Here is a 72,089-nt window from a genome sequence, read left to right as displayed (position 1 = left end):
TCCCCAGACATTTTAAAGGCACAAGTTCAAGTTCAACCATTAATCCAAATATTTTACACAACTGTCTGTAGTTGTGCCAGTAAGTCTAAAACTTGCAAATCATACAGAAGACCTAACCTGAACAGTTCTTTAAAATGGACTCACCCTGCTTCTAAAATGTTACATTTTGAATGCAATGTGGTAAAAAATATTATCTGTTCCTGAGATCTACCAAGCCCTTAAAGTACCTTTAAAAAAAAAAAAAAGGAAAAATAACATCTCTTGGCATTTTAGAAGAGCAGTTTGCCAAGAATTAAACAAAAGAGTACATGTATGTGTATATTGAAGATAAACTAGGATAGCTGTTCTATTTTTTACTACTATGCCCTCAGGTTTATTAAAAATAATCACTAAAATGGCCATGTATGGCTCCTAATACTAAGCTTGTTTTCAATCCCTTCATTAATTGAGAACATTTTTTTCAAAAGCATTTATTTGGTTGAAAGTCTATAGTTAAGTAGCAGACTCACCTCTCAGGGTTATCACTTCTTATTATCACATTTTGGATTTCTTTTTTTTCCCCGTTCAAATTGGGAAGATAAAGTTGAGACGCTTGCTTTTTTAATGAATAGCACACCTTCCTCAACTTTACTATATGAGGTCTTCAGAGATAAAATGCTCATTTAATTTCCTTTGCAATGTAGAGTTCCTAGTACTCATCAGAAGTGTGAAGCATTATTAGCAAAATGAAGACTTTCTACAGTGCTAATCAACCAGCACAACAAATTGTACTTGTGATATTTTGGGAAGCAAACAGAAAGCTCCTAATGGTTTGCTAAATTAACAAAGAGGTGGCATTTTGATATGATGTTTCATGTTCAAGGAGTTGGGCTTAAAACTAAGCGACTCTGGAAAGTGAGGATTTCCTCTAGAAGAGCTAAATTTTATTCCTTCAACATATTTTTGGGGGAGGGAGACAAAGAAGGAAAAGATAGGCACTATTCCACTCTAGGTTAGCTGAAGATGTTAGGGACTTCCTTGAAAAATAATTACATTATTTTGGCAGTTGAGGTTTTAAGTATAGTATACGACTTGCAAGAATGTTCTAAAGGCACTATATGGTGATCCAGGACTAGACTTCTGTTTTTTTCCTTTTCATATTCATTTGTCAAAAAAAATAGAATTTATATATTTCATATAAATAAATGAAACAGTGACAATTTATAGAGAAAATTCCCCCACCCTCCCCACTTCTCTGAGTATAGATGTGGAAACAAACAGGATGGAAACAGGGAATTTAAATGCTTACTCCAGGACTTATAACAAGAAAGTGTGAGGAAGGGCATTAAAGGAGATATCTCAGATTAAGCATCCTTCAAAGGTTAGCAACTTTGTAATGCTTCTGAAGCCTTCCTCAACTCTTTTTACCAGCCCCCATCCCTTTGGACTCTTTGGTCCGATCCTTACCAAACCACTGGTAAGGTGGAATTAAAATAAATGCCCGCAGGAAACAACGAGTGCCATCACTGCAGTGAAACCAGGTCGTCTAAGTATAAATCAAGAACTCAGAGAATACATGTAATTTCTGCAAATTGTTGAAGCTTTTGAAGGAAATAGGTCTTTGTTATTGCTGTAAAACCTTTTTCCAAAAAGGGAAAGTCTCTTGACTGTCACAATTTAATTTGGGTTTATATTCTTGGAAGGGTGATTTTCCCCCCAGAAATATACAAGGGTACACTGAGGACCAAAGAGAGTGTTAACTTAGCCAAGGCTGAGAAACACACGGTACTGGATCATGTATTGAGATGAAGACCTAAGTTTCCCTGTTCAGCTTCTCAAGGTTACACATGAGACTTCAGGGGATTTCAGTTTTTGCTCTGGGCTGGTTAATGGAATCCAAGACCTAATGGAATCCAAGACCTAGGAGTTAAATCTCTGCACTATCTCTACTAGGGTTTGAGTTCAGTCCCTGGCCAGGGATCTAACCCACATATGACATAGCAGACCTCTCCTGTCTCACCTGCTGCTCCCCTCAGCAGTGTATTTCTGTAAGATCTGCCTGTCCTGCTCCCCACTCTATCTATGGTGAATCCTTTCACCCCCTACACCTGTGGCCTACACCCTAGTTCTTCTATGCAGAAATTTAAAAAAAAAATCCCAATTGAAGGGGAAAATTGTTTCAGGGGGATGCATTTTATTGATACTAATTTTGTGATAGAATCAACCTTTTTGACATTTGAGAGATTTAAATAATTTTTAACTTTCTTTTCGTATAACACTTTGACAAAGTAGGACATATAGACATTAAGTTAGATAATTTTATAAGTGTTGAAACTCCTTGAAATATTTTTGTTGTTGCTGTTATCGCTACCAAGCTGAAAAATGACCTCAAATGTCAACTTAGGTCTGCTGGCGGTGATTTTAACTGGGATCTGAACTTCCCTGACTAGGGCTAGTTATTTTGGACACTCCATTTTATACCAACAAGTCTTTGTTGTATAGTCAGTCAGTTGGGCTCATTCAAGTCCAGAACAGTCTTTTATTCCAGAATCAGACTTTACAAAACTAATCTGGACTTTTGCCTCAATTCTTGACTTCCTTTCATTCTTCTTGACAGAGTCTTAAAATATTGCATCCAGCTAATTTCATAAATGACCTCATTGTAGAAAGAAAACTATCTATGCTGATCACAGAATTTTAGAGTAATCATGACTCTGGAAACTTTTATGTAAAATCATAAAATGTGAATTAAACTTCACCAATATCCAATGTCTTTTACCTTAAATAAGAAGCGCAGGGTCATTATTTTTTGCCTCCAACTCATTTCATACATAGACCTACCGAGATGAAATTTTAAAATTTGTTGGCATCTCTGTTATTTGATTTGACAGCAACCATGCTTGCTGTCTCCCCTCCCAGTCAGTATGCTGTGATAGATGTGGAACTGATTCTTTTTATTTAATTTCAGCAAATTGACTTTCCAACTTTCAGAAAGTGACATTCTCCTGGGTTACTCAGAAGTTAACAGTGTTTTTGAATAATCGTGTCAGCTACGTTATGCTCAGATATTTAAGAATGGCTGGGCAACCTATAATCTTTTGTAAGGATATTTGTGTTATTCTATTTAAGTAGTAGAGATGAGGGCTACTTATGCTTATGCTTTTTATAAACATAATAATTATTGCTTCAATAAAGCATATCACATAGTATCGTCATAAGTTTATTTTAATAATGTTTGTTTCCATAAATATCATTTATTTTAACAATGTTTATCTCCATAAATATAATGATAGTTTACTTAAAAAATCCCCAAAACTTTTATTGTGGATCGAGTATCGTTTCATGTTTCCATTATCCAGTAGGCTGGTGTATTATGAGCATACGGAGCAATGATACAACCTTCAGTATTGTTTGAGTAGAACTTGTCACATAAACAGGCATTGTTTTTAAGTTTCCTGAAAATTTTATTTCCATGTCCCCACTAACTTTTTTAAAATTCCTGGACAAGGTTCAAATGACACATGTCAATGTGATGAACATATTGGAACAACAGGAGACAGGGAAGTGGCCAGTATTGGACCAGGTCATTAAACTGGGAATTGGCAGAGTGGTTGATCCAGCTTTTTGAGAGACTTGACATGCTGAAACACCAGGATACATACAGGACAACAAACGGTTTTGGAGATATGGCTACTGAAAGACAATTAAATCCTTTTTTTCTTGGAAACACAACTAAGCAGGACACTTCATCTTCTTAAGGCAAACCTAAACATATTCAAGAATATTTAGTAAGAATTTGTCAATGAACAAGTATTTGTTGAATGCTTGCTGGCAGTTCAGGGCTGGAAGAGATATTGTTGAAAATGTGAGAATAGTAAAAGGTGCTGCAAGGATCCTTGAAGATCTTATCATCTGGAAAGAAATGATAGCAGATTCAGTCTCATTTTCCCAGTACATTGGTGAGTGGTGAGTGCTTTGTCAGGCACTGTGCAATGCACAGAGGATGAGGAAGAGAGAAATGCATGATTCTTCTCCCTTAGAGTCTTAGGTAAGGATATAGACTCATAAACATAATTCCAATAAAAGGAATGTGTGTTGTGCTGTGTGCTTTGTTGACAAACTAGCCAGTGCAACCTCTTAGGATTGGTAAAGACTTACTGAGGAGAGGATATCTAATCTGAATCTTGACTGAAGGATTATTAATTTAATGCTCATTATAATCCTGAACCTTTAGTTGGTGCTGGGAATTCAAAGGCAAATGAGACAGTGTCTATCTTAGAGAGATCATGGTGTCATGTATTAAACAAACAGGTATGAAACATACCACACACCCCCAGGGTGGAAAATGTATAACTTTTTTTAGGAGACTGAATGAGGACCCCTATCCTTTGGAAGTCAAGAAAGGTGATCAGCCCAAGCTACTGTCTAATGGTTTATCACTGTGGATAGAATGATGTGAAAGTAGAAAGAAGAGAACACTGTTTCTGCCTAGAAGAGGTGAAGACTTCACAGAGGAGGTGGCATTGGTCTGAGCATTCTAAGTTTAGTGGGATTTTCCCAGGTAGGAATAGTGAGATGAGACTAGAAGGGGGTTCTAAGGGGTTCTAAGGGGTTCTAAGAAGACGAGAATCTTGGTATGAATGGTATGATCAGGTATGTGAATGGTATGAATGGTATGAATCAGGGTGTGGAGTTGAATGAATGGTATGAATGGTATATGAATGGTATGAATGGTATGAATCAGGGTGTGGAGTTGTGAAAGTGTATGGTTTGACCAGAGAAACAATGTCTAGTTGGTTTGACTGGAACCTATGGGACATGGAAGGGACAGGAGGAAACCAGGTCAGGAAAGTGACCTGGAGTCAGAATGTGAATGGCAGGTTAAATAATCAAAGTCTGTTGATTCTGGAAGGCAGATGGATGTCATTATTAGTGAATGGCAATAGGAGGGGGGAGGCTAATATAACCTCATTTATTCTTCATTCCTAAAAGATCTCATTATTTTTCACAATTTATAGGTGAAAAAATTAGTTCAGAGAGATTAAATGAATAACCCAGCTGGTTCCAAGTGGAAGAGTGTGCTTAATGGTGGATCCTTTAGACTCTTTAAATTTATTTTTTTAAAGATTTATTAATTTATTTATACAGGCACTGGGTACAGTCAGAGCGCGGAAGGGTGAGAGAATTCACCAGAGCCAGAGAGGAGAACAGAGCAGGCAGACTGATGAAATAATACTGCTGAGGGGAGCAGTGGGTGCGGCATGAGAGGTCTGCGCCCCATGTGGGACCCTCGCCAGGGGCCGGGGATAGAACTGGTGCTGCAGAGGCTGCGGGCAGCTTCGCAGCCCAGTGCTCAACCACTGCACCACCAGGAGAGGCCCGACTCTTTAAATTTACATAGTTCTCAGCAAGAATGGGCAATGTATCAGGATAACCTGGGAATCTTCTGCAAAATACACAAGCCTGGTCCTTTCATCCTTGTTCTGTCTTCTCCCTCAACCAAGTTTCTGATGTGATATGGAGTGATGGACAGGTAAATAAAGATATTTTGAAAAAGCTTTTTAGGTGATACTGATACATCCTCCCTTCTGTTACTGCATTCATCTTGTCGAGATGCTCAAGCAAGGTTGAGACAGTAAGATGAGAATGATTGGATTTTAGGGATGCATGAGAGTTGGAGTCAAATAGGATGGATTGGAGAAGAATGTGATGGAGTGAAAATGTGGTAAACACTTAGGTATCTAGTTTAAGAAAGTGGGAAACTATTAACTGAAACAAGCCCATGAAAAGGAGTAGGATCTTTGGACAAGGTTATGGATTCTACTTTATACATGTAGAATTCAAGGTCTCTATAGGCAGTTAGTAATATAAAAAGCTGGAGTTTAAGAGAGTTTGCACCGTAGATACCCAAATCATTTATGAAGCAACAGAAAAGCAGAGGCAAGGGAGGTTTCTGTTAGCTGGAGCAGGCAGATAAGTTAATGTGGAGAAGCTGAACTTGAGTTTCATCTCCTAGAAATAATAGAATATTCACCTTTAAGAAATGAGATTAAAAATGGAGATCTGTGAAATGTAAATATAGGGCAAGAAAGAAAAATGCTGTTTCAAGAGGGTGGGACAGTAATATAAATTACTTAATAAAACCTAATATAACCTCATTTATTCTTCATTCCTAAAAGATCTCATTATTTTTCACAATTTATAGGTGAAAAAATTGGTTCAGAGAGATTAAATGAATAACCCAGCTCGTTCCAAGTGGAAGAGTGTGCTTAATGGTGGATCCTTTAGACTCTTTAAATTTAAATCCTTTAAATTTAGATCCATTGGGTTGAGTGTCCTTGTAGGCAGAGTTCATTTATTAGACATTGTTCAATTCCTCTTGACTACCTTATACAGTGAAAATAGAGTATACTCTCAATAAAAATTGTTGCATCAAACTGAAACTTATCATACATCAGTTCTTTTGTACATCAGCTTTTATGCACTATCTACACCTGAAGCACAACACAGGATGCAACATAGGACTAGAAAGTACCTTAAAGATCTTCTAATCTAACCAGTTCACTTTACAGAGGAGGAAAGCAAGACTCAAAGAAAGGAAGTGACTTACCTAAAATTTCACATGCAGAGCTAGACCAAGACCTACATCTCAACTTCTGAACCAGAACTTTTCTCACATATGGTAGTATATGCAAAGAGTGGTATATGCAATTTGGGAGGCTGTTATACATCTTCTGAGCTCTCCAGAGCTAGATAGAGATGAGAAATGTGGATAGGATGTAAGAGATAATTTGTTAAGTGAAAACTATTTTTTCACTCATCCAATAAGATCATTGGATTTAATAGCATGACTAAGAAAAGACACACAGAGCCTTCCCGGTGGTGCAGCAGTTGAGCGCTGGGCTGCAAAGCTGCCCACAGCCTCAGCACTGCCAGTTTGATCCTTGGCCGCCGGCGAGGGTCCCACATGGTGCGCAGACCTCGCCTGCCATGCCTGCTGCTCCCCTAAGTACTTCATCAGTCTGCCTGTTATGCTCCCTGCTCTGGCTCTAGTGAATTCTGTCACTCTCCCGTGCTTCTGACTGTACCCAGTGCTTATATAAATAAATAAGTAAATCTTAAAAAAAAAAAAAAAGACTCACACAGAAATCAGAGGCAGGAATTAGTGGGCAATTTATCTGAGAAAAGAACAACAACAAATAAAAGTTTGAGGTAGGTGGCCAATCTTTTGATGTCTCATGATAGGATGCTATGGAGTACTTTTGTCTTGCTCTCTTTTAAATAGAAAACTTAGTTTCAACTTCCTGGGACAGATGAGAAGAATTACCATCCCAGGCTAGAGAATAAATTAATAGTGGTACAAGGCATAGTGGAAAGGGTCAAGGGTGGGGGTCAGGACCCCTGAGGGTATTTTCACCTGTGTGATATGGGGGGGGGCAATCAGGTAACATTGCTCTCCCAGATTCCTCATCTGTAAATTAGAGAGTAGATTAGATTAAATTAGCTTTTGTCACTTGCCTTCTTCACTAAATTGCTGCTCAAAGCCAATGAGTTATTTCTTACCAACAAATGAGGTGAAGAAATAACCCGAGGCTTCTCTATACTAATATGAATGTTGGTTCCTCAGGGTGAGCTGAACCTCTGGGCTACGTGAACTTTTAGCAGCGATCTCCTTACTCAGTCACCAGTTGGGTCCATTTGGCTCCTCTGGTCTCTTTAGCTTCAGCTGCTGGTACCTAGAGGAACATCACTTCAATTGACCTCTTCTTATCTGGTCCTTGTCAGCCTTGTCCTCCTTACTCAACTCTTTCTGGTCTTCCATGCTTCACTCACTTGTACATTCTTGCTAACGCCCAGGAATGGATCTTATTCTTTATCTGCTTAATGCATCCTGCTTCTTGGGTTATAGGCCTTTGGTTTTTTTCATGCATGTTTTCTTTAAGAATTTTATTTTTTTAATTGACATACAATGGGATCGACTCTTGGGGGTATACTGTCATATATCTTTTAAGATGTATATAGATTCATGTAATCATTACTAAAAGCCAGGTACAGAACAATTCTATTACTCCCCCCATTTTTTTTTGCTATTCCTTTGTGGTCATATCCTCTTTGAAACCCCCCCCCCCACCCACTGCAGATGCTGGCAGTGCTATAAACTTGAAAATATCACAGAAAGGACATTGTGTGAATGGGATGTTTTCTTGAGAATAACTTCCTTTATCCAACATAGTGCCATTGAGTTCATGCATGCTGCTGTATGTATCAATAATCAGTTCTTTTTTTTCAATTGCTGAGTTGTTTTCTCTTGTACAGATAGATATACCACACTTGGTTTATTCATTCACTGGTAGAAGAACATTTGGACTGTCCCCAGTTTGGGATAATTATGAATTGAGCTGATACACACACACATCCACACACACACACATCATATACAGTTGTTTGTGTGAATATAAGTTTTCTTTTCTCTAGGGCAAATAGAGGAGGAAGATTGCTGAGTTGAGCCCCAGAATTTTGGTCACTTCCCATTTGGGACCCCAGGCTTGCCTTACTCCTTGGGCTTCTGATATTGGACACCCACTGCTACCTTACCTTTACTTGAGATTGTCCAGTCCTGTCCACCAGTGCAGTTCCAGCTCCATCTTTTCCATCCCACAGGCCTCCTTTCTCTGTCTAGGAACTCCCAGCACATAATAAAACTGGAGTCCATTTTAATTTGTCTAAATCTTTCTCAGCTCTGAATTCACTGAGAATTGGATTGTTGCACCAGTATTGTAGTACCCTCTGCTGGCTGACTCACAAAGCTGGCATTATGCCTGTGTGCGAGAGAAATTATAGGTGTGATGGAAACAAATAAAATGGAAAAAGAATTGGGTAAGGGAGGTAGCTGTGATAAGCTCCCACTGCAGTGACAGCCGGAGAGGGCTACTTCCTGTATTTGATGCTACACATATAGATAAACGCTGTCATATTTTGGTGGAACCCTACAATATTGTGCTTGTCTTCTCGATTGTAGGCAAAGATGGGCTGTCTGGAAAGCTGGACTCAGCCTGGAGCCTGTTCCCCAGATTGCTATTTTCTGAAGACTTCCGCATACAAATGACTCAGATCCAAACATTCAAAAAATGATCTTGAAGGGCCATCTGGTTCTTGCTGGTTCTAAAGCTTCATTCAGTCTGGTGGATGGATCCAGTACAAAAGATAGTGAGGGCTCTTCATTGAAGTTTAGATATGTTCCATGGATCAAAGTGAGAAGCTGACTTTCAAAAATCACCAATGCTGATGCTCCAAGGACTGGTGATGCTTCTCTCTCATAGGTCAGCAGAAGCCTGATAAATACTGAACTGATGATCACGCTGTTGCATGGAGGCTGAACACACAGGAACATGCATGAAGACACACACACACACACACATACACATGATTTTGTATCATCAGGGCACTGAGTTCATTTGTTCGGGTGTCAGAAATAGGCTGGGAATCAGACTGACCCAGCATCTCAAGCATTGAAGTCCATCAGAGCCATGGGATCATCATGCTGAGTTATATTTAATCTGTGAAGACAGTGCTGCCAGTTTGGACAGTGGTGCTGATGGAGTTGCCATTCATACTTGCTGGTTGCTTGCTTTTCTGAATAGAGGGCTGCAGACTCTGTGATCAGGGGACAGGGAGTGTCTCCTCTCTGGGGGGCTAACAGGCTTGGCTAGGAATAGAACCCTGTGCTCTCAGCTTTAGCATTGGCTCTGACCATATCTGGAGGTTGGGCATCTTAGGGAGAAGGACACTGGGCATTAGGGGACATGGGCGTGAGAGAGCCACTTCCTCAAGCAGAATGTGTGAAGTCACACCCCTTGATTAGTTGTGTGTTTCTCTGGCCTTAGTCTTCTCATGTGGAAGTAGGGTGAGGGGAGGGGTATGTGCTTCCTTTAGTTTGTGCAGACAAATCCACATTATACCTTTTATTAAGATGTTGCAATTCATACTTGAATGCGTTCTCACACTCTTGGATGAAAAGTTATTGAATATAGGGGTTGCATCCTATTTCAATGTACCCTGCAAGCGTAGCACAGCATTTAGCTCACAAAAGTCATGAAGAGGGAGATTTTAAAATGCAGTGACTAGAGCTATGCCTTTTTTGAGGACACCTATGAGTTGGACGAGGCATATGAATGTTGGGGCCCTGGGGAAGTTGTTTTAACCTCTAGCTCAGGTCATCTGTCTGTTTCTCTTATATTCCCTCTAGTGAAGATGCTGCTGCTGCATGTCCAGTTGTTCTCATCTGTCTAAGACTATGGACCTCCAGGAAATTACCCTGCTGAAGGGGAGCCGAGATCTGGAGTCTGTTACAGATGAAATTACCTGGTAAGTCCCGATTAGAGGCTTCGATTTTTATTTTCAAAATGTCTCAAATAATTACTCAGGTTACTTTTGTATGCATTGCCTCAATCTGAACACATGAAGCAGAACCTCTGAACAGTCAAAAGCAAAGTTAATTATTTAAAACTTTTTGGTCTGCCCTGATATATCTGTTCTCTAAAGAGAAAGATGGCACTTAAATGATTTTTGCATTATTTGTTTTATGAACTTCTACTGAGGCTTATGCCAGAAAGATTTGATAGGACTCTGCGATTACCAGCTTTCTTCAACAAGGCTTTTCCTTTTCTTCTCTCAGTAAATCATACTTTCATGCAGAATCTTGTTTTCTTTGTGAGTAGTTCTTTTTTTTTTTTCTTTTTTTTAATATAAGCACTGGGTATAGTCAGAAGCGCGGGAGGGTGAGAGAATTCACCAGAGCCAGAGCAGGGAACAGAACAGGCAGACTGATGAAATACACTGCTGAGGGGAGCAGCGGGCGGTAGGAGAGGTCTGCGTGCCATGTGGGACCCTTGCCGGTGGCTGGGGATCGAACCAGCACTGCAGAGACTGTGGGCAGCTTTGCAGCCCAGCGCTCAACTGCTGCGCCACCAGGGGAGGCCCTCTTTGTGAGTGGTTCTATCCCACAGTGTTGGCTGGAACTTGGAGACTTAAGTTACTGATGATAATGATCACAGTGTCTGTATTTAAAAAGAAATTGTTAAAATGCACATAACATAAAAAAACCACCATCTTAATCATTTTTAAGTGTATTGTTGTGTGTCATTCATTCTGTCTGCAATATTGTGTTACTATCACCACTGCCCATCCATGGAAAACTTTTCATCTCACAAGACTCTGTACCCATTGAACAGCAATGCCTCACTCCTCCCTGTCCCCTCTCCTGGCAAATTTTGTTCCCCTTTCTGTCTTTGTGAATGTGACTATTCCAGGTAGCTTACATAAGTGGAATCATACAGTAATGTTGTTTTGTGACTGGTTTATATCAATTGGCATAATGTCTTCAAGGTTCATCCTTTTCGTAGCATGTGCCCTAATTTCCTTCTTTTTATGGCAGAATAATGTCTCATTGTATGTATGTGCTACATTTTGTTTATCCATCTGTCGGTTGATGGACACTTGGATCACGTCCACCTTTTGGGTATTGTGAATAATGCTGCTATGAACATGGGTGTACAGCTATTGCTTTGAGACCCCGTTCCCAATTCTTTTGTTTATACCCAGAACCAGGATTGTGCAATCTTGATAATTCTATTTTGAAATAATTGAGGTACCATCACATACTTTTCACACTGGCTGTGTGTTTACATGTCCCCTCAATGGTGCACAAGGATTCTTGTTTCTCCACATCTTTGCCATATTTTCTGCTAGTAGCTATTCCAGTGCAAGTTGGGGGTATCTCATTGTGGTTTTGATTATTTGCCTTTCCCTGATGATTAGTATGTCAAACATCTTTTCATGTGCTTATTAACCACTTAATTATTTCTTTAGATTTATTTTATTTATGTATGCATACAAGAACTGGGGTGTAGGCCAGAGGTGAGGGACAAGAGTGAGAGATTCATCAGAGACTGAGTGGGGAACAGAACAGGTAGATATACTGAAATACACTGCCAAGGGGAGCAGCAGGCGAGACTGGAGAGGTCTGCTGTGCCTTGTCACCTCCCTGGCCAGGGATCGAACTTGTGCTGCAGTGGCTGCGGAATGCTTCGTAGTGCTGACACTTAACCCTTTGTGCCACCAAGGAGGCCCCGTTTTCTTCATTTCTGAAGCTAGAACATGTACGATACCTTCTAGTTCTAAAATGATAAAAGTTTACGTATTGGTGATAGGAGCAGAAATTCAACAACCTCTGGGAAAAAACAAAGACAAGATTCACTGTAACTTGGCCTCTCACAGAGAACCTTCCTACTGCAGAAATGATGGGCGAGTTGGGTAGGATGAAGGTTGTAACCTATTTCTGGAGTTATGTTTCTGCTTGTGTCACAGGTGCTGGCAGGGAAAGGGATGATTAGAAAACACAATTGCTGTTATTGTAGTTATTACTGAGTCAAGGACACCTACACATTTCAGCCATTCTAGAGTCAGTTGGCTTGTACTTGGGTATGTCTGTTACATAACCATTTGAAAAGATAAGAGAACTCTTTGTTACACTGTTGCTTAAGACTATGAGTACCAACTCTTTGCCACCCCTATAAATCCCACATCTTTCTTGGGTAAGTTTTAGCAATGATTGTGAGATAGTTACAGCTATAGTCTCCCTGATGGACACCCCAGCAACAGATGGCCCCTGGGAAACCAGTAGCTGATTCTGAGATCTCCTCTCTTCCCTGGCCATTATTGTACTTCTCTGAGACTGGGTATTGGGCCATCTTTATGGTATCAATCAATAGCAAGGCCTAGCAGGTACTTCAGGGAAATCTGGCTTCTGACCTCTGTGCTTTCCATCTGTGTGAGGTTTGGGGAAGTGACTCACCCTCACTGAGAATAGGTTTCTACAAGTGTAAATAGTAAGGATTTTGATCTGCTGTTTTATATAGAGGATTGGGTTGTTGAAAGAAGGGAAGAGTAGAAGAAACTAACTTCACCAAGTACCTTCTGTGCACCAGGTATGATACTAGGTGTTTAAGTAAATTATCCTACCTAATATTCAAGTGACTCTATAAAGGAGCCATTTTTAGACTCAGGATGGGGAAATTGGTGCTCAGAGAGATTAAGTGACTTGTTCAGAGTCACACAGCCAACATGCAGAGTTGGGATTCCAATGCATATCCCCTGGGTCTAAGTCAATGTTTTCCCCCAGTCAATAGACCTTGATAAGGATAAAGCAGGTTGTTCTGTACTAGTGGGGACCTCTTCCCCTCTTCCAGCTGCTCAAGTTCCTAATTTGCTTCCTGTTGGATTGCTGAGAAAGGCACCCCCAACCTTTGAAACTTTCAGCTTTAACCTTTGCTGAAGAGCAGAGACCATTTATTTTGCAAGGAGCCATATTTTCCAGGGAAAGAAGAAAGTTTGGGTCGAATTGGAACAAGATCCACACATAAGTGAGGCTTCATCTATCCTTGATCCTGCCTGATGGTTGTTTCTTTTTCTTTTTTTCCTTTTTTTTTCCAATGTAGTCTTCAAAAACTCTTCTCTTTGGGGGCCTTGGCGAGTGTGATGGTGTCCAGATTCCTGCTCTGGGGCCCTGGGTTCACAAAAGGCCAAGTCGACGTCCATTCTGCATCTGGCTTATTCGATGCCAGCGGAGTGCTAAAGTCTCCTGAGAGAGCCAGGAGAGATTTGCCTCCTGCAGAGGTTTGGATAAGCCCCAGCTAATCTCCATGGCTGCTTAAGGGCACACCTGCTTGTCTGCCAGCCAGCAGCCTCCTCTCTCATTTCCCGTGGGATGGCTGGGGTCAGAGGGCCTCCAGAAAGCCTTTTATCCTCCACCGCCCCGCCAGGCCCCCCTCAGCAGCACCTGGGTCCACACATAAGACTTCCTTTGAGGGGAGGTCGAGACGTTGTCCCTCCCAGAATGGGGGCCAGTGCCCCTTTCCTTCCTTTTGAGGCGGCTTGCTTTTTCCTTCCTTCTAAATAAGCGTTTAATTCAAGCTTTATCATGCATGGCCCAAACTTTATCCCGGTGTGGCTAAGCTGATCTGAATTAGTTTCTGGGCTGCTGAACTCTGGACACGTAGTAGGTGCACAATAAACAAAGATAATGTATGATTATGATCTGCCTGGAGATCCAGGAAAGAGATACTGTCAGCCTTCTGTCTCATTGCTGGAATGTTATAGTAACACTGATAATAAAGTGTCAGAGAATTCAAAAGTCTTTTCTATTTAGTTTTGGGAGGCAGAGAAGCTTTCTTTTCCTTTCTCCCATATCACATTTTCCTTTTGTAATCTCTTTAGAATTAGCAGTGAAATTGAAATTATGATGCGGTGGTCATGGACTGCTCTCTAGGACAGGAAGGGCCTTCCTGTCTCTCTCTCTCTTAAAATAGAGATGTAGATACTTTTTGAAGAGGGTGCTGTTAATAGTCATTGTGAAAATATGGGGGGAAATCTAATTTAAAAAATTGTGATCCTCTTCCTTTGAACTTACCAATAGTTCTGCAGGTTTAGAATTTCATTATTCTTAATCTTAATTCCACTAATATGTATTGGACCCTACTCTAAGTCCATGGCTGAGTAAGATAGGATGAATCCAGCCCCATGGAGACCAGTTTAGCTAGAATTATATGATGAAGCTACGTGTGGACTGATGGATTGATGGCCAATTTGAGTGTTAAAGAAGGCAGGGGAAATAAATAAACATCAATTACTCTGATTATGTGCATGATGCCACAAGTTTATACATATTTCATTTCTCTTCCCCAGACTTTAAACAGCATTATGCTCATTTCGCAGATGATGAAATGGAAACTTAAAGACACTGAGTATTTTCGTAGATAGGTTGCAGAGCTGAGATTATAACCCAGATGATGTAACTGGTACTTAAAATGTAGTTGTAACTTGAACCCAGCACTGAAAAAGCAGCTGCTATAGAGGCTGAAAATTCTGTGTAGACCGTCACTTTAGATCATAGTACCCCAAAGTGAATTTTTTAAAGGACAGTGCAGAGAAAGATAATTAACCAGGTCATTCTAATTTTCCCTTTCAGCTGGATTATAGATATCGGGGTATATGGTGACTCTAATCTATGGGTTTTCATTATTTTAGCTGGAGAGCACTACCTCCTCCTCTTCCCAGAGCATCCTTATTAGGCTGCTTCCTGCTTGCTGGAATGCTCTGCATTGTCTCTCTGATAATATGTGCACACACGGATGCGCCACACTCCCCTCCCCCCAGTGGCGTACACAAACAGCAAGCAGACAGACACTATCTAAGAGGCTGCAACTCAGGGCCCATAATATTGTGGCAGAAAGTAGAAAATAAAACAAGCAGTGCTGGGTACAGGATAATAGCATAATAAGATAAGTGTGAGAGAGTCAGGAGGCGGTAATGGCCCGGGAGATGTAGAAATTCTGGGAAAGTAGGGCAGCGTAAAAGCGGAGACACCATCTGTGGGATCCAGGCAGTCGTGAGAGAGGCTGAATGACACAGTATGGAGATTTGTTATCCAACACAACAAATAGTAGTAAAGTAATCATCTGGCCTTAACAATTGTCAGACATTCTTTGTTTGAGATGCCACCTTCGTGGCCATGAATACTGGTGTAGCCATGGTTATAAACAGTGAGATTATAAATGATCTTTTCTTCTAGCCAATTAGAACTGCATAAAGTGGGAATCCAAAAAAAATTTTTTTGAAGCCTCCTTTTCTCTCTAGATAGACTCTCCCCTTGACCAGCAGTGGCCACTGCACAGTTCCTCACCCCATCTTATTCAAGTCCAATAAATAGCTAGATCAGAAGTGATTGGAAAAGAGACAACCTGAGTACATTACATTTCTTCATCTGAGAGCCTTTCCTACGTAGCCATTATGTACTCAAGGTTCTATTTCATAAAACATGAAGTACTTGTCTTTAAGTCTCTGGAAATCTGGAATCAACTACCTCAAACTTTAAGGTATCTGGAATGATTCCTCTGCATTCCAGTCTCAGATGAAAGAGACAAAGGAGAGGCACATCTGTTAACTTAGGAGTTTAGACAAAGCATTAAGTTCTTGGATGGACACTTCTCTCAACACAATTTTTCAGTTTGAGCAGTACGTTCTACTCTGTTGAATGTTGCTGCTGAAGTTTAGCATGATGACCCAGAGGTATGGCAAGGACCTGATTGTTAAAAACCATGGAAGAACATAGAGGAAAGAGAACTGATTTTGAACATGGGCTTGAATCCCCATGCAACCACACAGGTCATGGCTCTAGGCAAATTGATCCTTGTTACGTCACTTCTACCAGCTGGAGGATGGGCACAGTATACTATTTCAGAAGATGCTTATGATAAGTCAGTGAGATCAAGTACATATAAATCACCTACCCTAGAAGGTGACACATTGTACCTGTTCAGTAACAACTAGTTTTTTCATAAAGCAGAAAAAATAATTTTAGCCACAAGCAAAACAAAGCAGATGTTGGTCATTTAGAATTTTAACATTTTTGTCATTAGTGCGGCATCTGTGAAATGGGTCAAGAGGGTTGGGGGGGCAGTTTTCTGCCTCCTGCATTATTCTTGCTTTCATCAGTGTAGGTCCTCACGATGACATGTCATGATGAAGATAATAGCAAATCATAAAGGTTTGAACAACCTATGGGGCCTCCCCAGTGGCGCAGGTGGTTGAGCGCAGCGCTGTGAAGCTGTCTGCAGCCTCTGCATCGAGGGTTCAATCCTGGCTGGTCGGCAAGAAACCCACATGGCGCAGCAGACCTCTCCTGACTTGCCCGCTGCTCCTCTCAGCAGTGTATTACAGTCAGTCTGCCTGTTCTGTTCCCTGCTCTGTCTCTGGTGAATCCTCTCACCCTCCCACACGTCTGACCTGTATCCTGGTTCTTATATGCATGAATAAATGACTCTTTAAAAAACAAAACAAAAAAACCAAACCAAACAAAAAAACAATCTATGGTTGAATTCACCCATTGATTGCTTTAATTCAGTAACCCAGTTTTGTCTAAGCAGATTTAGCTAGGGAGGTAACGGTACAGCAATATCCTACATGAAATGCCTTCTGTATCTCCCTAAAATCCATTGTTTCATGCCCCAACCCTACCCACGCAGTTTAATCATCTTTAGAGATATTTACTCCTTGTACTTAGGAATCCAGATAGGTCAAAGTCACAGCAAAGACTCCACCATGATGGAGACCATGAGGAAGAGAAAGAACTTGAGAAATATATTTAGTTATATTTACAAATGGCTCTTATTGGGGCCACATAGGATTGGAGTGAAGACTACAGCCTGGCTTTGTGGTGAGGAAGACCTTGGCTTCACTTACCATTAATAATCAGGAGAGTGATGTAACTACTCTAAATCTTTGTATTTTTTTATTGATCAAATATACTTGGCCCATGTAATAAGTTCTCAATGAATTTTAGTTATTAAATAAAATCTGCTTTCTGTTTATCCTACTGCTAATGAAGTCATTTAGCTATTTCTTGAACTCTTATGATACTGAGACATTCTAAAAAATTGTTCTGATTCTCAGTATTTTCTTCTTGAACTGGCCAGATGGGCACTGAACTCTTAGGGACTTGTTAGTTGAATACAACACAGTTGCACCAGGGTAGCACATCTGATGCATGCTCTTTCTTTCTAGCTCTTTCTGCTGCTATTTGTCTATTTCTCTGCCTCTCTCTCTCCCTGCTTCACCCCTCTGCGGATGGGGTGTCAGCCATGATGTCGATATGTGAGGTAGAGACCTTCTACTAGGAGCTCTGAGCACAGGGACCATTTTGTCTGAATTTGCAATTTGTTTCTTATTGTAGACACCAGCTTTAGCATTATTCTTCTCCTCTGTCGACTAAGCCACGTCAGATGTCTTTGACCCTGGCTTGTACCAGGAGCAGTTGGGGGCCACCTGAGACGTCTGGCATTGTGATTGAAGTCAATTTTCCTTTACATTTGCATAAGCTTTTTTTTTTTTTTCTCCTGCCTCAAAGTGGTTTGTGTCATTGCGGTGGGGTCCAGAGTCTGCATCCTTTGTGTCGTGCTTCTCAATAGCTACTTCTTTTGGGGTTGGAATTTTTTTCTGCTGCCCCAGAGAAGGAAGGACCCTCAAATTTTGGGTGTCTTCTCTAGGAAATTGGCCCATATAATTTCTGAATGAAACTAGGAGGGGGCCAGAGAAGTCATTATTTAATCGGTACATGTCAATAGAAATGACAAGATGAGATGAGGCAGAAAGGAAAACTAAGCTAGTGATAGTAGGAATGTCATCTTTTTTTCTTTTTCTTAGAATTGAAAGGTTTCCTGAATTATACCTTTTAGGGCTTTAGTGTAAAAAGAAGTCAGGGAATTTTTTCTTTATCCTTTTATTTTTACCCATTCAAAGAACAGTTAGAATTATTAGTTTCCCCAAATCTCTCTTGCTTGGCAAACCACCCTCCTTTAGGTTGTCCTGTCTCTTGAAGCCAAGCCTGTTTCTTTTCTCTTTTGTTCTATATCTTACATGATAATTCAAGTCACCTGCATTTGTGCTGTCTCAGTTATGACTTCTGGACTCTTTGAAGCCCCAAGGTCACTTGGAGAGAAGAGTGATAGCTCTGGGGAAGATAGAGTAGCCCTGCTTGAAACATTTAATTTTCATAAGAGAATGATTATAACTTGAATAAGTAGCAAGTATATTGGTCCACAGAGAAGGGATCAATAAAGGGTCTGTCTGCATGGTGAAGTAAATCAAAGAGTTGGGGTGATTACTTAAGAAATTTGCTCCAAAAATTCTGCTCATAAGGGGTTTAATTTGATTGATTACTTTAAATCTATTGTGCCTTTAGTTTGATTTTATTGGATTTTACTTGTGCAGGCTTTCTCTCTCTCCTCTAGTAACAAAATATTCTCGTCTTCATTCTAAAATTTATTTCATTCCAGAACTTGCAGTATGATCAAAATTGTTAACAAATCAGTGTGTTAAATTGTGATTTCTACAAGGTGAAAGACAAATAGTTGACTATCGAACCATACCCTTTAGTATAATTTTCTCTATATGATATACTCATTTGATGTTTTGGCTGGCGTAGCTAACACCAAGCATCCTGGTATATCACATATACTCTGTTGCTTTAACTTGTTGCCATGACAACTTCACTGTTCTCCCACGGTAACAAAATTTAAATATGTATCTATGAATAAAAAAATGGCTATAAGATTAAGTAAATCCTACTAACTCTACTAAATCAGTCTGTTTCACATAGCATTCTAGGATGATTTCCATAATAACAATTATTGGGTATAGTTACATGAGAAGCAATCCATAGTTAAATTTTCCTGGAGAAGTAGAAAATAATCAGGGTGCATGCACTATTCAGTTGCTTCTCATCTCTTGAATGTGTATATGTGACCTTGTGTTAGGCTCATGTCCTAGTAGATATCATGCTAGTTCTGCCACTCTTCAGGATAGATAAAAAGGTGGGGAAGACATACTTAAAACACCTGAAGAGTTTACAGCACATGCTGGTGCCGTGGTGCACGGAACTGAATGCTGTGAGAACTGCCTCCACTTGGTGGACTGAGAAGGTTGGTGACCTTGTCTTTAGCAGCAGTTCTATACCTTGGATTGATAAAGAAGACTAACTTATAGTAATTTTAAAATAATGGACTTGCTTTAGAGCATATGTGTAGGAGTGGGAGGCTAGAGGAGATGGGAGTGGAGAGGAATAATTAGATAATGCAGTTGTCCTCGTTGGTTCTTAAGTGATAAAGCTTAGATTTTTCTCTCCCTCTCCAGTTGCCTTATCACGAGTGGGTGACCTTGATGAGACATTTTCAACACAGTATCTTTGGTTCCTTTTAATCTTCTGTCAGTTGCTATCACTGTCAGCATGACCTGGCTCCAGTGAAAAATTCAGCTTTCATTTCAGTCTTGCCAGGAATGCTAAATTATGGGGAAATGTCAGGATGGAAGGAAGCTATAAACACTGTGGACACACCACTCAAAGGGGTCATTGCAGGACACTGAGCTCTTTTCCTTCAACATTATAAGCACTCAGAAGGCCTGTAATTTGACCTTCTGGATCTTTTGACAGTCTGAGTTGATATAACATGTCACTTGATCACTGTCTGTCTCCAGTACTGACTGCTATTGCATTCCAACCAGGTGGAAGACAGTGGACATTTACTTTCCCAGAGTAGGAAGGACCAGTTACCAGTTTACTAAATGGCAGTAAGACTCCAGACATAACTTTCACTGGTGGGTGGGGTGATTGGTGGATTTGTGGTTGTGAGATTTTTTGAATTTGTTTATGAAACAAATACCAAAATGAAATGATCACCAAAAATGCCTTGAAGTTTTATGACAATCTCAAAACAAAAGAAAGAAGACACAAAGTAATTGTTACCAAAATTCCAAATAGGGAATTTCACTGGTGACATTTACATGAAATACTTCAGGTAATCCCTCATACCTAAGAAAAAAATGGAAGTTGGGTTAGTGTGAACCATTTTTAGTGATTCTGTGGGATGCTCAGGAACCGTAGTGAGCATGGCAAAAGATTGAGATGGATAAATTAAAAAAAAAAAACAAAAACACATTGACCTCAAATACTGGAGATTAGTTAGGGGACAGAATCAACTTACATAAAATAACCAACAAAATACAAGTATAAATGTATAAAGAGGCAACAGAAATTGATGCAGCCATTCAGGTAATTCAATTGAAATCCCTTATTTATCATTTATTGTACATTTTGGGTATATTTTGCTATATAAAGATTAGTTCTCTCTCTCCTTGAGAGATTTTTAAAGAAGGAAAAAAGAAGAGAATTTCATACTTTTATTTGGTTTGCAGATGTTGCCCCTTAGGATCTAGTTCTGGCTTTGCTTCTCCTTGTCTCTAAAATGACTGCTTGACAACCTTGAGCCTTTGTTTCCACGAATCTAAAAATGGAGAGCTGACATTTTTCTACAGGTCTTGGATTCTAAGCATATACACTGAATGTACATGCTTTTAATTCTGATTGATTTTGATATGTCCCATCTTTGACTGATTGCCTGATAGAAGTTTTAACCATGATAGAACCCTTTATTCCCCACCCCTTGTCCTTGAAGCTCAGCTCTTCCTCTCCCCCGACTTACACATTGCTAGACTTTAATCTTGCCAGGTTCAGTGCTTGATCTAAAAAACAAAAGCAGAAGATACAGAGACACTGAGGAAAGAGATTTGAGGTCCTAGACCTCAAAAAAGACAAAGGCCTTCCACCTCTTCTAATTTCTGTCTTTTCTATTGATCAGCTATTAGTTAAACATTTTACCTTTTAAGTGAGATTTTGTTTTCTCTATTCGTATTGTTGATGGAATAGGTGACCCAGAATTTTCTGAGGTTTATTGGACTCTTAAATTACTTATCCTGATTTTGAGCAGAAAAGAACACAAGCTGTAGTTCTACCAGAGACAGGTATTTCTGAGTGATGTACCAGGGCCCAGTGGAGCTTATAATAAAGGCACAGAGAGTCAAATCTTCAGGGCCCAGGCAGCAGAGAGGACCACAGCGAGGTCTCAGGGTAAGTGAAAGCAGAAGTGACCATTGTTCAGGAAATTTCTCCTATGTAGTGAATAAGAGACCTTTTTAGCAGGGGTGGAATATTGCGTGATGTCCATATCATTGAATAATCTTGCAATGGCCCTGTGATTGAATCATATAACTTAACAGTTATAAGTGATATTAGAAGTCATTTAATGGAACTTTCTAACAAATGAAAGCCTTTCACATGTGGTATCCTTCACTAAAAGCCTTTTGCCTCTGTGTGGGTCCTGAAGTTATATCAATAATAAGAAATACTGTCATTTAGTCTCTCTCCCAACTAATTATAAGTTTCAAAAGAGCTCTGGGTAGCTAATGTTAAGATCAACTTGCTAATGTAGATACCAATGCGAGTTTTAATTATAGCTGCATTTTCTACATTGAATGTTGATGGTAACTGCAGACTGTTAAATGATTTGATTATAAGAAAGCAGCCAGCAGTTTTAGAAAGTAAAAGCTTCTTTGGTATCATGTACAAAGCCATTTAAGCCTTCCTCAAACCTGAAATGTCCCTCCCATGAAGATATTTGAATGTGGGTTAGCATTTATTATGGGAAAGAATTGGAACCACAACTAAAATCCAAATTCTAGTAATAAATTCTCCCTGTTTTTTTGCATTAAATTCTTTTCCTCCCTTCTAATCCCAAGTCTTTTTTTTCTTCTACTGTTCTCTTGAACTCTGGTCTGCTCTCCTATATGTAGTCACCTTTTGATTAAATATTACAATTATAATCCTAGATTATCTTTACCCATTATTGTCATTCATATTGGTACCTGGAGTGTGTATATATGGGGGGCAAACTGATTAATGAACTTATCTATAGCAAGATCAATTTTAAAGGTGTGTGTGTGTGTGTGTGTAGAGGGGAGTTACACTGTTAGTAACACACAGAGGCTTTAGAGTTATGATCCCTCTAACCTTTTCCATAGCAAGATTCTACATTAGGACCAGCAATCTAGAAAACATGATGCCTTATATTTCTTTGGCTTTAGAAACAAGTATAAAATATATCAATCATAAATATGCTGTTTTTAAGGCCCCAGTACATATCCTACATGTCAACATGTCTTCTTGTTCAGTGTCATATTATTTTTGCAGCTCACCTGGACTCAGTTGTATCACATCTTGTGCAAATGAGTTGGTGGCTGCTTTTAGGGCTTACCCAGGTGTCTATTTATCTAGCTATGTGGTAAATGGCAGTGATAAATGATCATGTACTTCCTGGGAGCACAAGTGTATTTCCAAAGGTCAAGCACATTTGAGTGATCTGTTGATGCTCTGCAAAGGTGGAAATCAGGAGCCACGAGACAGGACAATAGAAAAAGCTGAAATGTTAACAGGGAGCTGAGTGGCCTGAGCTGGAAGGTGCTGAATAGCAGGACTCTTGTGCTTTCTGACAAATATTCTTTCACAGCAGTTCATGAACTCAGTGGCCATATAACCTTAGAACCTGGTGGTGTCAGGGCCATTGTGAGGGCCCAGGATCCTCTGCAGCTGCTTGTGGCAGAATGAAATATAAGGAAGGAAACTCCTTCATTGTCCCTGAGACACATTTTTGTCATCTTTTTCCCTTAGAGGCATTTTCTGTAATTATCTACTTTGCCACTTAAAAAGCCCTTCACTGGCATTCACTAATGAAGCTCAGAGCCGCATGGATTGTGGTCCCCATTTTTTCAGACCCTGGGTTATTAGCTGCAGAGAGGTTAGGGTAATTGCCCAAGAGCAGACTGTTTCCGTCTGAAATGAACTTAGGCATTTATTTAGGGCACTGGTTCCTAAAAGTTATTCTCTAGCCTTTCTGGATCTGAATTGCCACTCTTTTATGTATGGCTTCTGGAGTCATTTATTTATTTACTCAACACACATATACTGAATATCATTTAGTAAGAGGTTAGAAGGTGGTGAAATTTAGAGAAGTAAAATGCAGTCTTCATCAAGGGCTCAGTCTAGGAGAGAGAGACGTAAATGAAAATAATTACAATATGATGGGAAGAATGCAGTAACAGAGGAATAAAGTGGAGAAGAAGCCCCCGACTCTGTCTGGCACACTTAGGAGATCAGAGGAGGTGCTCTGACTACAGTAGGGTTAGTGCGAATTTACCAGGCAACCAAACAGGGGAAATGCCATTTTGCACAGCGACTCATCCAAGCAGGCTCCAGTGGCATCCTCATGCCTTCCTAGAACGCTCCTTGCTGAGACCACCTGATGCGAGTGACCTCAACTTCCCTCCACATCAGAAATTCCTATGTGTCATCCCCGTCTTTGCTCCCTTCCTGAGTCAGTCCCAGCTGGAGCCACCTCTCCGAACACTCCAGATCCTCTCCCCATCCATAGATGTTCACAACTCTCTCCTGCTTCTGTACTCCTTCTCTGCATACATTGTTCTGAGAACAAAGGGGTCCCCCTTCTCTGGGAGGGGGAAAGACTCCTTGGAACTGACATCCATCTCTTGCTTCTCTTTGCTACTGACCTTTCCAAAGGTAAGTCTACACTCACTAGCATCACTTTCTTACCTTCCCTTGTCATTTGACTTTTACCCTCCACCCTTCCTGGAATCTGAGCTGTCACTTTATTGAGTTCCTTCCCTGTGACGTCCTCATTGTTCTCAAGGCTCACCCTACTTTCCATCACTGTGGCATTTGACACTGCTAGCAACTACCACCTGCTTTCCTTCAAACTCGTTTTCCTCCTCTTCCACAATATAGTCTTCTGCTGCTTCTCTTCACTCTTCTGAATCTTGCTAGCTCTTCCTGATCTCCCCCTTTGGATTTGACAACTGCCATCAACTTGTTCTTTAAGATGGATGTGTTATGTTTCTCCGGTTTCTTATCTACCAACTTGCCCTATTGTTTTCCTTTCAAAGACTGTGTCTTATTCAGTATGGCAAGAAGCAGCCTTGGGGAGTGGTTGGGAGTGCAATGTGAGCCAAGCTCCCTGGGTTTGAATCCTGGCACTGCTGTGTGACCTGGGTAAATTACTTACCTCTCTGTGCTCAGATTTCCTTACCTGTCATCCAGGGTAATAATGCCTTCCTTTGTAGGGTTCTTGTGAGGATGAAATAAGTTAAGACATATGATGTGCTTAGACTAATTAATGACTGTGACATGGGAAGTGCCAAAAAGTATGACTCGACTGCATTTACATCTGCAATGACACCCAGCTCATGAATATTATCATTTATACACATTTACTTAACATTACGTATAATAAACATTAAATAAGTTTATCGTTATCAAGAGCTTACCATTGGCAGAATTGATCTCATATAATCTGTGCAACTACCCTAGACATAGGTGTCATTATTCTGTCTCCACTCTGTAGAGAAGGCCACAGAGTCTCTGCAGGATTAGTGGTTTGTCCAAGTTCAAATAGCTTGGGGTAGAGATGGCCTGACTGCAGAGTGATGTTCTTAACTACTGTGCTCTCAGTAGGTGTTATGTTAGGTGCCAGCTGACTGAAACATGCCGGTGTGTTCTCCAACCTCCTTCTACCAGTCCCCAGTCCTGACAAGCTTTGCTCCACACTCATTTACCATGTAGAGCTTGAAAAGTCAGAGTTTTACAAAGTCACGAAGCCAAAGTTGGCATTGTGTTGCCTCGCATTCATGGAGACCACATGGTTATTTGACTTAGCAGTCACTACTGGCAGTTTCAGTTTTCAAGGGCAGGGAATCCCAGCTCTGACTGTTGTATGTGTCCTCCACAGAACACCGAGACAGTGCCACTGCCGTGTTCAAATTCGGTTCTTTCTACTGCAGCAGACCAGAAGGTCTCATACAACCAAGTTTAGTTTGGAGGACTGAGTGATAGGAGGCCTTACCCTCCCCTCTAACACACAACTCCCCTAAAAAGACTTCCAGGGTCCTGCTCCTCTTCCGTCACCCTTGCCCTTCTGTCCTCAGGTCAGAACTGGGCACCCCAAGCACCTCGCCCTCAAGCCACAGCAGTCTTCACTTCATTTCAGACGACTTGCCCCAACCATGGCCCAGGGACCTAGTTTTCCCTTTTTACATTCTTTGTGCCTCTCAGTGCTGGACACACAGGAGGGTCTCAGTAAATACTAACCCAGTAAATTAATGAAGGAGGCTTCCTCATAAGCTTTCTGGAGCTCTCTAAGAATTTGCAGATGGCAGTCATACTTGACTCCTTGGGGAATCTTTAGATGAGAATCAGGGGAGATTTAGTCCCTGTTTAGTATGAAAGGTGGTGAGCGTCTCTTCAGGCATTCTTCCTTTGGCTAGCAGGATTATATTTATCAGCTCTACTTCCCCTCTCTCAGGTGAACCCTGAAACATCCACCGCCATTCCCACCCAGATAAGCAGCAATGATTCCTCTAGGCCTGTAGACCACACTCTGAGCTACTTCTAGAAACCATCTCCAATCTCCATTGTTTCTTCCAGCCAGTGAGGCCCCAAAGTACATTTATTTCCATGGGCCTTTTGCAAGGAGTAGTGTTTGTTTTTTTGAGCACCAGTTCTAGTCATTTGTATTTGTTTTCACAAAGTGCTTTCACTCAGTGAAGCACTGTCACATTCTCTTCTTCGTTTGGCCAAAGCAACAGAAGGAGTTTACTATTGTCAGCAACGTAAAGTCAATGATCACTAATGTCGCTGAGTGTCTGGTACCAGAATCAACATTTATATATCATAACATTTAATTCCTAAGTGGTGGCAAATAATGCTGTAGAGTTTGGAACGACTTAATTTGACTTAATTTGAATTCAATAGTCTATGAAGTTGTGCGTAGGAAATGATAATGCATGTCAAGCGCTGTGTATGGTGTTTGACCTTGAGCAGGCGCTAAATATCCTCATCCTCATCCTCCTCATCATCGCTACTGTTATTATTTCTCACTGTGAGCCTGTAAAGAAATTGTACTTTGTTGACTAGTTAAATGAGTAAAGGGAGGCTTAAAGTCCAGATTTAAGGTCCATGTGGCTAACCAGCTTGCACCCCGCCTCCTGGGTATTGGCAATCTTACATTCTTATTAGATTGGACTTGAAGACTTGGGTCAATTGGTCTTGAAAAGTAATGAAAGCTTCCGGCTTATTATTTGATAATTTGGAATTCTTTTTTTCCCAGGTGGTATATTCAAGGCCCTCTGATCTTTTGCCCTCATCCCTACCCCCCACCAGACTATAGGAATAGACTTCTCAGTTTGCACGGGCAGCACAGTTCCCTGCTATGGTCGAGTGGTCACATCCCAGCCGCCGACCTTCCCACCAGCTGTCACACCCTCTACCTGCTGCCAAGTGGCCTTGGAAGAATCTTCCAAGTGATTTCCTGCCCCTGGAAACATCAAAGCCATCTCCCCACCCCATTCTTCCCAGTGAATGCACCACTGGTTGGTATAAATGGAGGCCAGTGCTCAGTAGCCTCAACGACTTGGGGGGAATTCAGGTCCGTGGGAGGGGGGCTTGATGGCCAGGCCAGGAAAATAAAGTCCCACACAATGTCCAGGGATGTGGCCAGATAGTCAGACCTTGAAACTACCTATGAAAAGACCAGTACATTAAGGGTGTGATCGTATACCTCACAACCTGTGTGGATTGCAAAGGGGAAACCCATTGCCTCGAGTTATTATTTCTAGATTGTATAATAACCAGGTCTCTGTTTTGAGATCATGTCAGAGATAACAAAGCATCAGAAGCCTCTTCTGTTGCTGAAGAACCAATCAACCTAAACTAATACTTTAATGACCACTTTTCCCAATGAGAAAACAAATTCAGGCAAAAAGGAAAAAAGAAAAAAATGAAGCAGGGAGCTGAGCAGAACCTTGTCTGGTCAATGAAAAGAAGAAAGAGACGTCTGGAGCCATGGCAATGGAGTAGGATTACTTTGATCTGGAAAACAGATTTCTTCTTTTTCTCTTTTTTTTTCCCTCCAGTGCTTTTTCTCAGGCAGCCAAGAGATGCTATTGAGCTTGATGAGGGAGGCCCTTTCAGAATGAAGGGCGACTCGGAGGAGAATTGAATAACTGCTCTCATGGACAGCTACCTTAATAGCCTCATGTTTGAAAAATACACAATTAAAGGAAATACTATTACAAATAGCCCCATTTGTTGCTTTAAAAATACTATCGATTAACTGAAAAATGAGGAAGAGGTGTGTAAGATTATTATGCTCAGTGTAAACTCTAGATTGTTGGAGGGACACACATACACACACACACACACACACAACCTTATAGACAACACTCAAGGAGGAGAGAGGACACAGGAAATAATGAATCATCAGCCCTCTTCCTTTACACCTAAAAAATGACTTTTCAGAGAAAGTCTTGTCCACCAGAGTTTTTAATCACTTTATTTATGTCAGTACTGTTCATAAAAATGCAAGTGTTATTGGTGAAGGATTCAGTTTCTTACAAGCTAAATCTATAGCAGTTGGAGGTCTTCTTGGGTATGAAGGATACTTTTTTATACAAGCTCTTAGGACATTTTAAATGAGACAAGAGTTCCTGGGCAGTTTCCACTGATATTTGCCTTTACCCTCCAGCTACCTCTGTGCTCACACCACTCACATCTCACACTGTGTTTACCAGGAGATGTTCGACAAAGAAATAGCATGTGTCCAGAGGTGCATGTGGTAGATGAAGGCAGACTGTCCTTCTCAAATAGACGGAAACATCTCTGGCTATTCTTTTAAGAGATTTCCAAAAATCTTTGTCCAGGTAACCTGCCTCGTTGTCATGGCAACAGCAGGACATTTCCTGTCTCTTTCTTCTCTTTTTCTTTGTCTTTGTGGATTTATTTAACACTTTTATAACTAATACATGACTGTCGTTTAACAGTGGATGTTCTGCTCTTCAGCATATTGTAGAAAATAAAAAGACTTAAAGTATAATTAGTGTTTTTAAGTTTTTGACTTTTTTGTTGTTGTTGCTGTTCCCTGGGATGGGTTGACAAGAGATCTGTTAGTCTCTCACTTGTGTAAAACTGAACCTGAGGTGGAGATGAAATTAGGTTTTCATTCTCAAGCAAAAATTTGACAAGTATTTACAATGATGTAGACACTGTACTAAGTCTTTTATCTGTATTTAATTCTCAAACAGATTCACATGTTAACCTTATTCTGCCCATTTTTCAGATAAGAACATGGGTCACCAAAATGTTGAGTAATTTGTCTAATGTCACATAGCTCACAAGAGGGAGAGCCAGAATCCCAGGTGGCTATGTCCCCAGTGTTTGAGGTAGTCTCCAAGATCACTTGTGAGGTATTCTACCATACAAAAAACATAAGCTGTGGGTTCAGAGTTTCATGTTTGTTTTTTTTTTTTAACACACAAAGGGTTCAGATTGGAGGAAAGGGTGATTTGACATCGAAATAGGAGGCTAAGGGAGCTGTAAAACTTCTTGAGAGTCTAATGCTATAAAAAAAATGAAATAAGCCAGAGGGAGAAAGACAAATACCTGATGGTTTCACTTGTATGAGATAAAGCAAAAGAATGACAAAACTAAACCCAAACAAAGTCTAGAAATGGAGCTGCAGAATTGAGGCTACCGAGGAGGGTGGGGGTGAACCAAGTGGGGAGGGAGTTCATTGGTCTGTGATAAAGGGACATGGGTGCTCTGGGGTGGGTGGGGCATGGAGAGGTACTTCCTAGGAGGTATGAGACTATTCCTCAAAAAGGAAAAAAAAAATCCTTTCTGGAAGCAAAGATAGGAACTTGACTAACTCTTGAGATCTTTTAGGATCCCCTGATTCCATGGGCTTGAGGTGGGTTGGGAGGGAAAGAGACCCTCATGTCTCCCCATGGCTGAGCTGCTATGCCCTACTGTGAAAGGGCAAAATGTCCATCTCAGATTAACCAGAGACCCACCTGGGGTATTAAACTCCTTCAGTGGCTCAACATATTCTGCTTGAACTCCTTTCGTGTCCTTATGGATGAAGGTCATTCTTTCTTTTCCTTCTCAGGATCTACCTGAGAGCAAGGACAGAATGCTGGTTGAAGGTGTGGTCTCTGGGAGTCAGTCCACCTGGGTTTGGATCTTTCTTGGATCATATACTAGAAACCTGAGGCAAATTATTCTACATCTGCCTAATTTTCTTATTAGTAGGAAGATCAAGTGAGGTGATACAACTAAAGTGCCAGGAAGAGAGGACACAGTCAAAGGTGTTTATTGTTATTAGTGTTATACAGTCCTTAGCATCTCAGCCAAATTACCAAACTTATGAGATAACCTTCTGGAGCCCCATAGTTGGGGTAGCCCCTGCTGCTTTGTGCAGGGTACAAAGCAGTACAGAAGTACAGAAGTACCTGTACTTCTCTTAGCCTGACACAACTGCTCAGTTGTCCTCCCTGATAAAGTGAGCAGGTAGGTGAAGGCAGGGATCCTGTCTTGCTCATCAGTCCCTAGCTCATTGTGCATGGTGTTTGCTGTGAAATAGTATCAGGAATGGGAAAGCCAAGCTAGCCTGGATTTGGACTTGAGTAGGACAGATATATATGTTTTGTTATTATCTCTAAGTCATTATTTAAGAAATTTCCTGTTACCCTCTACAGTCTTTGGCTGCAGAGAGAGAGGGAGGGCAAGGAGAGGGAGACAGGGAGAGAGGAAGGAAAGAGAGGCAGGGAGAGAGCACACAGAAGGATACATCTCAGACACAACTGAGCAATTCATGCATCATTAGAGAGAGATCAGTATGAAATGGAATTTAGACTTCTGGCAAGACTGACAGGTTGCAAAGGAGTCAGAAAAGCAGAGGAGATGAATTCAAGAAGAAAAAAGAGCAGGAGTACAATGCAGAGCTGGAATCAATCACTGAGCAGATGCTGCAAGGAGAAGAATGGAGGCTGTTCTAGAAGCTGCTGGGATAAGGTCACAGCTCTGTAGTAGGTCTCTGCACATTGGGAAGAGCATGGGTTTTAGAGTCTGCATAGCCTGGGTTCGAATGCTGGCTCAGCTGCCTGCCATAAATACTTAGCTAATTAAGCTTCAGTTATCTTTCCTGTAAAGTGGGAGTAAGGGTGACTCCCTCATAAGCGTCCTGTGGGATTAAATGAGATGAAGCATGCATGTGTGGAAGCCAGTCTCAGTGCTTGGCTATTACTTGTTTTGTTACCAAACATATCTCTGAATTTTTAATTTTCCTGATTCTGGAAGTTGATGAGACCTGTTTCATTTCTGGGTCCACTAGGGACAGTTTTACTTATCCCCCTTGTTTAAATTGTCCTGATTTTATAATCAATGGACCATGCATTCAACTGCACCAGTTGAAGTTACAGTTTGCAAAAGGATTATTGTATCTCGGTAATCCACAGTCTTGTTAGGTAGACTGGGGGACTCTAGTTATTCCCATTTTCTTTTTTACCCCCCCTTTTTTTAAAAAAAATATTTTTTCCATCATTGTTCATTTTCAAACAATATTTGCTTCCCTCCACCCCCTCAGGTGTAGTCCCCATAGGGTTTCCTTCACCAATGCACCCGTGCACCATCACCTCAGTCCCCTGTGCTCCTACCTCCCTCCCTCTGATCCCTCTCCCGCCTCCTCCCCTGTAGGATGTCTCTGTTTATAATTGTCTGTTTTTGCTTTGTTGTGTTTTGTACTGTTACTATTTTTTTTACACTGATGTCTTATTTGGTTTTCCTGTATTCCTGCTGTAAGTGAAATCATCCAATATTTTTTCTTTTTCCTTCTGACTTATTTCACTGAGCATAATTCCTTCTAGCTCCATCCATGTTTCTGTGAATGGCATGAGTTTATCTTTCTTAATTGCTGAATAATATTCCATTGTGTATATATGCCACATCTTCTTGATCCAGTCATCTGTTTTTGAGCATTTGGGTTGTTTCCAGGTTTTACCTATTGTAAATAGAGCTGTGATAAATGTAGGGGTACAGGTGTTCTTTGGAATTAATGTTTTTATGTCCTTTGGGTAGATCTCTAGGAGTAGAATTGTTGGGCCATATGGTAGCTCCATTTTTAGTAGACTGAGGACCCTCCAGACAGAGGTTATTCCCATTTCCTACCTGAGCTAGTGAAGTATGGAAAGTTTAGAGGATTTCCCAGCTTATGCAGTTCATGAATGGGGGCGCCCTCCATACCCTCAGGACATACCAGCATCCCCTTCCCACCTCTACTCCCAAATGGATGTGCTTGTTTCTGGAGCCTGGCTTTGAAGAAACTAAAGTCCTGTTCCCCGATGTCTGCCCAATCTTTATGGAATTTGTATCATATCATAATTTGAAAACTTGCTGAAGATTGTAAAAAAGGCATTTCAAGGACAGTGATTTTGCATTCATTATCTCCAAAGATCAATTGAAAGAACACTATAATGAAAGAATCATTTTACTAGGTATCAGCTCCAAGGCATCAAAAACCTACGATACTAGGCAGACAGAGTTGAAAGTGACCTTGTGCTTACTGCCTCTAGACAGACTGGAGGCGTTACATGTATCAGGTATGTTAAGGTGCATTGTAGGGATTTTTGTTGATTTTGAGTTTATGGAGTTCATGCCATTACACACTGGATTTTCAGTTTGAAGAATTTGACTCTATTAAGTGGTGTTGGCAGAAGTCACTGTCATGCTTGCCTACTTTAGCAGGGCATCTCTGGCAGCCAGCAAGGAACCATTTTATTTTATTTTATTTTATTTTATTTTATTTTATTTTATTTTATTTTATTTTATTTTATTTATTTATTTGTTTGTTTTTTTAAAAGATTTATTTATTTATTTATACAAGCACTGGGTGGGTACAGTCAGAAGCACGGGAGGGTGAGAGAATTCACCAGAGCCAGAGCAGGGAGCAGAACAGGCAGAAGGACCGAAGTACACTGCTGAGGGGAGCAGCGGGCAGCAGGAGAGGTCTACGCGCCATGTGGGACCCTCACCCGGTGGCTGGGGATTGAACCAGCGCTGCAGAGTCTGTGGGCAGCTTCGCAACCCAGCGCTCAACTGCTGCGCCACCAGGGAGGCCCTATTTTATTTTATTTTTATAGATTTATTTATTTATGCATACAAGAACTGGGGTACATGCCAGATGTATGGGGGGTGAGAGATTCACCAGAGACAGACTGGGGAACAGAACAGGCAGACTGACTGAAATACACTGCTGAGGGGAGCAGCGGGTGAGTCAGGAGATGTCCGCTGTAACTTGTGGGTTGCTCCCTGGCCGAGGATTGAACTCATGCTGCAGTGGCTGCAGATAACTTTATAGGTTGAGTCTTAACCCCTTGCACCATGAGGAAGGCCCCAGGGAGTCTTTTTAGGAGCGAGTGGACAGCTACCCTTCTCAGGTACTCCAAGGGCATCTGAATGCTTCTTCCAACTTGGAAACAGAGTAGATTATGTGTTTACAATGACTTCTTTGAAGCTTCCTGGAGATCTTTTGAAGCTCCATTTCTAGGAGTCACCTGGAGGAAGACTGCTCTCATTTTTTCTTGAGGCAAATACCTGGAGCACAAGCACACTTAGCTTCTGATGATCTCTGGGAGACACACATAGGTAGCAGCTGTACCTGCTGTTGCTCTTACTTTATCTGGGACTGAGATATTTGACCATTTGGTGCACTGGCAGGATTAATGAGATAGTTTTATTTTTTTAAATCCAAGAATCATCAGTCATTGTTCAGAAGCAAATTCACAAATAAAATCAGCGATCTCATTAGGGCTTTGCTGCTTATCCCGCATAACTGAGCCATCTGCCTCAAATGGCAAATTTGGGGATTTCTTTTCTATTTTGTTGTGTGGGGTGGGGAAAAGGTGGTATTTCTTGGATATATCAAAGGACATGGTGCAAGGTGGTAGAATGAGAGAATCTTAGAACTGGAAAGAAACACAAAGTAATAGGACTAATAGCCTGATGGTTTACTACTGAAGAGTATTTTCTGTACATAGAACACAGTAATATAAAATGGACAGGGAACCCTTGCAGTCATTAGAGAACTTAAATTCTACATACATTGTGACTGCCATGGCTATCCCATTTGTGCAAATTTACAATCTTCTTTGGGGATTTCATACAATGATAAGTTTTCATTTGAAGTATGTAATAAACTTTGCATTTGAAGCCTTCGATTAGTATATATGTCCCTACACTTGGCTATACATCAAAGAGAACTTTTTCTAACACTGATGCTCTGAGTCATCAGTACCTCTCCAGGTTTTGTTACATCGTCTCTATCTAATACACTTACTTTGGACATGTAGCAAAATTTGTTACCGCTAGACTTTCCTGATTCCCTCTGCATGTTGGTAAAATTGTGTATTTTAAAGGATCTATGATAGCTTTAAAACTTGAACCAAAAAAAAAAAAAAGGCATAGGCAAGTGAACAATTCTATGAAGAATTAAAGCTATTCACAAGCATCAAGGATGCTTTTTCTATGCACGAAGGATGGTGGAAAAATGCATTCTATTAAAAGGCAATTCATCCCTACATTGGCAGGGTGCATATATGCAATAGAAGGAATTCAAATGAGAGCCTTAATAGATGCTGTATCTGTTGATGTATAATTGATTGTGGCATTGAAAATACTGCCAATGAATATAACATAGTCTAGGTTGTTTAGTTTATTTTACCACAGGTTGTTTTTCTATGTGAATGAATAGATAAATCTTTGTTAATGACCCATACTATTTTGTGGAACTTTTGAATAGGCACATAGTAGACATCCAAGATGCATTTCTGGAGCAAATGCTGATGAATTCTTTCAAAATACGTTAAGGTGTTCTTAATGCTCTTAATTCTATTGTAAAATCATGTTGAAAAAGTCACAACATTGAGCTAGTATGTTAGTTTTCCATTGTACTTGTCAAACTCGGAAACTTTTATTTATGGAAGGAATACTTTTTAGAGCAAAGCATCACTATGTCTCAGGAAGACATTATTGTTGAAATTAACATCTTTTAGATTACTTTAGGTAATTAGATACTTGTTTTATTCTAAAGGAGTCCCCCTGGAAAATTCCAACATCTACATATGGATAAATATGTCAGTGCTAATTAGTCGTAAATTAACATGAAATTCTAACTTATGACTTACTTTTCTAAAACCCTCTTTGTGCATTGTAGTTTAAATCAGTGTGTTCCTGATACAGACAAGGATAGTAGTCATTAATTTTTCCTGTATGGGAATGTTAATCAATTCTACCTTCAAAAACAAATCTCTAATCCTTTTATTTCTCTCCATCTCCAATGCACTGTCCCAATTCAAGTCATCACCTTTTCTCACCAGCACTAACTTGTGAATACTAGGTGAGTGCTGGCTTTCTAAGGTGCGCTCCTGATTCACCACTTTGCTTTTTTTCTCACCCCTTTAAGTTCCATTCTTCACATGGTAACTAGAGCTGAATTTTTAAAGGCATGACAAGTCACATCACCTGTCTGCTTCCAACTTTCCAATAATACAGGGTGCAATCCAAACTCTTTGACCTACAAGACTTCAAGGGTTATGTGTATTTAATGATGTGCTAACATCTCAGATCTGCTTGCTAGATATCTCACTGACCATCTAGATGGAAGAGGGTAAACCAAAGGCTAGCAGGATAACCACAGTTTAAAGAATCTAGTTAAGTTATAGTATCAATGGGGCATGGCATGTTTGGAGCCAGTGCAGGCTGGTCTCAATGTTCTTAGGGATTAATCTGGGAGGAGGCTGTACCACAGTGCTCTTGAAGCAGTGGTAGTACTCCCCAGGCTGGTGGCTCTAGAGTCCACTGCCTGGCAGGGTGCAACTGCCCTGTGAAAGCTAGCAAATCACCTGGGTCAGAAGAGGACTCCAGCCCAGGAGGGAACTGGTTTGTGTTCTGGAAACCAATGGTTGAGGAACAGGGAGGAGGAAGGAAGGGTTTGGTGGACTAAAGTACCCAGGGTAGAGTGACCCCTGTGGGCCCATCTGCAGGAGTAGGGGTGCATTACATCAGGGCTCCCATTCATTTGGCCTTAGGCAGAGAAAGATCCTGCCTGATGGTTTTTAGCACCTGCAGCTGGGTGGGGCTGGACAGGTAGGGCCTCAATAGGTATCTAGGGCTTAATCAGAGCCTCAGATCCTTCTCCTCTCTAAATGAGGCCCCACTTGCCTTTTATGTCTCTTTCACTTCAGACTGTGCTGCTTAGCGTCCAATCAATGCTTTATATTTAGTGGAAAAGGCTTTTTCCTGCAGGGAGATTTTCAGATTAAACGTTGCAGTGAAATACAGCTGTTGCTCCATCCATTTATTGTGCTGGCCTTCACAAAAGCAACCTTATTTAGTTTAGTTTAGTTTTATTTTATTTTTTGGCTAAGACTGCAGTGCTTTTCTCAGGTTCAATTTCTGGTGAAGGTGTCTGATAAGCCTTTTTGGAGGCCACAGAGTCCACATTTTCCTTTGAGATTAATGTGCTCTTTTCCATAGTTTCTTTAAGCATCTTCTAGTTGGCCTGCAGAATCATCTGTGCATATTTCTGTTATTTTTAAATTTCTTTCCTAAGCAACATGAATTCTTTGAAAATTCTCAAGTTCTTCTGAGGACTTGCCTCCAGCACCCTATTTGATCCTACCCACCCTACTTTCTCTATTATTTTTTTCTTGCTGGGACATAATAATGCTTCCTGTGAATATTAATTCTCTGTCTTCTGCTTAAAAACAAAAACTTTACAAAATTCTGAGGCACCAAGACTATTCCTTTTCAACATCAAATTTCCTGGTGGAGAGAAAGACCATGAGTATTCCCTAGGAAGGCACAAGGGAAGGTCTTCCAGAGACAGATCTTGTGATGAAATGGGCATCAGAGGTGAGCATGGCAGGAGGTGAAAGATGGTATAGCGTGCCTCTGAGAAATGAAAGTTGTATTGTCTTGAGACTCTTGTCTGAAAAATGAATGGGAAGGCAAGCAAGGGGAAGGGAATTGGATTGTTGCCATAGAAACATTTCCAGTATCCACAATAAAGACAATTTTCAAACCATCAGTGGACATTAGAGTAGGTTGTCAATTGTGGACTTGGGGTTCTAGGAAATCATACAGCACAAGGAGAGATGGTCACCTGCCTACCTGATTTTGGCAGTACACCCCCTGTATGTAGTGACAGGGTTCTCTGAAGAGAGAAAAAATAACTCGCGGGAAGCATGAAGCAGTTTGGTGCCCTTCCGAGCTAGGTGTGGGGCAGTGGCTACTGAGTAGCTTCTGGAGCAGGACATACGGTTGGAACTTTATTTAGTTATAATTCATTTCCATAGCCCCACTAGGACCCGCCATAGTGTACAGGTAATAGGGTAGCACCGTCCCTGCAATGGGGATGTGATCAGTACATGCTCCTTGATTGACAGAATAAATCAAAGGACACATGAGAAAAATTGTGAAAATAATGAAAGAATAATGAAAAAGTAAATGAATACTTACCTACTTGCCTTACAGCATTGCTCTAAGGATTAATGCATTTAAGGCACATCTGAGAACTTTAACAAACTTTACAAGCTGCCATGAAAGAGTGATTTACTGTCTGTAAAGGAGGCACACCTTAAAAATTTTCACATTCATAAATTTTATTTCAATCATTTGTGGAGGGAAATCTGTCTAAAATGAACCATGTATTTTGCTGTCTTGTTAAAATTTAAATTCTCTGGGAATTCAGTGATGTCATCATTAAGCAAGGGAAATAGAAGCAGGTTGAACTTCAAGTGTTAACAATGCGAATGGCTGGGAAGAGCTGTGTGCTCGGTGCTAGTTTTTCTTCTTGCCACATTGTCAACTTGTACATTTCTTGTCATCCTGTTTAACCTAAAAGTTTCTCACCTTCCCTCCCCTTCTAGTCTGTTGTTGATCATCTTATATACTCTAGACAGCCAAGTCCATAAGCTGTTAAGAATCATATGCTAGTGAGTGTTGGGGAGACTTGACTGACCTGGGATGGACGTCTCATTCATCTCAGAAAGATGGATGTCTCTGTGTCTGGTGGATACAAGGGTCCAGATTGCATTCCCACCATAGTTAATTCAAATTTGAGACATTCTTGTCTCTTATGAATTGCTGGGCTAAGGCTTTTTCCAGCAGACAAACTATTGCTTGTTTGTCTTTTCCAGAAGACAAACTATTGATTGTGATTTTTACTGTTTTGTTTGATTTTTAGGAACAATCTAAATTTTGTCCGTTTTAGCTAGAGGATTCTTATGCTTCTTACAGACTCCATCTTGCAAAGGGATGAAATGAGGACTACATGAGATATTGGGCAAGGTTACTTCCATACTTAGCTTGAACAGGAACTTTCATTAGACTTTGTGGGGCATGCATGCATCACTCATTATGCCACTGTACTGGGAAGTTAAAAAATTAAAGAATTTTAACAATCTTGTTTTATGAGCCAGAATGGCATCATGTAGATTTTTCAGGTAAAGTTTTGACTTGTGCATGAGAGAGGATAGGCATGATTAGGATTGGCCACCAGTCTTTAGTCTCTGTAGTGGCCTGGACACTGTGCCTTGCACCTCGAGTATAGATGGGACTAATCAGTGAGTGACCAGTGAATGAATGATGGGTGAATGAACAAATCTGTGCATGAAGGAATAAACACTACACACAGCTCGCCACTATATTTTTGTGGGATTTTGTCTATCCCTGTTCTTAGCAAGTCTGGGGAATTTTTACTGACCTTCCTTGATTGCCTGGGCAGGCTTTCCCTGGCACTCACACACAGCTGTCTGTTCAAATATCCAACAGCAGTCTGGTTTGTCAAACCCCAGAAGCTGGTAGACTTGGTCTCTTTCACATCTTTAAGCAAGATGAAATGGAAATTACAAAGAGTTGCTCCGAACCACCTGCCAGCACTCACTATTTCCCCAGGGCCAGCTGAGACAGAGACATCCACTAGAGCCAATTTGGTTTCTCTGATTTAATTGGCAATTTTACTGGATAGCTGGAGGGGGCTTGCCTTCATCTTGGGCAGGTCTGGCTAAGTCATACATAGCACAGGATCTGGAAGGGCACTGCACTGGGGCACTGGGGTTGCTGGGCTCTCATTTCCTGGGGGCCTGATAGAAGAGAAACCTTGTGTAAACAGACTGGAGCCATTGTGCTCATGGCTGGCCCTGCCACTCGAGCAGCGAGGAGGGGCAGTTAATCTCATTCTTCTTGCCCAGGGCCCCAGCTTGTAGGGAGCAGAGAGCCCTAGTTTTGGGCATGATCACATTCATACTGCTGTCTTCCCTTGAGTCAGAGAGAGCCAGTGGCAAGTGTTTTCATTTTTTTCCTTAAGGGACATAGTTTCATGAAAGTAACTGAAAAATTAAATCAAATGAAATAATTTTCACATTGGGGCCAACATTAGAGACCTAGAAAGCATGGTGTTTTGTTTGGACTTCGTGAAACCATTCTAAAAGCATGAGAGAAAAACCTTCTTCTAATTCTTTTCTTCTCTGTTCACCCACATCTTGTATCTTGTGAGTTTTGGACTAGTGAAGATCATAAAAGGACCAAAATAGCTAGTGTCATGGGTTATTTTCACAGCAGTGAAAATCAGTGCATGAAATCAGCACATTCCAGCACAGCCAGTTCTGCAAGGTGAAGAGCAGAGAGACTGCCCAGCACCATCACAGGGGACCCCCTACTCTGCAGGGAGAACATCTGAGCTTCCTAGAGGCCCAGGGATAGTCCTGGAGAAGCTAAGGTTCTGGCAGATTTGTCAGGGGGACTCAGTATATACCCATTTCCCCCATCTTTCATTTTAACTCTCTGAACCTTCAAGGTCTGAGAAACTGAGTTATATACACAATTGCTAATTCACATGACTGTGTGGGCACCTGCGTAGAATCTTATCTTGGACATTTCTTGCTGCGTTTGAGAAAGACAGAGGGTAAGATAAAAGAAAAAAGAAAGACATACAACCATTTAGGAGTTTTAGTCATGTCACAGATGCTGTAAACATAATGCTGACAGAAGCATCAGACATGTCAATTCCAAGGAAGAAGGTTGGATGAAAAATTACACTGAAATTGAGCACCAGTCACATCCAGTGCTGTCAGAGAATTGCTTCTGCCATTGCCTCTCAAAGCCAGGCCACAGGGCCCCCCAAGAGCATGCCTTTTGAGAATGTAGACCCAAGTATTCGTTAGAGCCTGTATGAGCATACTTTACTCATAGTTGAATATAAAAATCCACACGTGCCCCAGGAAAAACCCTATCCATTTGATGTGGTCAAAACAGGTAGAGGTCCTAGACACATGTTCTGAGAAGATAAGAGGACTAGATGCCAGGAGTTGATTGAAGGAGTCAGCATGACTATTGCTATTCAGAAGTCACACTTGACTATTTGTAAGCACATGAATTAATTGGATAAAGTAAAACAAAAGAAAATCAAAGCATTTAAACGCACATGCACATGAGAACACAAATACATACTCCTCATACTTGACTCAAAGGTCTGTGAGCTTCTCCTTATGGAAACCCTAATCTGTTCAATCCATGTCAGTCTTATGGCAAGGCAGATAGAGGTGAAATGAATTTCATGTATCTGACCTCAGAGGTACATTTAGCAGCAGTCACATTTCTGTAACATTCTTGACAGGTTTATAGAATATAGAAAATATGGTTCCTTAGACCAAGAAGGACCATGAAACTTTTGAAACAAGGGTTTCTTACACACTAGTATCATTACAGGCTTCATGGTGACTGAAGAGGTTCAAGAAAAGCAAAAAAATTATATTTTTTAGATAAAAAAGAAAAACAGAGGTTCTCTCTCTGAAACATGCCCAAGCATCATGAAGGAGTTTGTTAATATTGCTGATTCCTGGGCCCCAACAAGAGAGACTGGGGATTCTCTATACCTCAAGTAAGGCTGGGGAATCTCATCTCCTCATGAGTCCTCAGATGATTTGGAACCATATTCTAAGGAACATTTTCCTATGGTCACAATGGTCACAAATATAGAATATTTTCTATGATAAAAAACATTACATGTCAACTTCCTTTTTTTTTAAAAGATTTATTTATTTATTTATTTATACAAGCACTGGGTACAGTCAGAAGCGCGGGAGGGTAAGAGAGTTCACCAGGGCCAGAGCGGGGAACAGAACAGGCAGACTGATGAAATACACTGCGGAGGGGAGCAGTGGGCGTGGCAGAAGAGGTCTGTCGCACCATGTGGGACCCTCGCGGGTGGCTGGGGATCGAACTGGCGCTGCCGAGGCTGCAGACAGCTTCGCAGCCCAGCGCTCAACTGCTGCGCCACGTGGGGAGGCCCTGCATGTTAACTTCTTATCTATTTAATGAAAACTAATGAGTCAGAAGATGTGGTACATGTACACCATGGAATATTACTCAGCATTCAAAAAAGATAAACACATGCAATTTGCAGCAACATGGATGGCGCTGGAAGGGATCATGCTCAGAGAAATAAGCCAGAAAGAAAAAGAAAAATACCGGATGGTCTCACTCATAGCAGGAATCTAGAAAACTTAAAAAAGGAACCAGGAAAATGAATAACTATAAAAAAGTGAAAATCAAAATCAACAAAAAACTATGAACCAGAGACACTCTATGGGGAGTAGGGGGCGGGAGGGGAGGGATTGGGGTCAAAATAAGGGGGTTGCAATTGTATGGGGAATATACAAATAAAATTTATTAAAAAAAAAAACAAACAAACTGATGAGTCAGAACTCACATGTGCCAAATGCTGCATCGAGGAGATAGAGACAAATATAGTTCCTGCCCTCAAGAAGCCCAGAGTTGAGTGTGGTACAGGACAGTTTAGTTGTTATCTTTATCCTATATCAAATAATATTGATACCAAAACAAACAAGTTTGAGGGTGTAGGTAGACATCATTCTCTAGTAAAGTGTTATTATATGAAAAATAACCTAGAAAGAGTGAAAGTAATGTTTTTGGCATAAACAAAGTAGTTGTGAATATTATAAGACAATCTATAATCTATATCTACCCATCCAATATAGTAATTTTGCAAAATAAATTTCATTGCTCAGAGGTTAATCTGCTCGTTTATACAAGAAACCTATGGCCCAATGTCTGTAATTCATCTCCTTGAATCCTATTTCAAGTGGAAAACTGAAGTTGTTGCCTGGAATGAGAAATTGAGACCATGGCCCACCACTTACTGGAGGAAACTAGTGTCTATCTCCTACGAAACAGTAGTGTTGAGGGAATGTGATAATCCAGATAGTCATGAAGATATAAACTGTTGGGTGCATAAAGTCACAGCTGCATCTTGGTGTCGTAGAGAGTGCTTGTGTCCTTGTGGGGGTTGTGGGACCAGTGGCACAGATAATCTTAAGTGATCTTTGAGAGTTGCATTGAAAATTGGTTGTGAAGAAAGGAAGTGAATTTCTACTCCTATGTATTCTTTATTAGGAATTTGTGATATAATGTTGTTCATGTTTTCTCTTACTCCTGTTTCCTGGGGGAGGGGGGAATGACTAAGATAGATGTCTATGAAAGAATGAATATTGATGATACATTATGTAAGGCTCAATGAAAGTTGTGAATTCACCAGATGCTTGGAAAGTCAGCAGCTTCTCTATTATGCATTTCCTTGGCCTAAACTTGGATGCTTTCCAAGAAGCAGTTACAGAAGCAAGTGGAAGGACCTGGTGTGAATGTGTGTGTGCGTTCATGTGTGTGTGTAAACTCAAGCTGAAAACGAGGGATGGGTGAGCAACTTGCAAATCTTCCTTTAACTGAATGACGAGCTTAGGTTTTATAGGAAATCAAATTAGGAGCTAAAAAAAAAAAAATCCTGGATCCTTACTTCTAAACAATCTGGCCTCTAGGCAATCCTTTTTACGGGAACCAGGTCCTTACCGCTAAGTTTGCTTAGCAACACGTTTTCATGATGAAGGTTCTCAAAGCAGAGGGAAGTGAATGGAGGTTTGATTAACCACAGGCCATAATGGCTATATCAGTTTCTTTTGTAAGTGAAAGATTGTCTTTGCATATTCATAAGGGGGGTGTCTAAACAGCACTGCTGGAGCTGTCAAGGCCTCTAAGCTGTGCTGGATTAGTAAGTGTATGGGAGGCCTCCCAATGGGTGGCCCTGGGGACATTTTTTCACAATCAAGGAATTCAGATTGTACAGAACTTACTCACTGTAAAAGTTGTTAGCCATAGAAGGGAGGTTATAGAATTTATTTTTCCCATAGATCTTTAAGGACAGGACAGAAACTTACTGAATAGATTGGATTCAATACAATCCCGAAGCCTTTGAAATTAACTGTTACTAGGATAGAAATGCTAAAGGAAACGTAGGCACTGAGAAGCATGAAAGTCAATCCAATTACCTCAGCAGCTGGGGGTGGGGGCTGGTATATAAATTGGACATTGTGTGGGATGGAGGATAAATTTTGTGTTGGAGGATAATGCAAATTTTCCTAATAATATACTACTATAAGTGAGCTCAGCCCCAAGGATATAACCTGTTAAAATGCACTTATATAACATACTCATCTGAATTAGGAAAATAACTATACGGCTTATTTATTTATACCAGCGTCTACCAATTGCTAAAGAAAAAGTTTTATTTCATGTATGCAGTTTTTTTCCTTTTGAAGTGACTTTTAATGTATACCTAATTTTTACCTTCAAAAGTTTTAATTAAATGATGAGAGTTTGGGGGTAATTATTTATATCTTATCTTGGAATTTCTTACAAGCCTAAGCTTAGAATCTGGTGTTCTTTCCACTAAACTACATTGCTTCCTTCTGAACACTTAAAATCCTGGTATTGTCTCAGTTGACAGTTTTACAAAGGCATCTTATCAAAGAATATTCCACATTAGAGACTCGGATCTAGAGAGATGACCAGTTATCTCTCGAAGGAAATCAGAAATAGATCTGCACACTGCTCTTCCCACTCTAGCCTACACTTTCAAAATCTAGGATCGAGGAAAATGTTCACAAACATTTAGCAAAAGACCAGTGTGAAGGTAAGAACTAGACTCTTTAAAACCATTGCTGTTCAAGATGCAGACTTAACTTAGTTAATGCACACTGAGTAGTTAAAGCTTTCAGAGCTGGTTTTGCCTGTGAGCTCCTGGAGACCATTTCTTGATCCCTAAATTCAGCTTACAGGAACCTTTAAACAAATGTATGCTGCATTATTCTCATTATTCAATTATGACAGTCTTTCCCCCAGCATTTTAATTAGCACTCATTTACTGAGAATTAAACTGTCATTTTAGTTGATCTCAAAGGAGTACCCCAGGGACATGCATTCCACAAGATAATAAAAGCACCATATAATTCTGATGCTCAACAATTTAGACTGGAGCCACGATAGGGCTTTTCTGTCAACCGTTTCTGATGGGACTTAATCATCACTGGTTAAAGGGGTGGGGGGAGAACCCCATCATTCTACACCTGAAAATTTAAAGCCTAATCATGTTGGATCAAGAAAATCTGATCTTTGATTCCCACTTGATGCTCTTAAAAAGTAAACTCAAAGAAAAAACAGATGTTAGTGTTAGACATTTGGCTTCTTGCCCTGGTTTTGTCACATGACAGCCATGTTTTCTAGGTGTGTATTGGCCTTGTGGGGAAACAAGGGCAGTGGGCAGAGTGTAACTGGCCATCATTATAGGCTGGGACTGTGGTTTCAGCTGCATTCCACATCTGCCCTCATACCCTCAGATCCATCACTGTTTCTTGGCATCTATACTAGAAAATATTTCAGGTCTGAGTATAGCAGGAAACTTTGTCAGGACGTGGAGATGGAGGAGCACTGAAGAATATCCCGTTGTTTTCTCTGAAGACAAAAAAAAGTCATTTCCTTTCACTTCTGGAGTTCCAGATAAAAATGTGGGGTTTTTAGCCCACTGGAGATGTGACTCATCTTACGTGTTCTTACAGTTTCTGTTCTATCAGTCAAGTGATTCACTCCTTTTGAAAAGCTGAATGACTTTAATTGGTTAAAACAAGCATAAGTCACAGGACCACAATCCAAAGAAACGAACTTCTAGTTTTAAAATAAAGAAGTTCTGGGGATGTGTTGCACAGCATGGTGACTAAAGTTAATACTGTTTTGTGTACTTGAAATTTGCTAAGAAAGATCTTGAAAGTTCTCAACATAAAAAAATTGTAGTTATATGAAAAATGGATGTTAACTAAACTTATTGTTTAGTTGTATATATATATATATATATATATAAATTCATTGTTGTTTACCTTAAACTAATACAAACTAATACAGAGTTATATTGATAAAACTGGAATAAAATCAGAGCTCCGCAGGACTGTAGAGGAGACATGGTTTTAGCAACCTAATAATGTCCAGAGTCTCCATTTACAATTGGAAAAACTGAGGGTGAGAGAAAGTAGGTGAAATTTGTCTCTTTTCCAGGGCTAAGTTGTGGTATTGAAAACTAAAACTCAAGTATCCTGGCGTACATATACTTGCTTTCTCTCTACCAGTGAGGCAGTATATTATAGCTGGGGATCAGGAACTCTGGGACCCAAATGTCTGGATACGAATTCCAGCCCCACCACTTCCTGCTTAGTGACATTAGGAAAATGTCTTATTTTCATGATAGTTCTTCCATAACATATAGTAGAAGCTAAAAAATACTACCTGTTGTCATTACTGTATCTCTTTCTTTTCCATGAGACCGTATAGCCACCATATAGTAAGAAGTAAGAAGCACTTGTGTTTTGTTCTCCTGTCTTCCATTATCTTATCTTCTACCAAGGTGTTTTTTTTTTTTTTTTTTGGGGGGGGGAGAGGGGCATAATCACATTTTATTCATCCATTCTTCAGTTCATGGACATTTTATTGCACCATGCTTTTTATCAATTCTTTGTGCTTTGTATCTAAATCTTGCAATAACCATGTGAAGGAAATAATGTCATTTATCTTTAAGATGAAGAAATTAGGCACAAAGGAGTAATTTGTCCAAGATAATCATAGTCAACAAATCAGGTTCTCTTTGGTTACAAAATCTAGATCATTTCCATATATGTCAGGATGATCTTTCAGATATTGGCTAAAGTCATAGAGTTTTATTTTTGGTGGATTGGGAGAGGGTATGTGTAACTTCCTAAAATATGTTTAAGAAGTACATTCTATTGTTTGCTGATGAGATGACTTCACCTCAAATGCTCTTCCCCTTTAGCAGTAGAGACTGATGTTCTCTTATCTCAGTTTCCCTGAAAGTCAGTCAGATAGAGAAGGAAGTTTAGAAGTCCTATGAGAAGAGATGGTGAATTTCTCATGTGATAATGTCTTTCATTTTTTATTATTAATATTTTGTTTCTTGAGGCTATAGTTGACTTTAATAAGACAAGAAAAAAGAGACTTCTTTGAAAAATAGGAACAACTCGAGAGAGGAAAATGTAAGTAACATGTGCTCTGTTCTTATTGCTGGTCTGCCATATTGATGTTTCCCGCATGGAAGTCTGCTGAAGTCCAGAGCTCTTATAAGAGTTTCTGTTAAGTTCTTGTTTCCTTTCAGTTCAAGTGAGTACTCTAATTTGTGTGTGATCTTGAATTTTCTTGGCACAGCTAAAGGGAAAAACCCATCCTAAACAGATAAGAAAGGAGTTCCTGTTACATACTTTTGTCATGATTAAGAGTTCTGATGTCTGCCTTGCAAAGGTGAACTTTCAGGAAGTAACAAGAACTGAATCATGATTTACCAGAAATCAACCTAAAGCAGACCTTGGCCAGTTTCTCTCTTGAACATTATAAAAATAACAATCTTTTGGTCAACACTACTTGTTTCAGGTGCTGGAGAAGCATGAGTGGACATGATGGTACCTTTGCCCTTAGGGGTGCACCTCTTAATGAGAAGAATAACAGTAAACAAATAAATAAATCAAAGATCAGACAATAAGGCAATAATTCTATTGTGCATGAGTCTCTTAACTTAAGTCTATTAGTGTCTGTGATACCCTTTTTTCTTTGTGGGTAAGATTGAGAAGGATGAAATTTGGATACAGTGAGAAAGATTTTGGCAGCAGGAAAAAAATCAATAGGTACATTCTGGATATCCTAATATTAAGATTCCTTTGAGGACTATGCATCATCTATAATTAGATAGTGAAATATATAAATCTGTGAACTAAGCTATCATTCACTTAATTCTGACAAGAATTAGCTATGGTTTTCTAGATGGGTACTAGGCTATGGGGGACACATCCTGACTGTCTTTCTTTTCAGTTCCATTTCCTCTGGGTGCCATGCCCTGAATCATCCTTTCTTCTTATCCTGAAGGAAAGAGTCCTCCCTCCTCCCCTTCAAATTCTGGATCATCCTTTTGTCTTTATCAATACTCTCTTCTTAGGTTAACTCGTTCAATCCAATAAATTTACATTCCATTGCAACCAATTTGCTCTCAGATTTATATCTTCATCCTTAACTTCTCCTCTGAGCCCCATATTCATATATTTCACTATTTAATTACAGAGGATGCCTTTAAGTAGAGTCCTCAAAAGAATCTTAATATTAGGATATCCAAAATGGAACTTTTGATTTTTTTTCTTCTGCCAAAATATTTCTCACTGTATCCAGACTTCATTCTTCCCCCAAAGAAAAAAGGGCATCACCAGATCACCAGACACTAATAGGCTCAAGTTAAGAGACTTAAGAGTTATTTTTAATTTTTCTCCTTCCATCATTCCCAACAGTCTATGAGCAAGTCCTATTGATTGTGTGTGTTCATATATATACATATATGTATATATACATGTATGTATATGTGTATATATACATTTAACCTTAAGTAGTATTTTCCTCATCTCCTTTTGCCACCTTTTTAGCGCAAACCATCATCATCTTCTCACCAGCTTACTGCAATGTCCAGGTAACCTATCTCCCTACCACCACTCTGCCAAACAGTATCTAGAGAGATCTTTAAAACACAAAACAAAATGGTGCAAAACAAGCTAATTTTTTCCCTGCTAAATATTTTAATGGCTTCCAGTTCTAGTTAGAAGACATTTAAACTCCTTATCCTGCCTTACTAAGCCCCACAGTTGCTCCTGCCCATGTGTATAACTTCCCAACCTCATTCCACGTCCCTATTCTCATCACCACTGCTGAATAATCCCTGGCTTCCTCACGTTTTCTAGAATACTCTCTACCTTAGGAGCTTTGCTTCTTTTGTTTTCTTTCCCTCTTTGGTTCTTAACTAGACTGTTCTTCACTTTCCATGCTTCATTTAAATTTCCTCAAATAGAACTCCCCTGCTCTTGCCTCCCTTTATTCTTTTTCTGTATTACCACACCTGGTTGCTTTCCTTCTTAGGAAAATCTTGAAGTGGAGTAGCCCATGTGTTTCTTGCCAGTTTCCCAGATGTCTCTGTTTGGGGGTGAGATGCTACCTACTTGGATTTTTCAATCAGCAGCTCCCATCCTCCCAGTATAGCATCTTCTAGAACCCCACTTTACCCTGGTTCCTAACAAGGCATATTGACTTATCCTTGCCACGTAGAGGTATGCTATCTATTTTTTTTCAAGATTTATTTATTTACGCATACAAGAGCTGGGGTACAGGCCAGAGGTGTGTGTGTGGGGGGGGGGGTGAGAGGATTCACCAGAGACAGAGTGGAGAACAGAACAGGCAGATTGATGGAAATACATTGCTGAGGGGAGCAGCAGGCGAGTCAGGAGAGGTCTGCTGCACCATGTGGGGTTGTTCCCTGGCCGGCTGGGGGATCAAACTCGTGCTGCAGTGGCTGCAGACAGCTTCATAGGTTGTGTCTTAACCCCTTGCGTCACCAGGGAGGCCGAGGTATGCTATCTGTTTGCCAGTTGAAGGTCTTCACACTTTCCTTAAGCTTCAGTGAAAGTGGTGGTTAACGGGTGGTTAAGTGACAAAGAGTAAGTCTGGCAGCTGCCTATGACTACAGCTGCCTATGACTACTGCATTCTGCCTAAGGAAATTCCAAAATAGTTTCTCAGTGATTTTGGTTAGCTACAATTTGTCTCTTTTCTCTTTTTAGTATAATGTAAGGAAAACTTTGCTAACCCTCATGTAGACCCAATATGAAAACTAATGACTAATAAAGTCTTGCGCTAGAAAGGCACGCTTGCTGCTGCTCTGAGCAATTCCTGCTGTTTTTTTCCATAATGATTTTAAATCTACCAGAGGTAGCTTCTTAGAACAAGCATTTTGTATTTCTACTTGCATTCTTCTCTTGCTCATGACATTGTCATCCTTGTTAGGTGCCCGCTTCAGAGTAACCTTTGCTGGAGAGAAAATGAGTAAGACAAAGGAAGAAAGACATGACACCCAAAGAGGGTGGTTGGGTCGGAGTGCAGAAGAGGCCAGTATGAACAATCTCCGCTCCTGCCTGTTTTAATTATCTCCCAGTTTAGTTCAAGGCTAACTTCCCTGTGGCTGTCATGAGCTGTGACTTCAGCACATGGTATTTGAGTACACTGAAATTTAACACCACCGACATTGTAATGATGCTCAGTACCACAGACTAATTAAAGCCAATCCATGGCAGCCATATGAACTCTACATGAAAGAGATGATGCAGTGAATCTGGTGCCTGAGAGAAAGGAGGTGCAGCAGGGAGGGGCTCAGGGACAGTGAGAGAAGTCAGAACTCCACTCAAGGAGCACTGTGTCCAAACATTGAACATTACCATTCCCATGTTCTTATAGCTCTTAGCTGATATCTCTGCTCTGGCTTTGCTTCTCCAGGGTGAGGCTAGATCATGTGTTTAAGTTGGAAAATGCCTAAAAATAAGCGCACACACACAGAGTTTCATTTTATGTGGAGGAAAACCATGGCTTAGAATAGGAGCCCAGTGGAAAATCCAAGCTTCACCCAGGTCATTTTTCACACAGTTTATTCAAGCGTGAGGCTTAGCAATGATCAAAGAATAGATAATTAATCTGAAATATTGGCAACCAAGCACCAGTGATTTTTCTCAAGAGAGTCTCCTGCTGGAACATGCCAGGAAAGCTCGTCAACTCTGCAGACAAATAGAGATAAAGTCAGGGTTAATGTCATCTCTGCAGATTGTTCTACCTCTTCCTACCCCCAAATATCACCGTTAATGGCACCATACCACCAGGTTCCTTAAATAGAAACCCAAGGGGTCATCGTTGACTCTTTCATTCATTTTCTGCTCACCTTAAATCCATTGCAGGTAGTGTCTACATGCCTTCATGACTTCCTGTTCATCCATCACCTGTCTCTACCACCACCGTAGTCCAAGCCAGTGTTCTCTTACCTGGACTGCTGGACAGGATTCCCGACTAGTCCGCTTCTAGTCCTGTCTTTCTACCACCTGTCCCCCTATAGCAGCAGATGGCTTTTAATGCATATCAATTCGTGACACATGCCTGCAGTGGTTTCTCACTGCACTTAGAAAAAACTTAAATCCTTCACTCAAGCCTAGACATCCTTATATGATGTGTTGCTGTAACTTCTCTGGCTTCCCTTTTGTACTCCTCTCTGCATTGCTTGCTGCACTCCAGCCATACCAGCCTTCTGTTTCTTGAATACACTGTGGTCATTCTCTCCTTAGGGTTTTGTAGCAGCCATTCTCTCTGGAATGCTCTTCCCCAGACTCTTTCTAGACTGACTTATCCCTGTCATTCAGGATTCAGCCTCCAATGTTCCTACTCAGAAAGACTTTTACTAACTAGCTCTTTGCACATACACTGTTACATATTCTGTTTTATTTTCTTGAGGCATCTACCACTCTCTGAGATTAGTTTCTTATTTCTTGTTATTTTTGACTCCATTCTTTAGAAGGTAAGGCACACATGAGCTGGGACACTGCCTTCTTAGCCATTTTATTCTCAAATCCAGAAACAATGCTGGGTGCGTAGAAGGGGCTGGCTCAATAAGTAATTGTTGATGAATAAATGAATGAAGAGGTGAAGTTTGCCATTGTTAGCATCATCACCATAGCAGCTATTTCTTTGCTTGTACCTACTGTGTGCCAGTCACATATCTCTATTAATCTTCACAACAACCTAATGATAGAAGTATTATGACTGTCAGATTACAGATGAGGAACTAAGCCTACAGAATATGAAACATCTCTGAGGTTGGATGTAGCAAAGACGGAATCCAGTCTCTCTGGCTCCAAAGCCTCTGCTTTTTTTCCAATTTCATACTGTTTCCCAGTGCTTGGAAAGCCTGGCTTTGCAGGCCATACGTCTAAATCCATTTAGCCATTCTTTTATTTTGTCAGCTGTTTATTCAGCACCAGTTCCATGCTAGCCATTGTATAAGGTGTTGTAAATATCACCGGGAACAAGCCAGAATCCTTGCTTTCATTAGTCTTGCACTCCAGCGATTATTTTGGTTATGTTTATGAGAGTTATTCTGATTTGTTAGTGCTACCCTAAGCAAATACCATGAACTGGATGGTTTAAACAAAAGAAATTTAATTTCTCACAGTTCTGTAGGCTAAAGGAAGGTCCACGATCAAAGTGCAGTCAGGCTTGGATTTGTCTCTTGTAGGTTTGTAGATGGCCCCCTCCTGCTGTGGCCTCACATGGCTTCTTCTCTGTGTGCACACAGCTCTTGTATGGTTTTCTTTTTCTATAAAGACACAAGTCATATATTAGAGACTCGCTGTTGTGATTTCATCTAACCTTAATTGCCCTTTTTAAAGGCCCTGCCTCCAAATAGTCATGTTGGGTGTTAGGGTTTCAACCTACAGATTTTGGAGGGACACAGTTCAGTCCAGAATGGGTTCATCTGAAAATGTGAATTCTCAGCTTAAAGGCATGAATTAAACCCGACTCTCCGGCTGGATCAATATTATTATTAGTAAGTCTCAGATAAACGTCCTTTATGTTAGTAGGTGATGTCTATATTATCTCAGAGTTCAGGAGCATGTTGTATAAAGTGGCACAAAATCGTTTATTTCTAGGAAAGGAAACCTGAGAAAAATTTATGGTAAATAAGAAAGACACCAGCACACGTATATTCATGGCAACATGGACGCCCAGAGAGGATCATGCTTATCTGAATGTTGCCAAGGTGATTTATACCCACCCATGTCTGCGTGAGTGAGACTCGTGTACATATTGGATTTTCATACCATGTCTTCTGGAAAAAGTGTATAAAGAAAGTTCTGAACAGATAATGACTGAAGGCACAAGGTATGTTTTTGTTGGAAAAATCTCTTTAGTTTTACAGAACAAAGAGATCCTATGGCTGACTCAAGTCTACTGTTTATAACCCTCTTCTAGGAAAACTGCATGAGGTAGTAACTGATGGATGGGTACAATGACAAAAGACTTTAAAAATAGTATTTATACAACATCATCTTTGTATTAGGGTTTGAAAATTAGTTTTTGGCCCTTTGGGTTGCACTCAAAAATATCATCTGTTTATTTTCCTTCGTATTTAACCAGATAGAACTATAGAAGCTCTAAGGTTCTCCGCAGAGCATATTTCTTCTGTTTGACAAGCCACAGGATTTAGCCTCAAGGTCCAAACAAGGTAATGCCCAGAAATGTCAGACTTTTGGGAAGCCTCATTAAACAGCACAGTAACAGCAATAAAAAAACAAACAAACTTTGCATTGTTATTAGAGCACAGCATGGGTGGGGGGAATAAAGGGGATAAAATTCACTGAATTCTGGGCCTCCCCTGGTGGCGCAGTTTTAGCACTGGGTTGCAAAGCTGCCCGCAGCCTCTGCAGCATCAGTTTGAGCCCCGGCCGCCACGCAAGGGTCCCGCATGGCGCGCAGACCTCTCCTGCTGCCCACTGCTCCCCTCAGCAGTGTACCTCATCAGTCTGCCTGTTCTGCTCCCCGCTCTGGCTCTGGTGAATTCTCTCACCCTCCCGTGCTTCTGACTGTACCCAGTGCTTGTATAAATAAATAAATAAATCTTAAAAAAAAAAAATTCACTGAATTCTGCTTCAAACACTGCTTGAAGACTAAGACTTAGGAATAAACAGTCCTCCCACTCTTGACCACAAAGCTCTGGTCTGTTTCCTCACTTGTAAAATGCAGCAGTAGGGTGGACCCATGTTCTCTCTAATATGTCCTGTTTTCTGGTGATGAGTGATAGTTACCAATTGAATATTAGGTAGGGTTGCTAGATTTAGCAAATACAAATATAGGTGACCTGTATTTTATGTCAACCTAGTGTTTGTAGTTGCACTGAGAGACCCCTGGAGAATGTAGAATCATCATGAATAATCTGTAATGTGCAGACTCTGCTGGTATTTAATAGAGACTTGGCTACTGATGATATTAATTTTCAGAACTTGTAGCTTTTCAAACTGGTTTTGAATTGGGGGAAGGTGCCCCCTCCCTATTGCTGCAGCTCTGGATGCAGAACTTAGAGGAAGCAAGTAAGCACAATTATACAGATACAACTGTGACCATCCTGCCCTGACCCCATGAAGGTTCTCTAATGAGGCAGGAACCTGCTGGTAACACATCCCTTGCAAATTTCTGCTGGAGTTGAGAAGACACCCAAATAGTTGTTATGCCTCCACCCTTTCATACTCCACCTTAGATTGGCATTCTGGAAGAAATTATACTCATAGCCATGTCCTTTCATGAAATAAAATACATATATCAGATGCTCTTGGATCTTGAACAAAATTTTACTTCTGCTTGGCCACATTCTTACAGGATGAGGAAGAAAGGAGTTAGTTCTAGGTGTTTCTGGGTCAAAGAAAATCATTGTCTGGAAGAACTTTAGATATATTCTGTGTGGCAAGAAATCTTTACAGAAGCCAAAAATTAATTTTCCCCTGTGTTGTCCTTCTGGCATTTTCAAAACTGAGTTCTCCTGGTTCAGGACAGACACTGTAAGAAAATTAGTCAGCCAGTTATCCAACAGCAGCCAAGAAAATGTGAGTGGTGCTTCACAAAGAGAGGCAGATAGGTTCTGGGTTTTGGGGTCGTAAATACAGGTTGGGCGCTTCATACCAATTGCTTCTATCCCTTGACACATTTCCATTTTAAGGTTAAGTAGGTTTAATTACACTGCTCCTTTCCCCATCTTTGCTTCTTTTTGACATTACATACGATATTTTAGGAACAGAGAAAGGTTAATGGGCCTATGATAGGGTCTAGAATTAACTTCCTTAATTAAGCCTCCAGAAGACATCTTTTCATTTCTTTTAATGACCTGTCTTGGTTAGAAAAGACCCTGCAGCTCTGTGCGGGTCCTGCTCATGTGAGCCCTGCAGGATCCGTGACAGGGCCGGAGGTTTCTCTGAGATGATGTTCCTGACTCAGCCGGTGGCTGCACCAGCAGGGGCCGGAGAGCTGGCAGGCAGTGGGGAGGGGTGAGGATTAACACTGTTATGACATTGGAAAATTCATCTTTGTGGGTTTGGATACTTGCTGCCCTGGCATCCGTTTATGTGTGTGGACTAGAAAGATGAATGTATCTCACTTTGAGTTATGCTCATCAAATATTTGTAAGTCAAGTTTAAATGTATCAGACAGTTTGTGGACTACAATTAAAAACTCTACCATGAATCATCTCTAAAACTCATATTCATACTCATAATTTATTTCTTAGTATTTAACAATTTTAAACCCTGTGTTTCTCTTACATGAGAGCCAGCTATTCATTAATTTTACCTTTTTTTTTCCACATGAGTCTTGAGCAATCATCAAGTAGGAGATGTTTTCAGAGATCATTTCTCCATGATTGTAAATTTTTTAATATTTAAATTTACCCTCTGTGTTCCTAATTCTATTGGTTTAGTTTATCAGCATCTCATTTGTATTTACTGATATTTTTGGAATAGAATATCTATGCTCTAAGTGCTCTTCCAAGCTGACTGTTAGAATGGTATTTCTTAATGGGTAATATGTATCAAAATCACTTTTTAACATTCCAGCTTTTTATACATATAATGCCCAGGCCATCATGAGCAGTTCTGATTCAGAGATCTGGAGTAGGACAATGAAAGCTAATCGGTCTTCCTGTAAGTCCCCCAGAGGATGCTGACATGCAGACTGTGTATGTGTATCTGGAAATAGCAGTTTGCCGGAGCTCAAGCCCAGAGCAGTGGGTGATTCTGCCCCTTCTTCTCCACATCTACTCTTCTACCTGATCACAGAATTTTCTGAAAAGGGGAATTGTTGCTAAACAGCTTCTTGTGACATTGACCTCAGCACTGAGCATGAAATGGAGAGCTGCTATTATCTGAACTATGCAAATAAGAGTAAATGAATGTGCTCTTCATTGAAAAGGCTCAATAGGGACAAAATCCTGAATCTGTTTCAGGTGATTCCTCCCAGTAATGGAGCAATAAATGGGTCGTTTCTTGCTCTGTGCAGATAGTTTAGTTTGCTATTGGACATACTGTGTTCGGTAACAAAGAGAGTTTATGGAACCTAGATAGAAATCTAGAAGAATACCTGCAAAATGATGCATTCCTCAAACACATCTTGTCTTTCCTCCTACTTTAATCAAAATATTATGTAGCGTGGGTGCCTATCACCACTAATATTTTGCTCATACTACATTCCCTGAATTTAATTCTTTTTATCAACATACATATTACATAGAGTGGAAAATAAATGACCTTAAGTCTGTCTTTTGCTCTCCTATTCAGGACAGGGCTGGACTGAGCAGACTAATCTGTCAGGAGATGGCCAGATGGGGAGGTAGCAGGGGGCATGTGGCATGCAGCACATACAGCTGCAGAGACCTGAGTATACTGTCAGGGTGCGGCAACCCAAAACAGTCAGCATCATGAAATCTGTGGTAATTAGATAGAGTATGATGAGAAGAAACTGAAAATTAAGCAATATATGGAAATATTTGTCATTCATCTTCTATAAGATGTGGATAATTCAGTGCCGAGTAAATCGGTTTCTTGTGAAGATTAAACTTGTTAGTACACATGAAGTACCCAGATTGGTGCCTGGTACCTAGCAAGGTTACATTAATGTGTGAAATAGCATATTATTATTAGTTTTAATTAGCAAAAACTGAAGAATAAGGTGGGCCTCATGACTAGGGAATAGGAATGTGAGGTAGAAGACAAGAGTACAAGTGTAACTTGACCCATGGGGAAGACTGCTGAGCCAGAGTTCTGGAAATCTTTCCTGCTTGAGGCCAGATTGGTCTTGGACCGGTTGAGTTCAGCTTTGAGGTACAGGGTTCTGTGAACCCTAATGTGGGACATGGCATAGACTCAATTTCTAGAATTGTTTTCTCCAATAGAGCTGACCCTCTCATCTCCTCTTCTGAAAACACCATCAGAGCCCAAGTGCAAATGTTCTTTGACCATCTGGGAGAGTGGCTGGAGTCCATGTGTTGTGCAACTTACCCTACACCATCCCAGGCCAGGTAGCTTCACTGTCAGTCCTCAGACCTAAAAGAGAATTTTGGAGCCCTTGGTCACTTTTATAGGTCTTTAATACTGAACAAGGGAAACCAGCTAGCAGGAAGACAGCCCCCCAGAGTCCCTAGAGTGAGGCCGCCATTTTATCCCTCCCTTCCAGGCTCAGGTATGCACGTTTGCACATGTGCACACCTATGTTCTTTGGGCCCTGGTGTCCATAATCATGGGAGGTGTGCAAGGCCGCAGGTGCTGGCTGTAGAGGTTAGTGATGGGAGGGTAAAAAAGCCTGATTTAACTCACTTACCCTACATCATGTTAACTATCTTAGATGGGAAATTCCAAAACATTTCTCTGTCTGACCTGTATTTGGTTTCTCTAATACACCTATAAGTGACACTATCCAGCATTTATCTTTTTCCTTTTGACTTATTTCACTTAGGAGAATCCCGTTCAACTCCTTCTATGTTGCTGCAAATGGCATGAGTTTATCTTTTTTGATTGCTGAGTAGTATTCCCTTGTGTATATATACCACATCTTTTTTTAGAAAAAGAGATTTATTTATTTATGCATACAAGAGCTGGGGTACAGGCCAGAGATGTGGGGGATGAGAGGATTCACCAGAGACAGTGTGGGAAACAGAACAGGCAGATTGACTGAAGTATACTGCAGAGGGTAGCAGTGGGTGAGTCAGAAGAGATCTGCTGCACCATGTGAGTATCTCCCTGGCCTGGGATCGAACTTGTGCTGCAGTGGCTGTGACAGCTTCATAGGTTGTGTCTTAACCCCTTGTGCCACCAGGGAGGTCCTATACCACATCTTCTTGATCCACTTGTCTGTTTGTGGGCATTTAGGTTGTTTCCACATCTTGGCTATTGTGATTAGTGCTGCAATGAACATGGGAGTGCAGTTTCCTTTCAAATTTGTGTTGTACTCTTTGGGTACATAGCTAGGAGTGGAATTACTAGGTTGTATAGTGGATCCATTTTTAAACTTCTGAGAAATCTGCACACTGTTTTTCATAGGGTTTGGACCAGTGTACATTCCCTCCAACAGCATAAGAGGGTTCCGTTTTCTCCATATCCTAGCCAGCAGGGTGCTTTGGTAGTCGGCCACACCTAAGGATATGGCCAAAATATTAATAAAGATGTAAAGCAATGGTACTTCATTAATTAGAAACAAACAAACAAATAACTAAATAAAAGCCCTGAGAAGGCAAGGCTTGGTTGGAGCTTATGCTATAATTCTGCTGAGTATTAGTTGTCACAGGTGATCAGGTATATAAAAGATTTGAGATCATGGCAGAGCTAAGACAGGTAATTTTCACTACAAGCATCAATCCAATGTCTTCATATTCATCATTGGGGAATCTTAAAATTAATCCACTGAAAATATTTACTCTAGATCTGCGGTTACTGTGTATTCTTCACAGTTCTCAGGACACCATGATAGTTATTTCACACAGTGGCTATAGTCATTTAATTATTTAATCCCTCACACATTGTCTACTATATGTTGGCAATGATCCAATATATAGTAGATCTTGTCATTCAAGATCCAAAAGAAGGGGACATTGTTCCTGGGCCATAGGTTAATGCAAGGATAGAGACCAGTTAAAAATTGCAGTTTAGGGCTTTCCCGGTGGCGCAGTGGTTGAGTGCTGGGCTACGAAGCTGCCTACAGCCTCTGCAGTGCCTATTCGATCCCGGCTGCCTCGAGGGTCCCACATGGCATGCAGATCTCTCCTGCTGCGCCCGCTGCTCCCCTCAGCAGTGTATTTCATCACTCTGCCTGCTCTGCTCCCCGCTCTGGCTCTGGTGAATTCTCTCACCCTCCTGAGCTTCTGACTGTACCCAGTGCTTGTATAAATAAATAAACAAATCTTTAAATAAAAAAGTCAAACAAAAGGTTCAGTTTAGTGAAATTACTGCTACTGGAGCAAAGATGAAGAATGATCAGTCTCCAAAGGTGGACTTTACCATGATGGCACATCATGGTCAAGGAAAGCTTCATTGAGGTGATAACAAGAATTATACTGTCTGAAAAGATAGGAAGAGATTTATCTGGCAGAGAAAGAAACAGAGTAATCCCACCAGAGGGAGGCTTGGGCAAACAGAGAGGAATGAAATACATGTGTTAGGAGGTGATATAAAGGCAGGAAAGTGGGAGAAACAGGGTTGGGTGAGTGAAAAAAAAAAAAGTAATATCCCCAAAGACTTTGTGTGAGAAACTTGAAAGTATGGACTGCATCAGAAATTACTAGAGGATTTTAAATCAGATTTGCCTTTAAGAGTTTTATTTCTGGGGCCTCCCTGGTGGCACATGGGGTTAAGTTGCAGCACTATGAAGCTATCTGCAGCTCCGGCTGGCCAGGGAGCTGACACACATGGCGCAGCAGACCTCTCCTGTCTCGCCCTCTGCTCCACTCAGCATTATATTTCAGTCAGTCTGCCTGTTCTGCTCCCTACTCTGTCTCTGGTGAATCCTTTCACCCCCCGCACCTCTGGCCTGTACCCCAGTTCTTGTATGCATAAATAAATCTTTTTTAAAAAGAGCTTTCTGATGATAGTTTGAGGATGCCATGTGTAGTAGCAGGAAGACAAGGGGTAGGTTTTCTATGATCCGAGCAGACAAGTTAAAGGAGGAGAGTCCTGGAGCCCTCAGTGGCTTTTGCAGGCTTTTATTGGGATTTACCAGGTACACAGCCGGCAGGGGTGCCGGGGGGCTGGGAGGCTGGCAGGCCACCCACTCTCTCACTTCTGGTTCTTCTGGTGATTCTGCTTTTTTTCTCTGCTGTTCCCTTCTCTGTCTCTCTCGCTTGCTTTCGCTGGCATCCTCGTGATGCCGCCCTATAAAGCCAATCTCAGCCCAGGTGTATTCACCTACACATGCCCACACCCCACTCCAGGTGCCCGCCATCAGGCATACATTCAGGACCGCAGGGATCCATCATCACTCCTGATGGTGGGAGGGCAGAAAAACCTGATACTTTTATCTTACCTTACACCATGGATGAGAGCAAAGTATGACAAAGCGAGAATAGGTTTACAGCTGAGAGACTATTGTAATGTCCACATGACAAGACACTGAGCAAGCAGGAGAGTGTGGTCAGATGGGGGGGGGTGTTACTCAGATTAAAATATAATTTAGGAAGTGAAATCAAAAGGTCTTGGTAGTTGACTAAATGTCTAGAAGTAAGAGAGTCAAATATATTTATTATTTAATGTCAACATATATTAATAGTTGGTTATCACAGTTCCAAAGTATATAAGTTTCCCTCACTATCCAAAAGTAGAATGTTCCTATTTGGTATCATTTGGTAGGTTATTCTTGGGGCCCTGGGAATGTTCAATACTGTTTCCATACAAATGAATGGCACCAAGATCAGTGCTTCTTAAATTTCATATACATACAAATCACCTGGGGATCTTGCTAACAAGACTGGCATTTTGGATTTGGCCTGTTCCACAAAGCTCCCTGGTGATGCCAATGCACTTGACCACAGCTTGAGTAGTGAATCTCTGGATTGCTTCACTATGAGGGAAATATGCTTTTTAGCACAACCACCACTGCTAGGTTGAAACAATAGAGGAAAAGAGCACAAATCTCAAACTTTGTTGCTGCTGCTGGTAAGACTTCAGATCTTTTCTTTCTGGGTGTGGCCTCTCAGGAATGGTGACCTTCCCAGGGAGAGAGCTGGGAAATTCATATACAGGCATATATGGTCTGAGCCAGTGAGGTAGCCGTGGTGTTTCACAGAGAGACACAAAGGGTTTTCCCACCATACTACCCCCTACCCTTACAGCTTGTCTCAATGAGTAATTAAATCCAAACTCAAACCTGAAAATAAACTCCAACCTACCATTCTGTAAATAGTCCCGCCTAGCCAAAATAGGACAAAAGTAAGCTTTATTAAACTTACTATGGGGTTGAAGAATGTTTTGGGTTAGGAATTAAAACTGTCCCTTTGTAGTAACTGCAATATTTATATACCTATCCAAAAACAAATGAAATTTGTAAACTTACTCCTCATCTTATGAGTCAGAACTCATCAATGCTTAGCCTCTACTCACTGACCAGGTAGTGCTTTAATTTTTTTAAAAGATTTATTTATTTATGCACACAAGTACTGGGGTATAGGCCAGAGGTGTGGGAGATGAGAGGATTCACCAGAGACAGGGGGAAACAGAACGGGCAGATCGACGGAAACACACTGCTGAGGGGAGCAGCGGGCGAGTCAGGAGAGGTCTGCTGTACCATGTGGGTTGCTCCCTGGCCGGGGATCGAACTCATGCTGCAGTGGCTGTGGACAGCCTCATAGGTTGCGTCTTAACCCCTTGCGCCACCAGGGAGGCCCTCAACTTTTTAATTATGAGAGCATAAGTACTAGGGGCCAGGACCAGAGGCTGAGTTGGAATTGACTGGTGGGAAACTGGCACAGATGAATGGCCTTACATGGCAAAGACACAACTCAGCTTGCTCTGGTTGCCTGAAATAGAGAGGGAATTTTGCTGTAGGGAGACTGTAGTCATTTGTGAAATTGAGAGGAGTCTGGTATGAGGACTAGTGCTGTCTTAGGAATCAGGAAACTAGTTTCAGTTTAACAATTACTGGTTAGATGATTTTGGATGAGGGCTTTGTCTTTCTTGGCCTCAGTTTCTCTCTATGAAATGAGTGGACTAGGTTAGTGGCCTTCAGGTTGTTCTCTTCAGAGCCCTCCTGTGTTCATGAAGGTGTCAGGCAAGACCTACCTAAGCCCTTCCAACTCTGAGCTGTGGGGCTGGTAGATCCTAACATGTCCTTGATGCCATGCAAGTATTCCCATTTGTCAGAACATTGATGTCATTTTGGAATTTCCACATGAATCTTTTCTGTACTCAGTGCTGATAAAATTTTAGAGCTTAAGGAGCCTCCAAAAAATGAGCTCTCATGCTGGTCTCAGGAATTCTATGATCATGGATCACACACATGGAACATATTTAGAAGAAAGCTTATTAACTATATGAATGTGAAAACAACTGCCATATCTCTAGGGTAGATCTCATTTTAAGAAAACTGATTCATTTCTGAAAAATCAGCTGCAGAATTAGGTATAGCACACCAAACCAGAAATAACCGACTTTAAAGAAAAAGTAGGGGGGGATGCTCCTGGATCATGAGCTAGAATTACATAGTGTGTGTGATCTCCGGGCTTGATTTTATCTCAAAATATTTATTCAAAGTAGCCTATAATAATAGCAATTCATTTAAAAGAGGTCTACCGTACCTGTTTTCATTGCCTCCATTGTGTTTATGTGTGCTAAAATTCTTTTTGTGGACTATACTAAGAGAATTGTTACTATATTTTTATTCTCTAACCGTGATTTTCCCAGGATGGGTTTCCTTCAGAAGGATGTGCAGGTATACAAGTGTAGAGTGCCTAGGTGCAAAGTTGAAAGTGACTATATACAACTTGCCCTCCCTGCCCCCCATGAAGGGCTTCACAGAGGGCTTCCCTTCTTAACACTGACAGCAACATCTTGAAAAGAGTGGACATATTTATTGAATGACTGAATGACCATTTATTCAGCTACTTATTCTTTGGTGTTGACCCCATCATGGAGCTTTGTATTAATTTCTGTTTTTTTTTTTTTTTTTTCTGGAGAAATGAAATAAGGCACTGTGTCTCCTAATAATGCTACTTTCATCTTGAAACCCCAGCAGGGTTTCATATCTACCTAGCTTTGAAGATCAGTTTCATTTAGGCAGAGGCTGCATACTCTCACTTTATTGTTCAGATTCCTCAGTAAGATTGTTCTTTTTGGCTCTTCCCCTTGACCACAGAACAGTTGTTCAACACTACAAAGGGGCATTTTTTGTTACGTAATAGATGCTTGATTCTCAAATGTATGGTGAAATCTAAGGGACTGTCATCACTCTGAATATGATTTTTTATTAGATTACATCAAAATATACAAGTTCATGTGCACAAATCTTGAATTTGTTTAATTTCCCCCCTTTATAAGCAAATACCTGCAGAAGATTAATAGACTGGACTCAGATCACCATGGACTGGAGAACATCCTGAAAAAAAATGGCATTATGGTCCTACCTTTCAGAAGATGGGAACTGGCATTTTAAAGTATGATTTTTGAGAAAGTTGATTCATCAACTATGTAAAAACTATGGGATTATAGATTCTCAGAAATCTGTTCTAGCTCAAAGTATAAATGGATCTGATTCACTTGGCTAAGGAAAAAAGAGGTAGGTGGCATAAAGTACTAATGAAGACTTGGGAGAAAACTGCTCATTTGTTTCCTGTTTGCTTGACCTTGAGCCTTTTTTGGAGCTTAGTGTGCTCATCCACAGCCTAAGGGCAGGATCACATGTCTCTGGCTTTTCAGTGATCTTTGGAGGCTTGTTGAGATAATACTATAATTTAAAAGTGTTACTGTTGGGCCTCCCTGGTGGCACAGCGGTTGAGCACTGGGCTGCGAAGCTGCCTGCAGCCTCTGCAGCGCCAGTTCAATCCCTGGCCACAGGTGAGGATCCCACATGGTGCGCAGACCTCTCCTGCCGCCCGCTGCTCCCCTCAGCAGTGTATTTCATCAGTCTGCCTGTTCTGTTCCCCACTCTGGCTCTAGTGAATTCTGTCATTCTCCCGTGCTTCTGACTGTACCCAGTGCTTATATAAATAAATAAATCTTTTTTAAAAAAAGTGTTACTGTTGTGTAAGGGCTATTTCAAAAGCAGAATCTTCTTTCAAATCTCAAAATCTGTGTCTTGCTATGATACTTGGAGAATGACATTCAGCTTTCTGAGTCACAGAACTATGACTTCACCTTTAAAATGGGTATAATAAAGTGGTTGGGAGTAAATATGTAATGTTAGTCTATGATATACCATAACTTACACAGTATATATTCAATTCAGAAAGTGAATGCAGAGAGAAAGGAATATGAGGTCCTAAGACCGAATGAGGCCTTGAGCGCTTCACAATTTAGCGATAAGGAATAAGCAAAGGAGAACAAAATGCAGATGAGCAGGAAGGAATATAAGTCTAAAGCAGAATCTTGGAGAACCCTGATGCTCCAGACTTTAGCTCTTTGGTTTCTGGGTAATGAAATGTTCAGAAAGTTCCTGGGAAGAGACTGAGCTGGAAAAATTGAGTTGGTGGTCATTGGGAAGCACAGAAAGTCCAGAAATTTAAAGTTTCATCATTTTAACAATCATCATGGCAGTTAATGCCAACTGAACATCAGCCTTAGATCCACAGAGTATTTTTTTCCCTTTATTATCTCCATTTTTTTTAAAGAAGAGTAATACTGCAGCATATTTTAATGATGATGAAAATGACCCAAAGAGAGGAAATTTGAAAATTTAGTGTTGTAAGAAATCAGGAATTGTGGGAGGTGCTTGCATTGGTGAGTAGGGCTCAGGATTGTGCATCAATGAATAGAAACACAATCATTTTGAGTCTTATAACAGGAAGGCATGCAGAGAATAGTGGTACAGACATAAAGTAGCTGCTCAGTGGCAGTAGAGAACTTGTAGATTTTTTTTTCTTGGTTGCTTCTGTTTTCCCCTTGCAAGAGAGGGATTTTATTAGCTCCTCGAGATTTTCTCTTCCTTAGGATCACTATGTACCCACAAATTGTCAGAGATATGGAAAGTTTGGAGAAATATCAATCATTAGACCAACTTTTGATGGAGAATCTGTGTCTCTCACCAGGACATGTCCAACTGTGGAACCTTAGTCTCATGTCATTCTATGGATGGTGGATCAGACTCCAATATTCTTTAGCATCAGTTTGTTTAGAATGTGAGGAGCCCTGGTCCTCTAGTGCCCTCCTTGCTGTGGTGTGGTCCTAAAAGGGAACATTTCTAAGCTGGAGCAGTGAGGTATCTAGGGCCATGAGGAAACCTGACACAGGGTAGGTGTTTAATCAATATTTGCTGAAAGACTGCAGGAAAGAAGGAAGAGAGGGAAGTAGGGAGGAAAGCAGAGAGCAAGGGTGGGAAGAAGAAAGGTAGAAAGGAAGGTAGGGGTTCAATTTGCATCTGGAAAGGACACCATTAATCTAGCATAGTCACCTATGTTCTCAGGACATTTATATTTTGTTATAAATAATTCCTCTGTTGTGTGTTTGGCATTCCAAGATTTTTCTGAGGCTCAGGAATACAATCCAAAATGGCTGAAGGATGACAGCGTTTGATTGCTTGCCTCTGTCTCTACCTCTGAAGTTAATATGATGCTTATCTGAGAGCAAAGGCACAGACAGAGAGGAATTTAATGCAAATTTAGCCAGGAGTCTAGTGGCACTTCACAAAATATTGATTTAGGTGTCTGATTCGCTCTCCCCTGACAATGGGCCATAGGAATAACCCAATGAAGTGGGCCGAACCCCAGCTCGTCACGGTCATTCGATAAAGCCCGGCAACCAATGAGGAGCAGCTACCTTTTGATTGGGCGAAAAGCCAGTGAGGAGGGGAAACCATCTTAGCAACAGCAGAAGATACTGCACACGCCCTTACACACAAGCACAAACACAGACCTCACGCTTTGCCACCCTGCTGCAGTGAACAGTTGCTGGTTGTGTCTCCAAAGGCTTTTGTTTTGCCACAGTTCCCCTTCCAAAGGACGGTTTTTGGTCACAGATCATGATGCTTACTTACCTGGTCAGTCAGCCCGTAATCCCTTTTTAATAGAATGAAGGAGCAACATTCCTTTCTCTGCCCCCTCCAACTCACATCTTATTAAGAGCAAACTTTGATCTACAGGTAAACGGCTCAGGCATTGTTCTTGAAATGTATTGTTCTGATGATCCCTTTCAGGGAGGCACAGCCGCTGCCCTTCCTGACCCAACCACTGATGAAGAACGTGAGGCATGGAAGGATGGGCCCACTGGCCAGATGGCTCTTTCCTTTGCATCCTGTAAGCGCGGCAGAAGGGATTTCACCAGGCTAACTTAGATTTCAGCATCCTTGCTATTTTCTTTCTAGGCTTTCTCTTTCACGGTGCCATGGATTTCACATCCAGGGCCCAGTAAAGCTTTCCTATTTTCAGCGTGACACTTGGCAACATCTCTCATAGCCACTGGGTGCCAAACATTTAACATTCTGATTTGAAAGGCTCCCCTCCTCTGGTCTCCACTGGGCTTGTCTCTTTCCAGAGCAGCTGCCCTTATTCCCCAGGTGCCAAGGCAGGAGGGCTGCCTGCCAATCCATGGTTTCCCAGAATTACTAGCTGACTTCCCTCATCTCTGTACTCCTCTGCCCCATGGCCTGGCTCTGAGTTTCTTTTGAGGCAAATAGTGATGGCTCATAATTGGTGAGCCGGGGGGCACATTGGTTCCCAACATCATCCTTTCCTCCATGAGCTTTGCTTCTTTGTTCTGACAACTGGTTTCAGCATGAATCTTTGATCCAAGAGCCTCTATCCCTGGATTATCCAGTCCTGCTGGTGGCTCTCACTCATGTTTTCTGTCAACAGCTGTAATTCTCTCTGGGTAGGAAAGCCCTATCAGTTAGGACAAACTTCACTTTAAAAGGCATGCGGCTGTATTTTATTTTAGAGAAGAGGAAGTTGGTTGAAATGATGCCATAGGAATTTTCCAGTCCAAGTAGGATTATTGTCTAGGAAATGGCAGCCAGCTGTTTCCCTATCTTCTAGCATATAAAACAAAGGGAAATGACATGAAATGGAAGCAAGAGAGAATTAAGAGAGACATGAAGAACAAGTTTATGAGTATTAGAGCTAACAGAACCTGACACTTATTGCCAAGTGGGCATTTGGAATTACTTTCTGAGCTCGGTATGATTCCCATCCCCTGCCTGGAGTTTTGTTTAGTTGTTTTCTCCCACAGGCACAATGGGATGGCTGTGATAACCTGTGGAGCAGCATAGGGTGGGCTTTGGAGTCAAACTGGTCTAGCTTTAAGTTACAGCTTTACTGTTACCTAATAATGTGGCGTCAGTAAATTCTTCACTTCTGCACATCTTCAAAAAAATCTGCAATGTGGAAGTCACAATATAAACCATATATGTTAAAATAAAATCACATATGTAAAATGCCTAACTGAGGACTTAGCATGTAATAAGCATTTGAAAGTGGAATCTTTCTCACAATTCTAGAATTCTCTGCACTTCATTTAATTAGTAAACCTATGGACATGGTATTCTTTATCAATTAAAAAAGTTTTGCATGTGTATCTAGAGCATAGCGTGATGAGATCTACACATGATTTCTACCTATGACAATTTACATTTTAGGTCAGAAATGCAGCCAAACATGTTACATAGCAGGAAAGGTACTGTTCTTGAAATGTATTGTTCCAATGAGGTAAGGCAAAATAATGTTAATTGTGTAGAACCAGTTAAGAATAATGTGACTGGCATATTTACCTAGCTTGGAGTCATCCAAGAAAACATAGCAGGAAAGTTAGAATGTGACTAGAACCTTAAAGAATGATTCTAATTTGGATGGTTTTAAGGGGTGAGAGTAAGGGAACATTTTTTTCATATGCCTGTTGGCCATTTGCATTTCCTCTTTGGAGAAGTTTCTTTTTAGCTCTTCTGCCCATTTTTTGACTGGATTATTTTCTTTGTTTTTGTTGAGTCTCATCAGCTCTTTGTAGATTTTTGTGATCAGTCCTTTATCATTACTGTTGTGTGCAAAAATTTTCTCCTAGTCAGTGGGGTTTCTCTTTGTTTTAGTTATTGTCTCTTTTGCTGTGAGAAGCTCTTTAATTTGATGTAGTCCCAGCTGTTTATCTTTGCCTTCTCTATCAATAATGACCTGTGATGTGTCCTTCTAGGTTGAGGTAGTACCATTGGCAAGGTCTAGAAGAAGAAATGAACATGACTGATGAGTCAGTTGAGAGTGGCTGGTAGGGAAAACACACTCTTGGAGTATTTTGGTGAATAACCAAAGTCTTTGAATTAGACCAACCTTGGTTTCAGTTCAGGAACTACCATTTATGTCCTTGTGACTGTTTCCTTAGCTATAAAATGAACAGAGTTACAGTGAAGATTAAATGGAAGTATTGTTATCAAATGTTGCAGGTGTGTCTGACTACAAAAAATATCTTTAACCATCACATTTAAACAGCACCTAACAGGATAGTCAAGTATTAACATTTTTAATGAAAGAAATGCATGGGTAAAAGAGAAGCTAAGAATGATAACTGGACAGAATTAATGAATTAATGATGACTGGACAGGATTAGTCCTGTGCTGCTTAGGAACTCTATGACAATGACCTTTGGTGTCGTCCTCTCAGACAGCTGCTTATGCCCACTTCTCCCTCTGTGTATTGTGATTCAGCACATAAGCATTTTCCCTTTTATCTCCCCATTTGCTTGCTTATATTAGACATGGATTTGGATAGACCTGCATCTGTTGAGATGGCTAGCCAATAATAGAAGCCCCACAGGGACCAATGTGGTCTGGTTTCGGGAGTGGGTCTAATGAGTGAGGTCTAGGTCAGGAAGCTATTAGCTGCAGAGTCAGGGAATATATTCAGCTGTCATCACTTTTTAATTAAAAATAGCCTGGTGGCACTTGTATTCCACCAGTCTGTTGTAGATGGTTGAGCTCCACCCTTTCCTCCACCCTGGGTCCATGCCACAAAATAGGACAATTATTTTCTCCCTGGCCCAAGGTCTCTGGGGCTAATCCAGAGTCCATGAGAAACTTGGTCTTTAGGAAGAAGTAGGTATAGCACATCAATTCTTCTCAACTCCTCCTTCATGAGTGGTAGGTCAGTAAGGATATTGAGACCACAGAAATTTACAAATGTTACAGATCAGGGCTTTTTCCTCTCTGGAGAGTGGTCTGTTAAGCATGGAAGAGAGGTGAGGTAGATTCTCAGCTGGTAATCTTTGCAGATGACTGTTGTAAACTAGAATTTCTAGACTCCAGATTTTGTGCTTCATTTTCCATCACATTAAATCCACTTATTCATTGCTTAGCTGGAATGGAAACTTGGGAAACAATATGGGATCATTTTAGAGAGCCCACTCAGCTAGATCTTGCTTATTATCATGTGCCCTTGACCTTGGCTCTTATAAGCCCTGGTTTTCTAATCTATAAAATGGGACTCACAATTAGTATTGACTATTTAAGGTCATTGTGAACATTCAGTGAAATCTTCTATATTAAGCACTTAGTGTGATGTGTAACATGAAGCAATAGTGGTAAATATAGGCTCTTTTATTAGTCAGCATTTATAATTCTGTTGCGGAACACAATAAAATATTGATCAGGTATAGGTTAATCATGTTCTATCAAGTTGTCACGAATGTAATAGTTTAATAAGGTCATTATTGATAGAGAAGGCAAAGATAAACAGCTGGGACTACATCAAATTAAAGAGCTTCTCACAGCAAAAGAGACAATAACTAAAACAAAGAGAAACCCCACTGACTGGGAGAAAATTTTTGCACACAACAGTAATGATAAAGGACTGATCACAAAAATCTACAAAGAGCTGATGAGACTCAACAAAAACAAAGAAAATAATCCAGTCAAAAAATGGGCAGAAGAGCTAAAAAGAAACTTCTCCAAAGAGGAAATGCAAATGGCCAACAGGCATATGAAAAAATGTTCAACATCACTTGTAGTCAGGCAAATGCAAATCAAAACTACCATGAGATACCATCTTACACCAGTGAGAATGGCGCATATTTTTTTTTTTTTATAAATTTTATTGTTATATTCCCCATACAATTGCAGCCCCCCAGAGAATGGCGCATATTAAAAAAAAAAAAACTAGCAAGAACAAATGTTGGCAAGGATATGGAGAAAAAGGACCTCTCCTCCACTGCTGGTGGGAGTGCAAACTGATCCAACCACTATGGAGAGCTGTGTGGAGATTCCTCTACCTACTAAAGGTAGAGCTTCCATATGATCAAGCAATTCCACTTGTAGGTATTTACCCAAAGGACACAGAAACATTAATTCCAAAGAGCACCGGCATCCCTATGTGTATAGAAGCACTATTTACAATAGCTAAGCTTTGGAAACAACCCAAATGCCCAAAAATAGATGACTGGATAAAGAAGATGTAGTACATATACACAATGGAATATTACTCAGCAATCAAAAAAGATAAACACATGCGGTTTTCAGCAACATGGATGGAGCTGGAAGGGATCATGCTCAGCGAAATAAGCCAGAAAGAAAAAGAAAAATACTGGGAAAATACTCACTCGTAGCAGGAATCTAGAAAACCTAAATAAGGGACCAGGAAAAAGAATAACTATAAGAAAGAAAAAACCAAAATCAACAAACAGCTATGAACCAGAGACACACTATGGGGAGGCGGAGAAAGGAGAGATTGGGGTCAAAATCAGGGGGTTGCAATTGTATGGGGAATATAAAAATAAAAAAAAGGAAATTACACCATGTCAATTAACTTTAAAAAAAAATAAGGTCATTATTTGATAGTTATCTGAGCCATGTAACTGTGAAGTGTACTGATGGGTGCCACTACACATAATTAAAATGTTTAATTTATTTCTCTGGTGTTTTTCATTTAAAGATATTGTGCAAACAAAACACAGCACAATCCCCACGCTCTTAAATTGGCATGATATACAAATTATATATTCAGCATCTTATAGAAACATGCAAATAAAACATCATCATATTTGCAGCTTCATCAACACAAAGCATTTATTTTTGTGCCTATTTTCCATAAGCACACCAAAACAAGACAATTTTGACACATGTGGTTCCTACCCTTTTGATGTTTATGTTTTAAAAGAGATAATAGTGAGATCTCTCTTAGCTAGTCAGGCAGATAGATGAGAGGGGAAGTGGCTGGTGGTGAACAAGAATCTATTCTGAAGGCAGAATAAAACTTTCTTGCACCGAGAGCTAATTCAAAGAAATACAAAGTTATTTACCTGTAAGATAAACTAGAATTTCATTTTAGGTGGGTGTGAGTTTGCCTCTTTGGAGGCTGTTCTACGTGGACCAATGATTAAATTTAGTTGCTTGTGTTAATTGATTTTAACTTGGTTTTCTTTAAAGTGCAATTTTCTTTTTCAAAGCTAGCTTGACAAATCAGAATGAGGGGCCTGTGAGGCAGAGACCAGTGGCAAAGTTCACCCAACACTTCACAATCTGTTCTTGGAATGCCTCTGGTTTCACCGCTTCCAGAGGCAGCCCCAGACTCAGTGGTTTTCCATGAGGTTCCTTGTATGGTAAGTCTTCACATTCTCCATATCAACATCCTTAGTTGACCTGCATTAGATTCACCTGGAGTAATTATTAAAAGGAGAATTTGTAGGCCAAAATCTCTTCCTGCAGACCAGGTAGATGGGACACAGAAAGTTTCATTTCATTAGGGAACTCAGGTCATCATTACTCCAAATTGCTGCCTTAGTTGGTTCATTGAAACTGGCTTCTACCATAGTCTCCTAGTGATCTTCTTTATTATAGTCAAAATGAACAGAAAAAATGTCCACTCTTAAAGTGCCACACCCTCCACAAAATCCTACAATAGCTCCCTATTTTCTAGAGCATAACTTAGTCTCTTTACTAAGACAGAGCAGGCCCTGGCTGGCCTTCCTCTCCTGCCTCATGCATTCAGCTGCCCTTGTGTGCTCAGTCACACTGAAACTTTTGCGTGTCTCCCGGACATGCTGGGTTGAATCAAAGCTCCAGGGCTCTGCATGATCTGGCATCTGGTTTGAATGGTCTTCCCTCATCCTGCCCCTGACTGTGCAAGCACCTAGAGTTTTTAACACAGGCACTCAAGAATGATCTCTTCTGTGATGCCTTTCCTAACTAGCCTGTTTTGTACCTGCTTGCTCCCTCCAATCTGCATTTATACTGATGGTAGTGTTTATAACACACCACTGCTATATTTGAGGACAGCTGTCGCCCCACCCTGAAGGCACAGCCCATGTCTTCCTACCTTTGGTAATTCAAGGAACTTATTAACATTCTTTGGAATAAATGAATGAACCTATGAACAGCAGGGAGCCTAAATTTATGCCAACTAAATTTACAGCTCACGAGTCGGCTGCATCATCTTTCTTTTGATGATGTTTACCTTGTCAAGAGTTTTGAAGATCACAAGCAAAATGAAGCAACTTTGAACCCATATATAAATGGACTCAATCCGATTTGACTAATAAATACTAAACCTGGAATGGAGGTGGGGAAATTGGGTAAAATGAGTCAGATGTATGGTGAAGGATAGGACTCTTTATGATGGGCTAAATGCAGTATATACACATGTTGATATAGAATGAAGCACACCTAAAACTTGTGTAATGTTAGAATGCAGTGTTGCTTCAATAAAAAATAGTATTAAGAAAAATAGAGTGAATAATACATAACTATTAAAATAAATAACAACTTAAAAAATCTGGACAAAGCCGACAAAATGTTTCTTCCCTCCAAGATAGGACAAAAAGGGAAGCATGAAATAAATGAAGCCAGTATCTTTGTTACATAAATCTTAGAGTAAATTTGGGTAAATGAGCAATCTATATGGTAAATGTAACTTAACTTCCTGGAGAGTTATTTTACTTCATTGGTTGATATAATTTCCTAGCAAATGAAATCTGAAAATACTCTCCTTGAAAACACTCTCTTGCTACAAAGCCCTTCTCTTATCTAAACTTCATTTATTTCAGTTATTTTCTCATCTTTCCTTCTCTCTGTCAACAGTGTGATTTGGGTATTTTATAGTCTTATTTCCAGGTTACAGTTCAAAGATCAAATGTAAGAAATTGAAGACATTCAATTGTCCCGTGTAAGGAAATTTTAAGAACCAGTGGTGGCCAGTGGCCCTTATATGTTACAAATGGGGATGTAAATCGGAGCAACTGCTTTGGAAAACATTAGGTAGTTTCTTAAAATGTTAAGGGGAAACTTGGTATGAGACATATCAGTTCTACTCCCAGGATTTTAATGAAGAGATTTGAAAATACATATTCACATAAAGATTTTTACCTGAGTGTTCATTGCAGCATTATTCATACAGAGGAGGAAACAACCCAAAGGCTCATGATCTGGTGAATGGATTAAGGAAACGAAGCTATATCCAAACATGGAAATACTATTCAACAGTAAAGAGAATGCAAATACCAAGACATGTTACCACATAGATGATCCTCAAAATCACGTCGAGTGAAAGGAGACAGACATACAGGCATTCAAGTTGTGTGACCCCATTTTTGTGAAATGACTAGAAAAGGCCAATTTGTAGACACAGAAAGCAGATTAGTGGTTGCCTGGGATGAGGACTAGGAGCACAGACTGACTGCAAATGGGTTTCAGGAAATCTGAGGTTTGAATTGAAATATTTTAAAACTGGATGGTGGTGATAGTCATCCAGTTCTGTGCACTTACAAATACCCATTGAATTTTAGAGTTTCAAAGAGTGAATGCTATGATGTGTAAGTTAT

The sequence above is a fragment of the Talpa europaea genome, assembly GCF_964194135.1.
Source record: "Talpa europaea genome assembly, chromosome: 12".
In the NCBI taxonomy this organism is placed as follows: domain Eukaryota; kingdom Metazoa; phylum Chordata; class Mammalia; order Eulipotyphla; family Talpidae; genus Talpa; species Talpa europaea.
Note: the sequence above shows the minus strand (reverse complement) of the source record.